The following is a 69862-nucleotide window of genomic DNA, read 5'->3' on the forward strand; positions in this document are numbered from 1 at the left end:
CATTTCTCCACATATATACAACCCTTTTATCTGACCTCTCTCTTTCCCCTCCCCTCATCAACATCACTAACACCAACGAGGGTACTAACACCAACCAACACGTCATCCATATATACAACTTTTCCTACCTCTCCTTTCCCTCCTACAATATAGCCTACTACTAAAACTATACCAAACACTTAAATCGAAACAAGGGAAATGTACGTAGGAAATTAAAGAGCGTACCACTCACCCCTACCCCCTACCCCTTAAACCCCTCTCCCTGCTGCCGCTCCCCCCTCATCTCACTCCGGCCTTCTCCTTCCCCCTCCTTCCCCCTGTTGCTGCGTACCCCCCCCCCCTCACCCCTTCCCCACCTCCCCATACTGATGATAGTTCTGCCGACGAAGCGAAGTAGGGGATAGGATTGGAGGAGGAAGATGTTGCCATATCACTATTCCTTTCTGGGTGAGGCAAATGGTGCGAAATGAGGAGTGGACGGGATGAAGGCAAAGTAATAGGATGAATGAGGAGGAAGAGGAGGAGGAGGAGGAGGAGGAGGTCGTAGTAGTATGAAAGGAAAGATGAATAGAGAATAGGAAGGAGAATGAGGAACGAGTGGAGAGGAAGAGGAGGAACCGGCAAAACTATACGGGAAGGAAGGAGGCAATAATCAAGGGCGGATCCAGCCTTGAGTTTTGGGGGGGGCCAACTGTTCATCGACGACGGACTGTACACATGGAATTAAGTCACATCGGATTGCATTGTGCTTTTCAGGGGCATAACTCAAGAATTAGATCCAGAATATGGTCTTTATTAAGCATATATTAATATATAAGGCCATTGAATTGGATTTTGTTTTATGTAGTAGAGCGATGCAGTATCGACTATCGAGTTCTACATGATATGTATATGATTGAGGGAGGCTGACAGTATCTGTAACGAATTTCTTTGGGGGGGGCCAAAACATACTCTCAGAGCGTTTGGGGGGGCCATGGCCCCGTGGCCCCCCCCCCTGGATCCGCCTATGGCAATAATAATGATGATATGGAAAGAGTAAGAGGAGAAAGGTTGATAGAGAAGAGGGAATGTGAGGAGGAGGAGGCAGGAGGGGAGGGAGGGGCGAGGAGGGAAGTGAAGGGAAGGGATGAGGGAGAGGCAAGGAGGGACTCGCGGGTAGTCATCTCACAAGGCTTATCACGAACACTCACTACTCGCTACCAAACACGAGATCCCCGACTCTAACACTTCCCCTCACACCTCCAGTAGCTCACCGTGATCTTGGGGCGCCCTGGGTGACGCTGACCGGCGGCGATATGACGTAACACAAGCCAAAGGAAACAATTAGCATGCAAGTCTCTGAAGCCCCGCGGTGGTGTGACGCCGGCCCCGGGAGCTAATGGCCTCGACCAATCACGGTGTACCTTACTATTAGCCAATTAGGATGCGGCTCATGTCCCCCGGCCAGCCAATCAGGGGCGAGAGATTTGCCAGCAGCCTCAGAGCACCGATCCGCTCGGAGATAAACTGAAGCGCTTGTGGTATTAGCTCGATTTAGCAACAAACAACACATGTAAGGGTTAAAATATGGATACTAATGAAGATAGTGAGATATTCTACTAGTTACTGTTATAATCAAGTCTGTACGCTTGATAATAATGGAATAACATGTTAACTAGACTTAGCTTCACTGGATTCGGTACCTTGACGATCTATTAAAAAAGTTTGTAAATTCGTAGTTTGAGAAAGTAGAGAATAAACAAGTATAAAAACCGTATTAATAAGAAAGGAATAACAAGTCGTGATAAAAAGTTATAACCAGACACTTAAAGTTTAAAGTGATAGGCGTAAAAATAACCAAAATAAATAAGAAAAACAGGCTACTTGACATCTCTCCGTGTGTGTGTGAGTGTGTGTGGGTGTGTGGGTGTGTGAGAGTGGGTGTGCATGATGACGTAGTTGGTATACATATCAAACAATCAACTCAACCTCATGCCGGGGTAGAATATTAAAGCCTTGTCACATCGTAGCCTTCGCAGCATATATATATAACGTTGAAAGCGGGAAGAGTTGGAACAGATCAGGATAACTCTACCCGAGGCCTTGGAAGTATTAAAGGCCATGACATCGTGTTCACAATATATATACGTGTAGCTTTGAGAAGTGAGAATGAAGGAGAGGTGATGGTGGAGATGAAGATGGGCACTGATGTTAGTGGTGATGGCGATGTTAATGATCGATGTCAGTGGTGATGGTGATGGTGGTGGTGGTGAGGATGAGTGATAGTGAAAAAAGGAGAAGAGATCGAGTGTGTAGTGATGGTGTTGGTGGTGATGGTGAAGATTATGGTGATGGTGGTGATAGATAGTGACAGTGATAATGATGGTGGTGGTGGTGGTGGTGGTAGTGATAGTGAGGTTTCTGATAGCGTAAGGTGAAGATGTGATAGTGAATGTAAGCAAGCAGAATAGGTTTAATAATAATAGTGAGTGATGATGATAGTGAAAATGTAAGGTGATGGTGACTGATAGTGAATGTCAGCAATAAAAAGCAGGTCAATGACACACACATAATCATGACTGTACAGTTTATGGTAATACTGCAATGGACAAAAAAGTAACGTTTGGTATATTATTATTTTTTGTTTCTCAGCGGAGGTATGACGGAGGACAGCAGCGGCAGCATAATAATAAACGGTATCAGTGAGGTGTGGAAAAAGATAATAAACAAACGGCTTATTGAAATCTTTGAACTGGGAAATTATTACACTCGAGAAGCTAAAAAAAAGACATGAATAGATTAAAAAGAAGGGAAGGAAATTATACAAGGTAGTTTTTCTTCCATAACAAACAGCTTCTTTTAAAACATGTGAACTGGGAAATTATTACACTCGAGAAGCTAAAAAAAAGACATGAATAGATTAAAAAGAAGGGAAGGAAATTATACAAGGTAGTTTTTCTTCCATAACAAACAGCTTCTTTTAAAACATGTGAACTGGGAAATGATTACACTCGAGAAGCTCAAAAAAAGACATGAATAGATTAAAAAGAAAGGAAGGAAATTATACAAGGCAGTTTTTCTTCCATAACAAACAGCTTCTTTTAAAACATGTGAACTGGGAAATTATTACATTCGAGAAGCTCAAAAATAAACATGAACAGATTAAAAAGAAAGGAAGGAAATTATAGTATGGAGCTTTTCTTTTCCATAACAAACCGCTTTTTTTTAAAAGGCGTCAGTGAGGTGTGGAAAAAGAAAATAACGAACAACTTCTTTTAAACATCTGAACTGGAAAATTATTAAACCCGAGAAGCTAAAAAACATGAATAGATTAAAAAGAGAAGGAAAATAAAGTAGGTAGCTTTTTTCCATAACAGCTTCTTTTAAAATGTGAACTGGGAAATTATTTAACTCGACAAGCTGTAAAAATATGAATAAATAAAAAAGTACCGAAGGAAATTATAGTGGGTAGCTTTTCTTCCATAACATACAGCTTCTTTAAAATATGTGAACCGGGAAATTATTTAAACCCGACAAGGCGAAATAATATGAAATAAAAATACATAAGGAGGGACATCATAGTAACTCCGAGCGCACATTTGTCTCGAAAAATGAAACTTGAGGTAAGAAGCAAAAAGGCACGAAAAAAAATAAGTGGAAAAAGAAAATAATAACAAATGGCTTCTTTTAATGTTTGGACTGGGAAATTATTAAACTGGACACGCTGAAAAGTAAGAAAAAAAAAAAAATACAAGACATAAGGAAGGACATTATTATAGGACAGTAATTCCGGGTGCAAGTTTGTGTCAAAAAATGAAATTGAGGTACGAAGAGAAAAAAAGGAAGTACAAAATTGAGATAACATAAATAAACATAAGGAAGGAAATTATCATAGTACTAATTCTGAAGTGCATGTTTGTTTGTACCAAAAAATAAAACTTGAGGTAAGAAGTGGAACGAAATAAAGGTACATACAAAAACAAGATGAATAAAAATAATTGAAACGTCTTACATGTTTGAGATGAAAAAATTAAACGAATGGAAACGAGAGAGTGAAACAAACGCCTCGATGAAACATTTCAAAGCGACGAACTGAACTAACGTTTTTTTTTTTGTGAACTTTGCGAATATAAAAAAGATGAATAAATAAATAAAAATATAACAATGATAATAAAAGTAAACTGATCTACAGCCTAATCAGCTAAATGCCTCTATATGACTAACAAGATGCAATAATAATAATAATAATCAAAATAATAATAATAATAATAATAATAATAATAATAATAATAATAATAATAATAATCAATGACGTCTGAGTATTAATAGAAATGAAAACACAAAGAAATAAAGAAAAAAAAAACTAACTACATATATACTACATGGCTCTTCATCTCTCTTTCTTTTTCTCTCTACCTAAGTGCTTTTCCTAAATTGAAAGAAATACTAGAAAACAAACTGAAGTAGAAAAATGTGAAAAAAACTAAGAACTATGACCCTCCAGGCAGGCGTTCGGATGACACACAAGCACGCACACACACACACACACACACACACACTCAGCCATCTCCGAACGTATGCGAAAAAGAAAAAAAAGATTATCAGAACTTAAAAATAGCGGCCAACTAGCTAAAACGACTTAACACATAATAACCACTAAATAGCTGGAAAGAAAACAATGATAACACGCAGTAAATTACCGTTAAAAAAAAGACTAATGGAAAATACTAACAAAACAATAATAGAAAAAACAGATCACTGAGGATGACTATGAAAGCTGGGAGGCAATGTAGAAGGCTGTATTAACAATCGACTATGGTACGGTATGGAAGTGAACCTTTCTTCGTACGATATATAAGTAAGTCCCCGTGAAATATGTAGGTAGCAGTGTTTTCCTTTTTATCATTATTGTTTGTCTGTCATTATCATTTACACCAATTCAGAAGTGTACTGAAAATTATGTAACTGTATTGTGTTCATTTAGTTTCTGTATGCATTTTGGTTTCTCTTTTTTTTTCCATCAACGGCAAAATTTAGTAACACTTCTTGTTTAGGTTCTGTGTATATGCATTTTAATTTCTCGTTTTTTTTCCATCATCAAGAAAATTCAATAAAATTCTTTTTTTTTTTAGGTTCTGTATGTCTGTTGATTTTCCTTGTTTTCCATCATCGGCAAAGTAGTATGAATCATTTACAAACTACTTCTTTTCCTTCCTTTTTTTACTTAATAGAACAACAAACAACTTCCCTAACACAAGAGCAACAACAACCAATGATTCTCTCAACAAACTCTGAATGAATGAATGGATGCCACACGAAGATACAAACAAAAAACACCAAAAATAAAACGTTCTTGAAATAGTATCTTACGAAGCGAAATTGAACTGCTACCGAGGAGGGGGGAAGAAAAAACAGAAACATATACATAATCATACTACATACATATTACTTATACTCCACAAGGGAACGTGATGTGTGTGTGTAGTATCGTCCCCGTGCAGAAAACGATAATAGAGTCTATATATATATAATGTACCTAATATACGTCTTCCCTTCCTCTCTTCGTCCTTCCTGACCCTGTATAGCTAACTGTGTAACGCTACTTATGCTTACAAAGGGAGGATGATAATGGCAGAGTTAGTTCTTTAGATAGTATTACAAGACATTTCGCTGCCCAAGAACACATATTTGACAAGGCTTTCGTAGGAGTTGTGGGCATTTCCAGGAGTAGCTTTATGACCCTGGTGGTAGTTTGACCCTTCCTCTGTACCGTGAACCTGAAGAAACACTCATTAGAACCCGACTGTCCTCCTCTTTGGCCTTCAGAAATAGATGATGTGAGAAGCGAAAGTGACTTATAATACCAATCTTTGTATCACTTATGTTTGTAATGGTTTTCTTCGTCTCCTTCACTCTTTTATTCTTCCCCTCCCTTTCCCTCTATCCCTTCCTTTCTATTCTTATATATACTTGGCAATCATTCCTTTTTTCACAATTGCTATTCTTCTTTCATTATATTCAATTTCTGTTCTGTTATGTTCAATGTTTTCTTTCTTTCACTGAACTTTATAATGTCTTTTTGTTAATCATTTTTTTATATTTCTCACCTTTTTTCCCCTTTATCTCTTTCCTTCTCTTTCTTTCACTCTTACTAAGCAATATTTCTCTTTTTCACACTTGTTATTTTTTCCTGTTTTTCTTATTCTGTTGTATTCCCTGTTTCCTTTTTATCTCTTTTCTTTCTCTTTCTTCCACTCACGTTCTGAAATCCTCTGATAAACTAACTCCCTCACAACACACACACCATCAACTTGCATTCAACCAAATCTTTCAATCATTTTTTTATCTATATTTTGTTTGTTTTCTCTTTTCCTATCTCTCATCTCTCTCTTTCACTCCCTCCATCCCCCTTTATCCAGCGCTATACCTAATCTACTCTAAAAGCACTTCTGTTTTTCCTCCACTCAGTTTTCCATGTGTTGCCGTATCACATTTCTCTTCACCTGACACTCCCTTCAACACTAATTAACTGGCTGATAGTTTTTCATTCGGCTTCCATTCATGTCATCACACTTTCCATATTACGTCCTTCCCCTCACCCTCGTCACTACAGTCTCGTTTTTTTTCATATTTTACTTTTTCGTTCTGCGTTTCCATGAATATTGTGTTGTTTCAAAGGGTATTCTTGTATTACACACTTTGTATGTACAAGGGAACTCTAACATTACAGCTGGTGCCTCTGTTTACTCTGTTTATATATATGGTAATCGTTTTGATGCCTCTTGTTTCCGTTTATAGGCATTCTTTTCATTTGTGTTTGTAAGAGGTAATGATAGAGTATATACAGTCACTCTGCTGCCATAGTCCTTCCCTTACATTCACTAAAACACTCTCTTCATCAAACAGAAAGCACTCCTGTCTTCCGTTCCCTTCAATAGCTTCTAACACTCTTTTGACATCAGCGTATACTTGACAAATCCAACACACACACACTCCGTCATAACTCACATAATTGCACTTTGCTTTCCCTTCCCTTCTCAGCACCTTTTCTCCTTTCCTTCCTTCAATCTGCCGTACGTAAACGAAGAAACTGAGAGATTTCCCACAAACCAGGTACAACAAATCAGGCCGGCCCGTCTTCAAAGCAATAATAGTACTACACTGACTGGGCTGCGCCGTAAACTATTTGATAAGAGTAATAATGCCTCGTCAATGGTCATTTTCCATGAATTTGACTACGGAAAATATCGTCGACAAAACAAAAAATTCAGCCTCATTTATCAAGCAAAGGAGGAGGATGAGTCACCTTTCGCAACTACGGCACATGATAAAAATACCTCGACATTTATTTTCCTCCACGCAAATTCTAGGTTACCGTCAAAGAAGTCCACCAAAATAAGCATGATTTGGCCCCGTCCTTGAAGCGAGGGACGGGCCATGTTTATAACTATACATATATAAGGGTACGAAATGCCTCACCAATTATTCTCTTCTTTAGCTCGGAATTCATCAACTAACACTAAAAGAACATCGACAAAAACAAACAAGAGGTACAGAAAGGAGTCAGCCACATATCCTTTAGTAAGCTAGCAAGGGACTGGTGGACTATGCTTGAACCTAATAATAATAATAATAATAATTGTAATAGTATTAATAGTAACGACTTGACTAATATTTCCTTTGCTTCTTCAACACGAAATTTAACTTATATAGCAAACGATCAACAGAAACAAGTAGCTACGAGTCTGCCACATCTTTTAATTATGCGAGGAAATAGTCACACTTTACGGACCTTCAACAGATTAAGGAAAAATAATATATATATATCCTATCTTTCCGGAGACTCATCTATAGTACATACATACATTTCACCTCCGGCAGTGCATCGTTCCAATACTCACGGACACACTGACTTAATAATCTCCATATGAAGGTGAAGTGTGAATATGAATGTATATCTTAGTTGTATGTTATATCTTAGTTCACTACATGATGTATTAATACCTCAACTTACACTGTATACTTATAGATTCATATGGTACTTATCTCCCTCCCCTTATACTTATCTATTTCAACTTGTACATGAATGGGGATATCACGGCATGTCCACCAGTCTGTACGCACTGTTCCAATTAGTACTCGTGTTGGGAGAGAATGCTAACTTTGGTAAACCGAGTCGAGGAATAGAAGTGAATTATTGGTAAGCTTTTTTTTTTCTTCATCTTTTTCTCATGTATTAGTTTTGCCTACCCAGTGTTGGCCCTACCCTTTGCTCAAGTCTTCACCAGCCTCTATCTAGGCCCAGTGATTCTCTATGTCATCACACCCTCATCCAATGTTTTCTTTAGTTTAGTTTGGCTTCAAACTTTATATCTCAGCTCAATTTTCCTTCAAATAAAATCTGATTGATCTATATTTTAACTTCAATCATTATACATCTTTAACTTCAATCATTATACATCTTGCCTCAATTTTTCATATCTTAATCGAAGTCCGAGACCCATAGAAACAAATGCTAATAAATTCTTTCTCTTCTTTTCGTTTGATGTCCTTATTTTCCCTTATGCTCATCAATCAACAGAGTATACGTATATATTTTAAAATCAATTCTTACATCTCAGCTCAATCCTCCACAGTACTATCATCTCCGTCATGAGTACCAACCGAAACAGTGCACATAGACCAGCAAACATCCCTCATCATAGTGAATGCAAGGTGAACTATATAAAAAGATGCATACAAGTTGTGTGGGACAGAGGACTGAGCTCTGTCGGTGAAGCATTCTCTTTACATGTATACAAAGGCAAATAATGGAACTGTGAGGAAAGGGTGAAGGAGGGGAAGGGGAGGTTACTCTTGAAAGATGAACATGGGGACTTGAGACTGAAGGGCACGGCAACATCCTCGTATCCCATGTACCTTTAGCATCCTGAAGGGAGTGCAAAGAGAGAAGAAACAGATGATATACAGTAAATGAATCCATGTTAAACTAGAATGGGGTGGAAGGGAGGTTACTCTTGAAAGATGAACATGAGGGCTTATGAGACAGAAGGGCACACAGCAGCCTCCAGTCCCTATGCATCTTAAGCATCCTGAGGGGAGTGCAAAAAGAGGAAACAGACAATATACAGAAAAAATGAATACATATAAAACTAGAATGGAGTGCAAGGTTACTCTTGAAAGATGAACAGGGGAGCTTACGAGACTGAAGGACACAGCAGTAGCCTCAAACACCCATGTATCTTTAGTATTCTGAGGGGAGTGCAAAGAGAGGAAACATGATATACAGAAATACTGAATACATGAAACTAGAATGGGGTGGAAGGGAGGTTACTCTTGAAAAATGAACAGGGGAGCTTACGAGACTGAAGGACACAGCAGTACCCTCAAACACCCATGTATCTTTAGCATCCAGAAGGGAGTGCAAAGAGAGGAAATGGATGATATACAGAAAAAATGAATATGAAAAAGTAGAATGGGGTGGAAGGGAGGTTATCTTGAAAAATGAACAGGGGAGCTTACGAGTCTGAAGGACACAGCAGTACCCTCAAACACCCATGTATCTTCAGTATCCAGAAGGGAGTGCAAAGACAGGAAACAGATGATATACAGAAAAATGAAGAATCTATGTAAAACTAGAATGTCTACTACTTTTTTTTTTTTTTGTATTTTTCCTTCTGGCCATCTGGTAATAACGTTAAGTATTACCTGGTATGTCAAGTTTGTTTTTTACGTCATTTATTTCCTTATTTTTAACTTCATTTACATTTTTCATCACTCGTCGGAATTTCTCCACTCTTACTTTCCTTTCTGGATATTAGTTTTATCTACATGTCCCTTTTTTTCCTATCATTCATTTCCTTATTTTCTATTTCAAGTTTTCCCTTTTTTGCTATCATTCGCTTCTTTACATTTCTCGTATAATTAATCACTCATCCATATTTGTTCGCTCTCCGCTAACATTCCGTATCCAAACTCACTGGCCTGTCTTTCACCTTTCACCTTTCCATTTTAAGTTCATACCCAATTTCTCCCACTGTTAGTTTCACCATTTAATACACACCATCTACAACTCATCATTCATTTGTATGTGTTAGTTTAGTCCGCTCTTCCATCTACCATTCCGAATTAGAAACTACATTGGTCTGTTTTCACCCATCTTCTTAAACTATCCCACTTTTCCCTATCATTAGTTTTCTTACTCTACATATCATTTACAGTTTATCACTCATCGGTAAATATCTATCGAGTCTTCCATGACGTTCCTGATTAGATTTCACTGCTTCCTCGTTCTATTCCTTGTGCCATGAGGGTGTTATGATCAGTGTTTCCGCCACCAGTGAGTGAGTGCAAATACTAAGTGTCTCAGGCAAGGGATAATGTGGCAATGTGTTACTTCTAAGCCTGTGTCGCACTTTATGTATGTGTATGTATGTTGCACTCCGCCAGCCTTGTATTGTGTCCCGCTCTTGTGTTTCTGTTGCACTGGATCTGAGCAGCACACCGTTGGCGGCTCTGTCTGTCTGTCTGTCTGTTTGTACCGCACTCTTTCTTCTGCTGCCTCAAGGAACGAGTGTGTTTGTTGACGTGGCAGAAACAAACACACTCGATTTGGTCATTCTCAATTATATACCTTGGAACACACACTCGCTTGCTTTCTTTCCCGACCAGCCTTTCGTGCGTGTGTGTGCGTGTGTGTGTGTGTGTGTGTGTGTGTGTGTGCACAGACCACTACTAACAAGACCTGCCACCCTATAGGTAGATTCGGTAACTTAGGGCAGTGGCGGCCGAGGGAGGTCACACATGGCGGCTTGAGTGGCGGTGACAATGAAGACGGCAGTGTTATAAATCCATATCATCAGAGTCGGGGAAATCCGGCAGATCCTCGGGGAGTGGCGGCTGTGGTGGCAGCTGGGCGGGGGCGGCGGCTGGGGCGGCTGCGGCGGCTCGCTGTGGCTCAACGGCGTTCAGATCCATAAGAGCCGTGTTGTTGTTCTCCTCAAGCCACATGAAGTTAGGCGCGTTACCATTGTTGTTATTGAACTCCATCCGCTCGGAGAAATCATCATCCGCCATTGGGTCTGGGAGCGGACTGGCGGGGCGGCGGAGGGGCAGCGGAAGGAAGCCACTGCCCCGGGACCCTGAGGAGGTGGATGGCAGGGAGAGGAGGTCCAGGCCAAGCTCTGCGGATGGTGCGGCGAAGTTCCCGGAGACACCACCAGAACCCCCACTACCAACAGCCCCGAGAGACAGGTTAGGGTCATTTGACGGGCTGGGGAAGCCTTGTGGGGACGTGACACAGCCGCCTCCGCCACCACCACCAGCACGAGCAGCAGCGGCGGCCACAGCTTCGTTCAGGGCGGTGGATATGGAGGGCGAAACGATGCTTGAGTTCCGCCCGATAAAGGAGTCGCTCGCTGGTGGAGGTGAGGTGATGGAGATGCCGGAGTCGGGGGATGAGGACGAGGAGGAGGTGGTGCTGGAGACGACGTTAGAGGAGACGGTGGAGGTGGTGGCGGAGGAGATGGAGGTGGTGGCGGTGGTGGTGGTGCTCTGGGATGCCTTGATCTGGTTGTCGATGCTCGGAGGGATGACAGTGCGCAGGATGTTGGTGGGAGGCTGCCACAGGACAACCTCCATGCTGGGCTGGGTCCTGTAAGGGTTGGGGAAGACCTAGAGACACAACAGCTATAAAAGGAGTAAATTCAACCCTTGATTTAATGGACTAAAGGGGGAATCAACTACTCTGTTCCTGAAAAATAATAGAGGAAAATAATTAGCTGGGTTTCTTTATTGCTTTGTTTACATTTTTTATCACTCGTCGGTATTCCTCCACTCTTTTTTTTCCATTTCAGGCCATTAGTTTTATCTACATGTCCCTTTTTTGCTATCATTCATTTCTTTCCATTTCAAGTATAATTAATCACTCATCCATGGGTCCTGTGAGTGGCATGGAAAAGTTAGAGACACATGGGTAAGTTGTACACTCGACCCTCGATTCAACAGATCAAATGGCAAATCAACTAGTCCTTTGCTGGAAAATAATAGAAAATAATAGGTAATACATTAAGATAGTTGTCGGTACCCATTGTTGGTTAGGTAAGGTTAGGTAATGGTGTCTTAGGGTAAGGTTGGTTAGGTTAGGTTAGGTAAGGTAAGGGTATCTTATGGTAACGTTGGTCAGGTAAGGTTAAGTATGGGTATCTTATGGTAAGGTTGGTTAGGTTAGGTTATGTAAGGGTAACTTATGGTAAGGTTGGTTAGGTAAGGTAAGGGTATCTTATGGTAAGGTTGGTTAGGTTAGGTAAGGGTATCTTATAGTATGGTTGGTTAGGTAAGGTTAAGTTAGGTAAGGGTATCTTATGGTAAGGTTGGTTAGGTTAGGTAAGGGTATCTTATGGTAAGGTTGGTTAGGTTAGGTAAGGGTATCTTATAGTATGGTTGGTTAGGTAAGGTTAAGTTAGGTAAGGGTATCTTATGGTCTTAGCTCATGGTTGGCCATGTTTGTAAATTAAGTAAAATCAGGGTCAAGTCTATTTGTACTCCAGTGACCAACTCAATGAGTCTCAAAAAACAAAGGAACATTGAAAAAAAAGCTCTAAAAACTAAAAACAACTTTGGCATGGAAATCATCATAAGCCGAGAACAGTTAACCAAAAGACAAAGAGGAAAAAAGGAAAAAGTGGAAGGAAAGAAAGGAAAGAAAACAGAGAAAGAAAAAAGAAAAGGAAAGGAAGACAGAAAGAAAGGAGAGGAAGAAAGGGAAGAAAGGAGAGGAAGAAAGGGAAGAAAGGAGAGGAAGAAAGGGAAGAAAGGAGAGGAAGAAAGGGAAGAAAGGAGAGGAAGAAAGGATAGAGAAAGAAAGAAACGTGGTTAACCTTGTCCCACCAATTACTCAGAGAAAAGGAAAACAAACAAATTCAAACAAATCTAAAAAGAAGAAATAACGCTAAGCAGACAAGAGAAGGCATTGACTGAAACTAATAAACAAAAAACATCATATAAACATACACAAATTAGCCTTAAAACAACCACCTGAACACACACACACATACACACACAGATATATATACATGTATACAGTAATCCCCCCTCCATTGCGGGGGTTACGTTCCAGACCCACTCACGATAAGTGAAAATCCGCAAAAAATAAACACTCTATTTAAATACACCCTAGGCATGTTTTTATAACTTTTATGGTACTTTTAAAAGCATTTTAAGGTCTTTAAAAACACTTTTAACCCTTTCAATGCTAAATACTCGCAGCGAGGACTAGCGTAAGTTGCTGGTGGTGCTCGCTGCGAGCGCCAGTCACACTCAAATTTCCCGCGTATGAGTGTTCCAACGCTATTTCTCACCCCACAGCATTGCCAATTCAGTGGGTTTTCCACTAAATTTGGTGGAAAATCGTATCAGCCTAGCGTGGAAAAGCGCGGAAAATCTATGGACGAGTAACTGGTGGATGTACGTCTTCACAGGCAACACCCCCTGAACGTGCCTGTACGTTCGCATGAGAGGCTTACATAACTGAATCTTATAGATCTTGGCCTCCTCTTTCCAACGGTGTTTTTGTTTTTAGCTGTGATGAATAGTTTTTGAGATACAGCGGTTAAAAGAGACCCACCTCCCCCCGCTGGGCTGCCCGAGTGCGCCTGGGGGGATAGTCCCACTGTGAGCGATTAGCAATGAAAGGGTTAAAACAATAGACACATTTAAACACCCTGATATTCTTCTCATCCTTCTTGATGTAGCGAACCGTTGACTCATTCATACCGTAATGGCGGGCTACGGCAGCGTAACTCTGTCCTTCCTTTATCATATCGAGAAGTTACACCTTCTCCTGAATCGTCAGGAACTTCCTCTTCTTCTTTGGCTCACCAGAAGCCTTAGATGATGGGCGTTTGGGTGGCATTCTTGTTATGAGTGACACCATAAACTGTAGGGAGACACGCGGAACTGAGACATAACAAGACGAACAGCTTCTCTCCCTGTGAGATGCGAAGCAGCGAGATGCTTCTAGAACACAACAGCCAATCAGCAGCCAAGAAAACAATACCGACGCTCTGATTGGCTGAATCGGTACGTACGGCCATTCTATCGTGACACGTGAGATTTAAACTCATAAACAATGCTGTGGAATGCCGCGAAATGGCGAAAATATACGCGATATCAAAATTAATAGGCCTTGCAGAAAAAAACGCGAAATACCGGGACCACGAAGAATGAACCGCGATATCACGGGAGTTTACTGTATACGTAAATAAGCACTAAATTAATCAATGACCCCGAACCAAACCAATAAAACTCCACCAATCACCCGCCAGCCACTCACAGCTTCTTCAGGATGGACTCAGGCAGCTTGGACTCTCCTGGCACTATCCGCTTCACCTCATCGGCGATAACCAGGCGCGGCGCTCCCTGCAGGTCCGAGGCAGAGCCGATGATGGGTGAGATCCAGTGACATCGCCCCTTCACCCCGAGACCTTCATCCTCGTCTATGTCACCTGCTCCGCCCCTGCTCCACCTGTCCTCCAGCCACAGTTACACCCCTTCCGCCTTAGCTGTGGATGGTGAGGAGAGGTTAGGTTAGTTAGTCCTGGTTGTCCTCATCCAGATACTTGTCACCCAAATCATACACTCCTGTTGCCTCTGTGGTCCCATTCTCAGGTTAGGTAAGAAGCAGAATCTTGGAAAAAAAGGATAAGGTAGGTGAAGGAGCAAGAAAACAGATATAGCACCATAAATACAGGTAAAATAAGGAGCATATGCTTTAAGCTGCTAAACTCTGTAACATTGGCTCTTGATCTTGTGGTGAGTGAGAACCCATTAACCCGACACAGGGCCAGTGCAACATCCAGGTTACCAGTTTACTTTCCCCAGGTTTCCTCAGGTACCCATTTTTCAACCATACCAAAAGAATTAACAAATGGATGGTCTGCACACTGACTACCTGAGCCAGGATTCAAACCCAGGCTCACAGATTTACAGTTTGGGACAATAACCACGGCACGATGGAGATGTATTAAAATAATCAATAAAGTGAAAAATCAGAGAAAACATGTTCAATCCACATTCTACACCAGATGTTCTCAAACTGGATGCCGCAGAACCCTGGGGTGCCGTGGACAGTGCCTAGGGGTGCCACAAGATCATCATGAATTTTGAATCATTTTTTTTTTTTTCTTCTTTTTATGTTAGTCTGCATATGTAACTCGTAAGTTAATCTAATTCGACTGATGAGTTCTGTTTGGGCATGTACTGTACCGTATGTTAATTTTGGTTTGAGTATGGATAACAATTTTAATTCATTAATCAAAGTAATTCAAACAGGTACAATTGTGTATAAGAAGTTAATTCATGTGAGGGGGGGGGGGGAAGGGGTGCCACAAAAGGGTTTATATAAGTTCAGGGCGCCATCACTGAAAAAAGATTGAGAACCTCTGCTCTACATAAACCTCTGCTCTACATACAACCCACACTCCACCTGAGCCCCCTACTCACCCTCACCTTGCCCTTCCCGAGGCGGTGGTTGCAGTAGCGGTCTGATAGGTGGAGGGAGTTGAGGTGGGCCATCATCCTCTCCTCACTGATGTGCTGCTTGGCCACCTGCTTGCTGTGGGGCGGAGGAACGGCATTAGACAGGGACCTTGGTGTGTGGTTCTCTGTTATCACTAATGTCACTCTATTATCCATCTCTCTCTAAATCAGTGTTTCTTAAAGTGTGGTCCGCGGACCCCCAGGGGTCCGTGGAATGTTCCAAGGGGTCCGCAGGATAATTTTTAATATCGATTTCAGTCAAATTTTCGGCCAAAACGTCATAAATTCCTATTTTTGTAGCACCAAATGTTGTGGAAATTATGTTAAGCAAAATATAAACATTTATTTTGAAGATAAGCCAGTAATAAATAATTCAGTTGTAATTTCAGTATATTATGACCTGCAAACACTTTCAAACTCAAGAGGAAAATTATAATAATAAAGGGTCCGCTACATGAGTAATTTTAATAAAAGGGGTCCGCTGCACAAAAAAGTTTAAGAAACACTGGCTCTAAATAGATCTTTTTTTCTCACTTACATTTCCTCCGGTTCCTCCTCTGGCTTGCGTTTGAACACATAAGGGACTCCATTGAGACTCCCGGCCATTCTGCCAAGAGGGAGAAAATAAATATGAGTTCCCATTACTTAGTGCATGTTCTTACGTCCTTCATTTATGTAAAAGAACTGAGGAAAATAAAATAAAAGATCAGACTTAAAAGAAAACAGAGCAACATATTAAAATACAGACAAAAGATAAAATGCCATTCCATAATTATGCTAAAAATAGAAAAAGAAATAGGATAGCAATAAGTAAACAAAATATATTAACAACACTACCTCAACAAACACAAAAATAAGAAAACATGCCCATAAGAATGCAACACAAACCTCAAAGCAACACAAAACAAACACAACATAAAATTGATACCATAAAAAAAAAATCTGCAAACAAAACATATCAAAAAGAAATCAAAACAAAAACTCGACTCACCTAAAATTGAAGCCCATGGGAGCGCGGGAGTTAAAATACGTCACGTTCGGCATCTGCGGAATACCCAGTGTTGAGGCGATGGTGTTGGGGCAGACCACGGGGGGCGGGGTGGGCATGGGGGGCGTCGTGAACCCCCCGATACCCCACATGGTCGCTATGCTGGGGTGGGAGACGGCAGGGGGGGAGGACAGGCCTGGGGTGCTCTGGAAACTTAGATACGGGGTGGCCTCGGGGGGTGACGGGACTGGTGGGGGTACTGGGGGAAGGCTGGAGTCTGTTTGGGTGGGTGTGGGGGTGGTCGGGGTGTGGGTGGGGGGTAGTCCTGCGCCCCCTAACCCTACGCCGCCCATGGCTCGTACCTCGGGGAAGTTCATGGCAATGGTGCGTCTGTTCGGGGAAATAAGAGGAAAGCGAGTGATTCAGTTTTGTCCGTCTTTGATTTACTATGAGAAAGCAAGGAATGGAAGGGAGAGGAAGGAAAGGAAAGGAAGGGAAGGGAAAGGAAAGAAAGAAGAAAAAGGAACAATGAAAGATAAGAAGAATGGATGAAAAGAAGGAAGAAGGGAAAGAAAGGAAAGGAAGAAGGGAAGGAAGAGAAAGGAATGAGAGAAAGAAAGGAAGAAAAGAAGCAAGGATAAAGGGAAAGGAAAGAAAGAAAAGAAAGGAAGGAAAGAATGAAAGGAAAGAAAGGGAAGAGAAAAAAAAGTATATGGTTAACCTAGCTCCACCAAGTAAAGGAAACTACCACCACAAAATAAGTAACCTAATGCAACAAAACAGTTGAAGTAACCTAAACCAACCACACAACTAAAGTAACCTAACCTAACCAAACACCTAAAGTAACCTAATCCACCCAAACAACCAAAGAAATGGTGGTTATTACTGTTTGGTGACAAATGTGGCAAGTGTTCCAACTACAAACCGGACCTGACCTAACCTGCCTCAGACCTAACGTGACCTGACCTCTCATGTACCTCCCCCCCAAAAAAATAATAAATAAATAAAGAGAAGAAACAAAACAAAAACAAAAAAAAAGTTGACCTAACCTGACCTCTTATGTGCGGAAAAACGAAAATGAAAAAGAAAACAAAAAAGCCTGTTTATAATATTATGAAGGAATGAAGATGCTGGTTAACTCTTGCATGCTAAAAAGGTCAAGAAGATAACCCAACCGAATAGCTAAAGTAACCTAACCCAACCAAACAGCTGTAGAAATGGTTGTTATTACTGTGTGGTGACGGATATTGCAAATGTTTCAACTACAATATTATTAAAGAGTGAAGATGCTGGTTGACTCTTGCATAATAAACAGGTGAAGAAGCTAACCCAACCAAACAGCTGTAGAAATGGTGTTATTACTGTTTGGTGGCAAAGATCATGACTGCTCTGGTTACAATATTAGTGGAAAGCATTGGTGTTGGTACGTGTATATATAGAGAGAGATTTGTGTGGCATTGACCTTCTCTGCCTGTTTACCGTGTTCTGACCTGACTTATCCTGATCTCTATTTCTTGACCTGACCTGACCAGCTTTCTCCCTTGATTTCTATTTATACCAGTACTCTTTTTCTTTCTCTCTTTTTCTACCACTAAATTCTAACTGACCTGCATGTTTTTTACCTTGATTTTTCTCTTCATATTCAGTCTATTGATATTATTACCTTTCTTTAATGTTTTTTCTACCTTTTCTACTTCTGAACTCTGACTAACTTGAATGTTTTTGTGGCTAATTTTTCTGACTTGACCTTCATTCTCATTCTTTCTGTTCATCTCTCTATTCCTCATCTTCATTTCATTTGTCTTCTCATTCAGCTTTCCTTCCTCCTTTTCCGTTTCTGAATTCTGGTTTTTATGTATATTTCTGCCTCACTCAACATATCCTAACCTAACTTTCCTCTATTCCTTCCTATCTATTCAGTCTTTAACACGGTAGCTGTGACGGGCCAAATTTGTGGCTTTACCATGTACCAGCAACGGGCCAAATTTCTGCCATGATATAAACCCCCCAAAATAGATGATGCATAAACTGATCACAAATGCATTGATATATATTATGAAATGGTTTGCATGAGTGATGATTTTTTCTCACTTTTCTCGCTTAGAGGGACCTTTAAGAAACAAGATCCCCTACAGCTACTGGGTTAATTCAGCTCCCCATTCACCTCATCTATATTTTAACTCATTCTTTCCTTCTTCTAAAGTTGTGAATCCTGATTAACCTGCATATTTTTGGCCTGACCTAACTTTCCTTTACATCACATTCTCTATTCATATCATTCTTTCTATTCACCTCATTTACCTTTTAACTCATTCTTTCCTTCTTCTAAAGTTCTGAATGCTAATTAATTTGCATATTTTTGCCCTGATCGGACTTTCCTTTACATCACATTCACTATTCATATCATTCTTTCTATTCAGTCTTTAATTCAGCTCTCCATTCACCTCATCTACCTTGTAACTCATCCTTTCTCTCTTCTCTAGTTCTGAATCCTGGTTAACCTGCATATTTTTGCCCTGACCTAACTTTCCTTTTCACCACATTCTCCTTCCTCCATTTCCTTGAGTTATCAGACCTATTTATATCCCTTCTTTACCTCATTTCTTGTGTCCACCAGTTTTATCTCCTCTGTCTTTGTTATCTTTATTGATCTGGCCCTTTTTATCTCTCTTTATCATGGCCTGAACCTTATTTTTCTACCTGTCTCCTATTGTTTGCTTGTTGATTTGAGTCCATTCTTCTCTCCACCCTCGACCCTCTTTCACATCTTCTCTCACTTCCTCCTCTTCTCTACTTCTTCCTCCTCCCTCCTTCACATCTTTCAGCTCCTCCACATCTCCTCCTTCACCTTTTCTTTCCCTCCTCTCACATCTCTCAGCTCATCTCCTCCACATCTTCACCTCCTCTCATCTCCTCCACATCCCTGTCACCTCCTCCTCCTAATCCCTTCATCTCCTCCTTTCCTCTAAATCCCCATCACTTCCACATCTCCTTCTATTCCACCTCTTCCCTCGATCCTCTCCCTCCTGTCAGCTCCTCAACATCCCTTCACCTCCTCATCCACCTCTTCTCTCCCTCCTCTCAGATCCTCCTTAACTCCCTCCTCCTCCGCCACATCTTCTCTCCCTCCTCCATCACCTCTCTCTCCTCCTCCACCTCCCCCCTCCTCCACATCCCTTCATCTCCTCCACATCCCCGTCACCTCCTCCTCCAATCCTCCACATCCCTTCACCTCCTCCTCCTCCACCTCCCAGCTCCTCCACATCCCGTCATCTCCTCCACATCCCCGTCACCTCCAATCCTCCACATCCCCTCACCTCCTCCTCCACCTCCTCCCTCCCTCCTCTCACCTCTCTCAGCTCCTCCTTTCCTCCACTACGCCGGCGGGGGGGCTGCCGTCATGGGTCTGGCCGTCAGGGAGGGCTGGCACACTATCCTCAGCCCCCAAAACGCTATTATAAAGACTTCTTCCACTCTGTTTACCCTCTTCTTCTTCCTCCTCTTCCTCTTCTTCTTCTTCCCAAACATGATCGGCTGCTACAGGTACGAGACGCGTGAGGATCGGGATGCGCACCGCTACAACAAACGGCCTTATTTCAGTGTTATAGGCGTTATTTAACAAGGAATCAAAGTCATTTCAGTGGTCTTTTATAGTTCTGTGTAGATATTGGTCACTTAAGGCATCAATCCGCCTCTCTAAGTCCCAATTTAGTGTCCATGCATGTCCCACAGCCACAGAGTATGCGTATCGCTAACACACACGTCCTTATTTCAGTGTTATTGGGGCTCTTAAATGAGGAATCAAAGTAATTTTGGCGATTTCCCATAATTCTGCGTGGATATGTATTACTAAAGGCATCAGTCCGTCTCTCCAAGTCCCTATTTAAAAATGCCCATGTCTCACAGCAGAGGGGGTCAGTCGGGTTATAATGAGTGATTCTTTAGGTTCAAGGTACAGAAGAAGGGTCAAAACTACCATCAGGGTCATAAAACTACTCCTGGAAATGCCCCAAATTCCTACGAAAGCCTTGTCAGATATGTGAACTTGGGCGACGAAGTGTTTAAAAAGAGGGTCCCATGTCTCGCGGCCACAGAGTAAGACAGGGAGCACAAGGGACTCACATATAGCCGGATCTTTGTCCCTCTACACAAGTATCGACAACGCCCAAAATGAAACTAAAAGCGATGAGAGGAGTGAAAGAGGGCGAGGGAATTGCAGTGAAGGAAAAAGCAGGAAAAAGATCAAGAAAGGTTTGTGTCGCCCGTATAACCCTATAGCTACTCCCTCAGCCCCATTAGCCCTACTCAATCTAAGGGGCGTAGACAGACGTCCCCAGGGCCTCACCTCACCGGGGCATCACGCATCATTAGCTTATCATGATCTTCCTTTCCCTAGCGACAAGGAGACTGGCTCATGGTGGTGGCTGCCCTACACACATACACACACACACACATAGGAGGCAGGAGTGTACATTGTGTCGGATGAACTCTCCTTGATACCTTCTGTATATATATTGTGTCTTATCTTTAATTAGTTGTTTACACCTGACGTGCTACTACTACTACTACTACTACTACTACTACTACCATCTTTATCAATGTTATTAATTGTGACTCTTATCTCTGCTTTTGTTTCGTTGTTGTTGTTATTGCATCATACACGTGCTCCCTCTCCTCCGTCTCTCTCTCTCTCTCTCTCTCTCTCTCTCTCTCTCTCTCTCTCTCTCTCTCTCTCTCTCTCTCTCTCTCTCTCTCTCTCTCTCAGCAATACATACCAATGGCGGTAACTATTTTGCAATCACCAACACCAACTTCTTCATTAATAACCAAACCGGCCCTCCTCTTCCTCCCTTTTTAAAATTCTAACCTTCTCTCCCTGATGCATTATGGACGGACTATATAGAGAGGTGACACATACAAACACCAAACACCACTAGGGGCTCCTGAGTGAATAAAACGAGATATATAGATGTTGACAACGCACTTTATTTCAACCTCGAGTTCAGTATGGGAAGAATAAACGCCCATTGACAACTTATGATAGTGTGTTTTGTATATATTTTTTTCCGACAGATTTCAGCTCTTCCTACCACAGGCTCAAGGGTTTAATGCGACGAAGATGATGCTCCCAACATTGCTTACTTACTTAACATGGCTTTCATAGCGTATCCAACACTAACAAGCAAACCGAGGTCTGTCTATATATCAAGCAATCGGAACCTTTTTAGCAATACACACATAACACCAGTAACATAATTCTGTGGTAACAATAAACACAAAACCAAACAGACACATCAAATGACCCGGGAAATATATTAGAAGACATCAGGGACATTTTCCTTTTTTTTTTTTTTTTACCTATTTTGAACATATTTGGAACTTGTTTTATACTTTTCTTCAAACATATCTGGGACTTTTTTTTGCACCTTTTTGAACATATCAGGGACGTACTTTTTTTCCCTTTTTTTCAAACATATCAGGGAGTTTTTTCTTTTTTTACCTTCTTATAAATATATAAGGGACGTATTTTTTTCCTTTTCTTCAAACATATCAGGGACTTTTTTTGTACCTTTTTGAATATATAAGGGACGGTTTTTCTTTCCTTTTCTCCATACATATCAGGGACTTTTTCTTTCCTTTTCTCCAAACATAGCAAGGACTTTTTTGTACCTTTTTTAACATATCAGAGACGTATATACCTTTTTTTCCTTTTCTCCAAACATATCAGAGACTTTTTTTCCAACGTCCACGAGGAAGAGAGAAAGGGAGGTGCTGCGAGACAAACACACACACAGGAACGTGATATGGGAAGGACAGGCGCCTCTTATCTTCCGTAATCTGAAATACGAACAGAAAAAAAAATAGGGAAGTGAGGATCCTAAGAGACAAGATTTTTTTTTTTTTTTTTTTTTTTTTTAAATAAAAGGACACGACTGAAAGGCAACAAAAAGAGTGCAAAAAAAAAGCCTGCTACTCGCCGCTCCCATGATAGATAACAGTAAAGAGTAGCCACAAGGGAGGATACGCAATTAAGCGAGCAAGTATCAAATGTGATTATACTGAAGGAAAAGACAGAAAAGCAGATAAGGGGAGAAAAAAGCAATGAAAATAAATAAAAAATATATATCATAACAAGCAGGACAAAATATATGATAAAATGAGTTACGAGAGAGAGAGAGAGAGAGAGAGAGAGAGAGAGAGAGAGAAAGGAAGAAGTTAAGAAATAAAGAACGATAGAAAGAAAGAGAGAAAGAACGATAGAAAGAGGGAAAGAAAGACAGACAAAGAGGGAGACAAAGAAACAAAGAAAGAACGAAAGAAAGAAAACATAAAAACGAGAGAGAGAGAGAGAGAGAGAGAGAGAGAGAGAGAGAGAGAGAGAGAGCAGTCGTCCCTATAGCTACTTACCTCCCCCGAAAGGTCCAAAAAAGTGGTCGTCGTCGCTGTCTTACCGCCGCTATCATTTTCTCCCAAAGAAGAAACCGTGGTCGTGGGGAAAACCTTGTCCACCGAATCCACCAAAGCCGTTAAAGAGGCCAAAACCACCGTTATGCCCACCAAAACCGCCAAAGCCACCATGTTCGTGACTACCAAAACCACCAAAGCCACCTTGTTCGTGACTACCAAAACCACCAAAGCCACCATGTTCGCCACTGTGTCCACCAAAACCTCCGAAGCCCCCGTGTTCATGGCTGCCACCGCCGAAGCCCCCGTGTCCTCCAAAGCCCCCGTGTTCATGGCTGCCACCGCCGAAGCCCCCGTGTCCTCCAAAGCCCCCGTGTTCATGGCTGCCACTGCCGAAGCCCCCGTGTCCACCGAACCCGCCAAAGCCTGTGGGAAGGAAGGAATAATGGTGAGCATGAGAGCAATGGCGGAGGGAAAGAAGAGGAAAATGGAGGAAGAAGAGGAGAGGGAGAAAGATAGATAGATAATTAGATATAGATGCATACAGAAAGTCGCCAATACTTGTGGGAATGAAGGAATAAAGGTAAGAATGAGAGAAAAGGGAATAATGGTGAATGAGAGAGGGAGGAAGGAAAGGGAAATGGAGAGAGAGCGAGAGCGAGAGAGAGATAGAGAGAGCGAGAGAGAGAGAGATGTGGGGGAAAAATAAATGAATATGGAGGAGAGAAGAGATAGATAGACAGATAAAAAAGGTAGAGATAAAGAGAAAGGCTATAAATACCTCTCTCTCTCTCTCTCTCTCTCTCTCTCTCTCTCTCTCTCTCTGTATGGCAGCGTGAATACAAAACACAAACACACCCACACCCACACACACACACACACACACACACACACACACACACACACATACTCACGCACCTTGAGGTCTTCCGCTGACGAAGGACATCAGCAAAGCGGCCGAAGTGAGGACCAGCAACGACTTCTGCAGGAGAGAAAGAACATTACCAGAGAGAGAGAGAGAGAGAGAGAGAGAGAGAGAGAGGTAGGGGGTATATCTCATAAGGATGCTAAAGAGACATGCCTGGGCGCCTTAACACACGCACACATGACTGTCCTGCATCATAAGACCCCACATACCCACTGGCTAAGACACACGTGAGTGAAAGGGAGAATGACAACTAGATAGATAGATAGACAAATACACAGAAGGACAGATAGATGAACAATGAGATACATAGAGATTGATACATATGTAGATAGGAAGAGATAGATAGATAGATAGATAGGCAAATAAGTAAGTGTAAAATTGGTAGATATAAATAGATAGACAGATAGATGGATAGGTAGGTAGGAAGGTAGATACAGATAGATAAATAAATATATATAAAGATAGATAAATACATATATTGTTATAGATATATAGATACAGATAGGTAGATATATAGATAGAGAGAGAGAGAGAGAGAGAGAGAGAGAGAAACACAGCTTCCTATATATGTACAGTCAACCAGTCACATCTTAGTATATGGAAACACAAAACATACCACACAAACCTATCCCAAAACAAACCCTTAAAAAACACCCAAAAACCAAAACTAGAACTCTCCTTTAAAACCAACACCACCAAACTACCTAACCACTTAAAGACACACACACAAAAAAAACACTATATAATAATTACCATGATGTCAGGTGTGGCTGAGGAACCGTAGATGAGAACGAGAACGAGGAGGAGGAGGAGGAGGAGGCGTCGCAGCACGTACTCTGTCACCTCCAAAAATAAACAACTGAGAAAAATGGAGAGGAACCCGTTTATATACTCCCATCATCGTCATCATCAGCTGAGGCGGTGGTGGTGGTGGTCGTGGTGGTGGCGTTGACAGGTAGCCGTGTTGCAGAATCACCAATTATCACCTGCATTCACAGCGTTTGGAGTGACGCAAGATACGATCAGGAAGTGGAAGTAGGAGGAAGAGGAAGAGGAGGAGGAGGAGGAGGAGGAGGACGAGGAGGAATACAGATAATTTGGATATTTCCTTATCCCTTCGCTTCTTGTTTTGTTTTGTTTTTTAGTTTGACGCAAGAGACGATAAGGAGGAAGAAGAGGAAGAGGAAGAGGAAGAGGAGAAGGAGGAGGAATACTGATAAAGTGGGTGTTTCCTCTCGACTTCGTTTATTGTGTCTCTTTTTTTTCTGGTTCACGCAAGATACGACGAGGAAGAGGAAGAAGAGGAGGAAGAGGAGGAGGAAGAGGAGGAAGAGGAGGAGGAGAAGGAAGAGGAATATTGATACAATGGGTATTTCCTTTCTACTTCGTTTATTGTGTCTCTTTTTTTTTTTTTTAGTTCACGCAAGATACGACGAGGAAGAGGAAGAAGAGGAGGAGGAAGAGGAGGAAGAGGAGGAGGAGAAGGAAGAGGAATATTGATACAGTGGGTATTTCCTTTCGACCTCGTTTATTGTGTCTCTTTTTTTTCTGGTTCACGCAAGATACGACGAGGAAGAGGAAGAAGAGGAAGAAGAGGAGGAGGAAGAGGAGGAAGAGGAGAAGGAGCAGGAAGAGGAATACTGATGATGTGGGTATTTCCTTTTGCCTTCGTTCCTCGATTGTCTTTTGTTTTTTTTAGTTCTCTCCATAACCCCAAAACTAACAATACCAACTAACTAACTAACAACGCTTGCTAACAGACAAAAGCATAATGGAACCAACATAAAGATCTCAATAATTCTCAAGTTTTCCCTACGTCTAAAAATCACCATAAAAAATAAACACGAAAAAAATAAATAGGCGCACCTAACATCACCATAGCCGATTCAGGATTCAGGACATTTCCTAAGTAAAAGAAGGTAATGTAATAATTGTATTTCGTAAAGAATCCTTATAACCAAAAACTAACTAAAATTACGGGTGTTCTTTTTTTTTTAACACAACATTGAATAAACAACAGAACAATAATATGAAAATACGTATAGCCACCGTTGCCAGATTGTCATACTCAGAGCATAGTATTTACCGGTTTCTGACGCCTAATGAGTCATCAGGATCTAACTCTTTTAACGATAATTATAAATGAGTTTCGTTATTGGAGCCCAGAATACAGTTTTGGGGCAGGAAGTCGGGAAATATAAGCAGCTGAGTACGACAATCTGGCAACTGTCTGTGGCCCGAGGCAGCAGCGCCCGTCATTTTGCGGGCATCAGATACCATAAATAGCATAGTTTTACTGCGCAAAGCAGGTGATGTTACTTATTGTGACTTCGTGAACTTTCATATTTATCTATTTGTGTATATTTCATGGTGCCAAAACTTAAATTACTAGTTTCATTTTTACTAGTGACACGAATTTGTGACTGTTTATCACAATAGAATTTCTCTCTAATAAGTGAATCAGACACCACAGAAATATTAACAGTGTATTTATGAATGCATACAAAGATAAGCACATCTTTGATTTAACTTTAGGATGTCTCGTGGATCACTAATAAATAAAAACAAAATATCCGGATAAGCTACTCTTTGGCAGATTTACCTTCAATGGCCCCCAAAATACAGTCCCTCCGCCAAGTTTGTACCCCACATTTGATGATGTTTGGTGCGCCTATTAGACCCACTTTAGTAATAACAATAATATCTTAAAAATCGATCAGCAGTGTGTTTGACTATATATTTATTTGCTTATTCATCTATTTATTTACTTATTTAAAGAAAGGAAGGTAAACTAAAGTAAAATCTAAAACTCACCATTCAAAATAATATCCAAGCGAACCTAAGTAACAATATCATCTCAAACGATTAAGAACGAGAGTAAGACTTCTTTTACTGACTTATTTTATTTTATTTATTTTAAGGAAGGTTAAGCTTTATATTTTCACCCACTCACTCACACACTCACAGTTCAGTCCGAGTTACGCTTTTCCTTCCCCCCCCCCCCCCCCACACACGCACTCATCCATTCACTCACCCACCCACTCACAGTTCAGACGGAGTTCGCATTTCATTTACACCCCCCGCCCCCCCCTCCACACACACACACACACACAACACACTCACAGTTCAGCCGGAGTTACGCTTTTCATTTCCACACACACACACACACACACTCATCCACTCACACACGTACTCACGCACTCACTCGCTCACCCATTCACAGTTCAGCCGAGGAAATTGAAGGCTAGGGGTTCAAGATAATAGGGAGGACGTCAGCGTTCCTGTTGTCGTTGCGCCGGTTTTCTCCGTCGCCGATGAAGCGGTTCACGTGCCCGCGGCCAAGGAGGGATCCACGGTGGCCACTTTCATCACGACCGTCGCCACCATATCCAACATTGCCATTTCCGAAGCCGCCATTTCCAAAGCCACCACCGCTAAAGCCACCTTGTCCGTTTCCGCCGCCAAAGCCACCATGTCCGTTTCCGCCGCCAAAGCCGCCATGTCCGTGTCTGCCGCCAAAGCCAGTATGTCCGTGTCTGCCGCCAAAGCCAGTATGTCCGTGTCCGCGGCTATGTCCATGTCCACCGCCGTGTCCGCCATGTGCGCCATGTTTTCCATCTGCAAATAAAGTTGTGGAAGTCAATGGAAGATGCGAGAAAGAAAGAAAGAAAGAAAGAAAGGGGGAAAGAAAGGGGGAAAGAAAAGGAAGAAAGAAAGAAAGAAAGAAAGAAAAAGAAAGAAAGAAAGAAAGAAAGAAAGAAAGAAAGGGAGTAAGAAAGGGAGAGAGAAAAAAAAGAAAGTTGAGAATATACCATCGTCTTTCTTCCATACATGTAATAAACCAACTAACAAACTAACTAACTAACTCCATACATAACCAGCAGTGCAAGGAAATACCCCAATGACTCAGCAAGTGAATAAGCGGGTGAACAGAATGAATAACAACGCCTTCAGCCCAAGACAGGGGCATACCAATGACATAAAGCACAAAGGCGAGTGAGAGGCGGCAGAGATGCACGGACGGAGGACAACACAGAGTCATATTAAAAGGAAACTACTGCATACACACACGCGAGGAAAGACTCAAACAGTTAAACTTGCGTTCTCTAGAAAGGCGAAGGGTGCGTGGAGACATGATCGAGCTTTATAAATGGATGAAGGGCTTTAATAAGGTGAATAGTCATAAGGTTCTGTTGGTAAGAGAACCGGGTAGGACACGTAGTAATGGTTTAAACTGGATAAATTCAGATTCAACAGGCTGAGTAGTCATGTGGTGAGTGCCAATACAATTCTAACTTTCAAAAATAGATTAGATAAATTCATGGACAGCGATATTAGGTGGGGTTAGATTCACGGGAGCTTAGGATCAAAGGAGCTGCCTTGTACACGCCTACCGGCCTCTTGCAGACTCCTACGTTCTTATGTTCAAAGACTCACCCCCCTCCCATACACAGACACACCCATGCATACACGTACCAGCAAAGGCCATCAACAGGGTCATAGTGGCAGCCAGGACCAGGAGCGACTTCTGAAAGGAAACAGAAAGAGCGGATTAGAGATTCATAGACAGACAAACATACAAACAGACAGACAGATAGATAGATTGCTACAGAAAGAGTAAATCCCGAAGAGTGAATGAAAAGAGGTAACCAAACTATTACATACTAAATAAATAAAACAAGCAAAAATATCCTTTCAGCAAACTATATACTATTTGTTTAGTCTATTTTTTATCTATTTATTTATTTATTTAATTTTGCGTTCGGCCTGTAGCACCAGTGAGCTATGTTGATGGGGCGCAGCTCGTTCGTGGCCCAGGCAAGTGTTTACAGAGGCGCCATCTGGTTTGGCTCCTGCTGCCCCTCGGAACTCATCTTTGCTCCACTGTTGAGAGTTTCTCTAGAGTCCGGGTTGAGAGGTGGTCTGCAGGAAAGCATGTGGGTAGTTTTAAGCCACTTGGCGATGGCTGAAAATTGTCATCTTGTAGCGGCGGGGGGGACTTGAACCCGCGTCCTCCGTGACACCGCCCCGGCATTCTGACCACTCAGCCACCGCCTCCGCCTTTAAGGTTCCTCCTTTACTGTAAAAACAACAACAACAACAACAATAACAACAAAGCCACAAACTGAATACACTTACCATCTTCTTCAAGGAAGCGACGGAGGAGAAATAGGAGGCGAGGAAAGAGGAGGCACACGCGGGCGGAGCAGCTACTCAGTTCTGTGGTCCTTCTCCACCCAAGGCTAGAGGTGGTATATTGCGCATGACCGGTCTCCACCTCTGGCTTCATATATCCCCCCCCCCCCCCCCCTGCAACGGAACGCATAATAAAACAACATGACATCATAATAATCAAAAGTAAGGATGTCCCAATCTGTTAGTTACTACATGACGACGGCGTAGCAATCATAACCTGCCCTATCATTTCTATGCTGCACCTAGATATGGCTCACAAGTACCTACTTATACTAATATAATTAAGGCCTTACGTTAAAAGCCAATGTGAGAACGCGCAGCTACAGGTATAAGTTGAATAAATTTAGGTTCAGAGAGGAAAATAGAGAAGAAATGGATGCGTGGACAAACCGAGAAGGCAAGCTGAGTCATATACCACGGCAGCCACTTTAAATAAGATTCGCTTGCTTCACTAACTGGCTGGGGCCGTCTATCTAACAGGCCCCTCAAGAGAGCCTTCTGACGCTATAGGCAACACGTAAAAAAATAAAGAAAGAAAGAAAGAAAAAAAAAACATAACTGAAGATTTTAAATGGAGGATATATTTCTTTTATAGATGGGAGGGGAATTTGGCGAACAACCCATCTTCAAAAGCTGCCAAGTGTAGGCCGTTTGTCTAGCAATATACGTTTTTTTTTTCTTAAGTCAGACTGTATTTCGTATCTTGTCCCGTTTTCTTCTGTTTGTGCTACACTTCGTTTTCTTTCAGGTGTAACTGCTCCATTTTTATCAATATTTTCATTTTCTTTATTTTTTTCATCTTTATCTATTATCTTGGTGCGATATTTAGTTTTTTTTCAGTCAAACTGCATTTTGTAATTTTAATTCCGTTTTCTTCTATTTGTTCAGCACTTATTTCATTTTCTTTAAGGTGTAGCAGTTTCTTTTTTTCCCAATATTTCCGTTTTCTTTATTTTTTTCTACGTTATGTATTAGTCATTATTGTTTAGAGCACAAATTAAACGTGAAGGTATTTCTTTACTTCAACAGTCCAACATTTCTTTATATAAGGACTTCGATTCACTTCTTTCGTTTATTACGTTATTGTTAAGTAGACGTCATACACTCCATCTTATCTTAAAAGGAATACAGTAAACAACCAAATGCTTCCAGTCTCACTTTTATTCGTAGTGCGTGGACATACATTTAACTAATCTTACTCCAATTCACTTCTTTTTGTGGGAATCTTTTATATCATGGCAAGAGAAATTTATATAAAAGAACATAAATATTTAAATGAAAAATACTTAAAATGAAAAAAAAAAAGATAAAGAGTAACTGGCGATTAACCCTTCTTAGTTATTCTGGCGGAGGAGGAGGAGGAGGAGCAGAGGTGGAGCTGAATACATAAGAACATAAGAACGTAGGAGTCTGCAAGAGGCCGGTAGGCCTGTACAAGGCAGCTCCTTTAAACCTAAGCTCCCGTGTATCTAACCCCACCTAATATTGTTGTCCATGAATTTATCTAATCTATTTTTGAATGTGACAATTGTATTGGCACTCACCACATGACTGCTAAGCCTATTCCACTCATTCACCACCCTGTTAGTAAACCAATTTTTGCCTATGTCCCTATTGAATCTGAATTTATCCAATTTAAACCCATTACTTCGTGTCCTACCCGGTTCTTTTACCAACAAATCCTTATGAATATCCCCCTTATTAAAGCCCTTCATCCATTTATAAACCTCAATCATGTCTCCATGCACCCTTCACCTTTCTAGAGAATGCAAGTTTAACTGTTTGAGTCTTTCCTCGTATGGCAAGTTTCTCAACCCCTGAATCATCTTAGTCATCTTCCTCTGCACCGATTCTAACATTTTGATATCCATTCTATAGTAAGGTGACCAGAACTGAACCGCAAAGTCAAGATGAGGTCTAACTAATGCTAAATGAAATAATAGAAACATAATAAAAACATAGAAGGAGGATAAGGCATAGAAATACGAAGATGGATGGATCACCCACTCACCCACTCACAATTCAAACGGAGTTACGCTTTTCACTTCCACACACACACACGCACTCATCCACTCACACACATACTCACTCACTCACTCACTCACCCATTCATAGTTCAGCCGAGAAAATTGAAGCCTGGGGGACCATGGAGTGTATTGAGAAGCTGTCGGCGCTCTTCCTCACTGTCGGGGCGCCGGTTTTGTGTTTAGCCCAAGAAGCGGTTCACGTACCCGCGGCCAAAGGGGAATCCACCGCGGCCACTACGCGCAAGACCGCCGCCGTCATATCTGAAGCCATTATATCCAAGGCCAATACCGCCAAAGCTACTATGTCCGCGTCCGCCGCCAAAGCCAACATGTCCGTGTCCGTGTCCGCCGCCAAAGCCACCAAGTCCGCCCCCATGTCCACCGTGCCCGCCCCCATGTCCACCGTGCCCGCCGCCGTGTCCGCCGCCATGTCCGCCGCCATGTCCATCTGCAAATCAAGTTGTGGCAGTCAATGGAAGATGCGAGAAATAAATAAATAAATGAATAAATAAATAAATAAAGAAAGAAAGAAAGAGAGAAGGAAAAGAAAGATAAAGAAAGAAAAGAAAGAAAGAAAACGAGTGAGGAAGGGAGAAAGTTAAAACGCAGAAAGAAAGAAAAAGAAGAAAGTAAGAAAAGAAAGTTGAGAATATACTATCGTCTTTCTTCCATACATGTAACAAACCAACTAACAAACCAACTAACAAACTAACTAACTAACTCCATACATAACCAGCAGTGCAAGGAAATACCCCAATGACTCAGCAAGTGAATAAGCGGGTGAACAGAATGAATAACAACGCCTTCAGCCCAAGACAGGGGCATAGCAATGACTTAAAGCACAAAGGTGAGTGAGAGGCGGCAGAGATGCACGGACGGAGGACAACACAGAGCCATATTGAAAGGAAACTATTGCATACACACACGCGAGGAAAGACTCAAACAATTAAACTTGCGCTCTCTAGAAAGGCGAAGGGTGCGTGGAGACATGATCGAGCTTTATAAATGGATGAAGGGCTTTAATAAGGGGGATATTCATAAGGTTCTGTTGGTAAGAGAACCGGGTAGGACACGTAGTAATGGTTTAAACTGGATAAATTCAGATTCAACAGGCTGAGCAGTCATGTGGTGAGTGCCAATACAATTCTAACTTTCAAAAATAGATTAGATAAATTCATGGATAGCGATATTAGGTGGGGTTAGATTCACGGGAGCTTAGGATCAAAGGAGCTGCCTTGTACACACCTACCGGCCTCTTGCAGACTCCTACGTTCTTATGTTCTTATGTTCAAAGACTCACCCCCCTCCCATACACAGACACACCCATGCATACACGTACCAACAAAGGCCATCAACAGAGTCACAGTGACAGCCAGGACCAGGAGCGACTTCTGAAAGGAAACAGAAAGAGCGGATTAGAGATTCACAGACAGACAGACAGACATACAAACAGACAGACAGATAGATAGATTGATACAGATAGAGTAAATCACGAAAACAGTGAATGAAAAGAGGTAACCTAATTATTAAATACTAAATCAACAAAACAGGCAAAAATATCCTTTCAGCAAACTATATACTATTTGTTTAGTGTATTTTTGTTTATCTATCTATTTATTTATTTAATTTTGCGTTCGGCCTGTAGCACCAGTGAGCTATGTTGATGGGGCGCTGCTCGTTCGTGGCCCAGGCAAGTGTTTACAGAGGCGCCATCTTGTTTGGCTCCTGCTGCCCCTCGGAACTCATCTTTGCTCCACTGTTCAGAGTTACTCTAGAGTCTGCAGTAAAGCATGTGGGTAGTTTTAAGCCACTCGGTGATGGCCGAAAATTGTCATCTTGTAGTGGCAGTCGGGACTTGAACCCACGTCCTCCATGACACCGCGCCGGCATTCTGAAATTCAGCCACCACCTCTGCCTTTAAGGTTCCACCTTTACTGTAAAAACAACAACAACAACAACAACAACAAAGCCACAAACTGAATACACTTACCATCTTTTCAAGGAAGCGACGGAGGAGAAATAGGAGGTTAAGAAAGAGGAGCCACACACACGGGAGAAGTAGCGACTCAGTTCTGTGATCCTTCTCCACCCAAGGCTAGAGGTGGAATATTGCGCATGACCGGTCTCCACCTCTGACTTCATATATCACCCCCTGCAACGGAACGCAAAACAACACACCATGACATCACAATAATCAAAAGTAAGGAAGTCCCTGTTAGTTAATGGTGACGACGGCGTAGCAACCATAACCTGCCCTATCATTTCTATGCTGCACCTAGATATGCCTCACAAGTACCTACTTATACTAATATAATTAGGGCCTTACGTTAAAAGCCAATGTGAGAACGCGCAGCTATAGGTATAAGTTGGATAAATTTAGGTTCAGAGAGGAAAATAGAGAAGAAATGGATGCGTGGACAAACCGAGAGGCAACCTGAAAGTCATATACCACGGCAGCCACTTTAAATAAGATTCGCTTGTTTCACTAACTGGCTGGAGCCGTCTATCTAACAGGCCCCTCAAGAGAGCCTTCTGACGCTATAGACAACACGTAAAAAAACAAATAATAATAATAATATTAATAATAAATAAAAAATAAATAAAAAAAAAAACATAATTGAAGACTTTAAATGGAGGATATTTTTTTATTTTTTTTTTTTATAGATGGGAGGGGAATTTGGCGAACAACCCATCTTCAGAAGCTGCCAAGTGGAGGCCGTTTGTCTAGCAATATACAGTATTTTTTTTTTCTTAAGTCAGACTGTATTTTGTATTTAGTTCCGTTTTCTTCAGTTTGTTCTTCAGTTTGTTTTCTTTCAGGTGTAACTGCTCCATTTACACCAATATTTTCATTTTCTTTATTTTTTTTTTCTTTATTTATTATCTTTGTGCGATATTTAGTTTTTTTCAGTCAAACTGCATTTTGTACTTATAGTCCCGTTTTCTTCTAATTGTTCAGCACTTTTTTCGTTTTCTTTAAGGTGTAGCTGTTTATTTTTTACCAATGTTTCCGTTTTCTTTATTTTTCTGCGTTTTGTATTAGTCATTATTGTTTAGAGCACAAATTAAACGTGAAGGTATTTCTTTGCTTCAACAGTCCAACATTTCTTTATATAAGGACTTCGATTCACTTCTTTCATTCATTACGTTATTGTTAAGTAGACATAATACACTCTATCTCATCTTAAAAGGAATACAGTAACCAAACAACTGCTTCCAATCTCACTTTTATTCGTAGTGCGTGGAAGTACAATTAACTAATTTTACTCCAATTCATTTCTTTTTATCTGAACCTTTTATGTCATGGCAAGAGAAAAAGATATAAAAGGACAAATATTTAAATGAAAAATACTTAAAAAAAAAGATAAATAGTAACTGGCGATTCATCCTTCTGAGTTATTCTGGAAAAGGAGGAGGAGGAGGAGGAGGAGGAGGAGGAGCAGAGGTGGAGCTGAATACATAGAAGGAAGATGAAGCATAGAAATACGAAGATGGATAGATCACTCACTCACTCACTTCTCCACTCACAGTTCAAACGGAGTTACGCTTTCCACTTCCACACACACACACACGCACTCATCCACTCACACACATACTCACTCACTCACTCACTCACCCATTCATAGTTCAGCCGAGGAAATTGAAGACTGGGGGACCATGGAGTGTATAGAAAAGCCGTCGGCGCTTCTCACTGTCGGGGCGCCGGTTTTGTGGGTAGCCCGAGAATCGGTTCACGTGCCCGCCGCGAAAGGGGGATCCACCGCGGCCACTGTGCGCAAGACCGCCGCCGCCATATCCCAAACCGCCATGTCCGAAGCCGCTATGTCCAAAGCCACCACCGCCAAAGCCAACATGTCCGTGTCCGCCGCTAAAGCCACCGTGTCCGTGTCCGCCGCCAAAGCCAACGTGTCCGTGTCCGCCGCCAAAGCCAACATGCCCGTGTCCGCCGCCAAAGCCACCATGTCCGTGTCCGCCGCTAGAGCCACCATGTCCGTGTCCGCCGCCAGAGCCACCGTGTCCGTGTCCGCCGCCAGAGCCACCATGTCCGTGTCCACCGCCAGAGCCACCGTGTCCGTGTCCGCCGCCAGAGCCACCATGTCCGTGTCCGCCGCCAGAGCCACCATGTCCGCCCCCGTGTCCGCCATGTCCGCCATGTCCGCCGCCGTGTCCGCCATGTCCGCCGCCGTGTCCGCCATGTCCGCCGCCGTGTCCGCCCCCGTGTCCGCCGCCGTGTCCATGTCTTCCATCTGCAAATGAAGTTGTGGCAATCAATGGAAGATGCGAGAAATAAACAAATAAAGAAAGAAAGAAAGAGAAAGAAAAGAAAGAAAGAAAGAAAGAAAAAAAGAGAAAGAAAGAAAGGAAGGGAGTAAGGAAGGGAGAAAGAAAAAACGCAGAAAGAAAGAGAAAGAAGAAAGTAAAAAAAGAAAGTTGAGGATATACCTTCGTTTTTCTTCCACCTATGAACTCGACACAATCTTCCAAACACCTATCCCCTATTCTTCGACAACACTCAGCTGTCACTGTCTTCAACACTAAACATCCTCGGTCTATCCTTAACTCAAAATCTCAACTGGAAACTTCATATCTCCTCTCTCGCTAAATCAGCTTCCTCGAGGTTGGGCGTTCTGTATCGTCTCCGCCAGTTCTTCTCCCCCGCGCAGTTGCTATCCATATACAGGGGCCTTGTCCGCCCTCGTATAAAGTATGCATCTCACGTGTGGGGAGGCTCCACTCACACAGCTCTTCTGGACAGAGTGGAGTCTAAGGTTCTTCGTCTCATCAGCTCTCCTCCTCCTACTGATAGTCTTCTACCTCTTAAGTTCCACCGCGATGTTGCCTCTCTTTCTATCTTCTATCGATTTTTCCACGCTGACTGCTCTTCTGAACTTGCTAACTGCATGCCTCCCCCCCTTCCGCGGCCCCGCTGCACACGACTTTCTACTCATGCTCATCCCTATACTGTCCAAACCCCTTATGCAAGAGTCAACCAGCATCTTCACTCTTTCATCCCTCACGCTGGTAAACTCTAGAACAATCTTCCTTCATCTGTATTTCCTCCTGATTACGACTTGAACTCTTTCAAAAGGAGGGTATCAGGACATCTCTCCTCCCGAAATTGACCTTTCTTTCGGCCACCTCTTTTGATTCTTTTTTGGGAGCAGCGAGTAGCGGGCTTTTTTTATTATTGTTTTTGTTTGTGCCCTTGAGCTGTCTCCTTTGTTGTAAAAAAAAAAAAAAAATACATGTAACAAACCAACTAACTAACTCCATACATAACCAGCAGTGCAAGGAAATACCCCAATGACTCAACAAGTGAAAAAGCGGGTGAACAGAATGAATAACAACGCCTTCATTACAGCCCCAGAGAGATGTAGCCACCGTTAAAAGACCAAGGGGCGAAGAGGCATACCAATGACATAAAGCACTTATGTGAGTGAGAGGCGGCAGAGATGCACGGACGGAGGACATCACAGAGCCATACTAAAAGGAAACTACTGCATACACACACGCGAGGAAAGACTCAAACAGTTAAACTTGCTTTCTCTAGAAAGGCGAAGGGTGCGTGGAGACATGATCGAGCTTTATAAATGGATGAAGGGCTTTAATAAGGGGGATATTCATAAGGTTCTGTTGGTAAGAGAACCCGTAGTAATGGGTTTAAACTGGATAAATTCAGATTCAACATGGACATAGGCAAAAATTGGTTTAATAACAGAGTGGTAGATGAGTGGAACAGGCTGAGCAGTCATGTGGTGAGTGCCAATACAACTGTCACATTAAAAAATTGATTAGATACATTCATGGACAGCGTTATTAGGTGGGGTTAGATTCACGGGAGCTTAGGATCAAAGGAGTTGCCTTGTACACGCCTACCGGCCTCTTGCAGACTCCTACGTTCTTATGTTCAAAGACTCACCCCCCTCCCATACACAGACACACCCATGCATACACGTACCAGCAAAGGCCATCAACAGGGTCATAGTGGCAGCCAGGACCAGGAGCGACTTCTGAAAGGAAACAGAGAGAGCGGATTAGAGATTCATAGACAGACAAACAGACAGATAGATAGATTGATACAGATAGAGTAAATCCCGAAAACAGTGAATGAATTATTATTAAATTAATAATTATTAAATACTAAATAAATAAAACAAGCAAAAATATCCTTTAAGCAAATTATATACTATTTGTTTAGTCTATTTTTTATCTATCTATTTATTTATTTATTTTTGCGTTCGGCCTGTAGCACCAGTGAGCTATGTTGATGGGGCGCAGCTCGTTCGTGGCCCGGCAAGTGTTTACAGAGGCGCCATCTTGTTTGGCTCCTGCTGCCCCTCGGAACTCATCCTTGCTCCACTGTTGAGAGTTTCTCTAATGTCCGGGTTGAGAGGTGGTCTGCAGGAAAGCATGTGGGTAGTTTTAAACCACTCGGCGATGGCTGAAAATTGTCATCTTGTACGGCGCGCGGGATTTGCGGCCGTAGTATTAATCTCCCTCATTCCCGTTCCCATCCCATCCCTTTCCCTTGGCTGTGACCCGCAGTTTTAAGCGTCCCGGGGGGTTGGGGTTGATTAACACTACCTGGAGAGAGAGCGGATGGGGTCGAAAAAGTGTTGACTCCGCGGGGTGCGAGGCAGGACATCTTAAGGTTCCCCTTCGTATATTTCATGAATAAATAGTGTTCTATTTGTTATTATAGAAGAAAATATATTGAAAAGTATCAGAATATTTCAATGACTGATAATGTATCGCAAACTTTGCTGAAGTTAATATATTTCTTTTAGTTTGTAAAGACTCTTGTGTTTCCATTTGATTGTAAACATACAGTTATTCCTGACGATTCCTTTATAATTGCCCCAAAAATGGCAAAAGACGGCAGATAGATGACTAAATATGGCATTATTATAGTAATACTTAACGTATACCATAAAAAAGGGCATTTCCTGGTGACCACCTTGATTTAAGACAAAAATGCCACCAATGACACGACCTGGCAACCCCTATGTGGCTGCCCCATGGCTGACCAGGTGTATGTCACCAGTCATGGATACCAACCTGTCTCATAAATTAACTTACCCGCGTTATCTGTTATTTACATGTAGATCAACAACGCTATTGTTTTGTTTTATAATATATAATGTATATGAATACAATGGTGTGTGAAAAATGCATTATTTATCTCGTTTTCTGTAATTATTGGTTTGAAAGTGCTGCCAACATTATTATGACCTGCGGGCTGGTCTTGTCTGGCCCGCCGGGGACAGGGAGGGGATGGGGCGGTTTACACATACCCCAGACCCGCGTATGGGGATGGGGACGGAAAGGGAATGGGGAAGATTAATACTACGGCCGTTGAACCCCCGTCCTCCATGACACCGCGCCGGCATTCTGACCACTCAGCCACCGCCTCCGCCTTTAAGGTTCCTCCTTTACTGTAAAAACAACAACAACAACAAAGCCACAAACTGAATACACTCACCATCTTTTCAAGGAAGCGACGGAGGAGAAAGAGGAGGCGAGGAAAGAGGAGCCACACGCGGGCGGAGCAGACACTCAGTTCTGTGGTCCTTCTCCACCCAAGGCTAGAGGTGGAATGTTGCCATGACCGGTCTCCACCTCTGGCTTTATATATCCCCCCCCCCCCTGCAACGGAACGCAAAACAACGCTCCATGACATCATAACAATTAACAAGTGGGGATGTCCCTGTTAGATAATGGTGACGACGGAATAGTAACCATAACCTGCCCTATCGAATCTATGCTGCACCTAAATATGTCTCACAATTACTTATACTAATGTAATCGAGGCCTTACGTTAAAAGCCAATGTAAGAACATGTGCCTACAGGTAAAAGTTGGATAAATTTAGGTTCAGAAAGGAAACAGGCAAGAAATGGATGTGTGAAGAAACCGAGAAGGCAAGCATTTGGTCATAATGTATCACGGCAGCCTACTGACACTATAGGCAACACTAAAAAAAAAACATAATTGAAGACTTTAAATGAAGGATAGATGTTTCTTTTTATGGATGGAAGGGGAATTAGGTGAGCAACCAATCTTCAGGAGCTGCCAAGTGTAGGCCGTTTGTCTGGCAATATACAGTATTTTTTTATTAAGTCAGACTGTATTTTGTTTTTAGTCCCGTTTTCTGTTTTTCTGCAGTTCGTTTTCTTTCAGGCGTAACTGCTCCATTTATACCAATATTTTCATTTTCTTTATTTTTTATCTTTATTTATTATTTTTGTGCGATATTTAGTTTTTTTCAGTCAAACTGCATTATGTACTTATAGTCCCGTTTTCTTCTATTTGTTCAGCACTTATTTCGTTTTCTTTAAGGTGTAACTGTTTCTTTTTTACCAATATTTCAGTTTTCTTTATTTTTTTCTGCGTTATTTATTAGTCATTATTGTTTAGAGCACAAATTAAACGTGAAGGTATTTCTTTACTTCAACAGTCCAACATTTCTTTATCTAAGGACTTCGATTCACTTCTTTCATTTATTACGTTATTGTTAAGTAGACATAATACACTCTCTCTCATCTTAAAAGGAATACATTAACCAACCAACTGCTTCCAATCTCACTTTTATTCGTAGTGCGTGGACATACATTTGTATAGAGAAGCTGTCGGCGCTCCTCCTCACTGTCGGGGCGCCGGTTTTGTGTTTAGCGGAAGAAGAGGTTCACGTGCCCGCGGCCAAAGGGTGATCCACCGCGGCCAATATGCCCAAGACCGCCGCCGCCATATCCCAAACCGCCATATCTGAAGCCACTATATCCAAGGCCTTCACCGCCAAAGCTACTATGTCCGAGTCCGCCGCCAAACCCATGTCCGTGTCCGTATCCGCCACCATGTCCGCCCCCACGTCCACCGCGTCCGCCACGTCCGCCGCCGTGTCCGCCGCCATGTCCGCCGCCACGTCCATCTGCAAATCAAGTTGTGGCAATCAATGGGAGATGCGATAAGTAAATAAAAAATAAATAAATAAAGAAATAAAGAAAGAAAGAAAGAAGGAAAAGAAAGAAAGATAAAGAAAGAAAGAAAGAAAGAGAGAGAAAGAAAGAAAGAAAGGGAGTAAGGAAGAGAGAAAGAAAAAAAAAGAAAAAAGAAAGAAAAAAAAAGAAAGTAAGAAAAGAAAGTTGAGAATATACCATCGTCATTCTTCCATACATGTAACAAACCAACTAACTAACTAACAGCGCTATTAGGTGGGGTTAGATACACGGGAGCTACACGGGAGCTTAGGTTCAGAGGAGCTGCCTCGTACAGGCCTACCGGCCTCTTGCAGACTCCTACGTTCTTATGTTCTTATGTTCAAAGACTCACCCCCCTCCCACACACAGACACATACATGCATACACGTACCAACAAAGGCTATCAACAGGGTGATGGTGGCAGCCAGGACCAGGAGCGACTTCTGAAGGAAACAGAAAGAGCGGATTAGAGATTGATAGACAGACAGAAAGATAGATTGATACAGATAGAGTAAATCACGAAAACAGTGAATGAAAAGAGGTAGCCTAATTATTATATACTAAATAAACAAAACAAGCAAAAATATCCTTTAAGGAAATATACACTATTTGTTTACTCTATTTTTTTATCTGTCTATTTATTTATTTAATTTTGCGTTCGGCCTGTAGCACCAGTGAGCTATGTTGATGGGGCGCAGCTCGTTCGTGGCCCAGGCAAGTGTTTACAGAGGCGCCATCTGGTTTGGCTCATGCAGCCTCCCGGAACTCATCTTTGCTCCACTGTTGAGAGTTTCTCTAGAGTCCGGGTTGAGAGGTGGTCTGCAGGAAAGCATGTGGGTAGTTTTAAGCCACTTGGCGATGGCTGAAAATTGTCATCTTGTAGTGGCGGGCGGGCACCGCGCCTACATTCTGACCACTCAGCCACCGCCTCCGCCTTTAAGGTTACTCTTGTACTGTAAAAACAACAACACCAAAGGTACAAACTGGATACACTTACCATATTTTCAAGGAAGCAACGGAGGAGAAAAAGGATGCGGAGAAGGTGAGGAAAGAGGATGGTGGGATCAGTCAGCAAATTATATGGCCCTTCTCCACCTAAGGCTAGAGGTGGAATGTTGCCATGACTCACCACCTCTGGCTTTATATACCCCCCCCCCCCTTCTGCAACGAAATGCAAAAAACACACCATTGCATCATAACAATTAACGAGTGAGGCTGTCCCTGTTAGCTAATGGTGACGACGGTGTAGCAACCACATCTTGCCCTATCGTATATATGCTGCACCTAAATAAGCCTCACAAGTACTTATACTAATGTAATTGAGGCCTTGCGTTAAAGCTACAGGTATAAGTTGGATAATTTTAGGTTCAGAAAGGAGAATAGGGAAGAAATGGATGCGTGAAGAAACCGAGAAGGCAAGCATTTGGTCATAATGTATCACGGCAGCCACTTAAAATAAAATTCGCCTGCTTCACTAACTGGCTGGGGCCGTCTGTCTACCAGGCCCCTCAAGAGAGCCTACTGTCACTATATAACACGTAAAAAATACAAAAAAACATACTTGAAGCCTCTACATAGAGGATAGCTGTTTTTTTTATTTTTTTATGGAAGGGAGGGGAATTTGGTGATCGACCCATTTTCAGGAGCTGCCAAGTGTAGGCCGTTTGTCTGGCAATATAGTTTTTTTTTCTTAAGTCAGACTGTATTTTGTACTTAGTCCCGTTTTCTTCTGTTTGTGCTGTACTTCGTTTTCTTTCAGGTGTAACTGCTCCATTTATACCAATATTTTAATTTTCTGTATTTTGTAACTTTATTTATTATCTTTTGCAATTTTTTTTTAAGTTAAACTGCATTTTGTACTTTTAGTCCCGTTTTCTTCTATTTGTTCAGCACTTATTTCGTTTTCTTTAAGGTGTAGCTATTTATTTATTACCAATATTTCCGTTTTCTTTATTTATTCTTAGTTATTTATTAGTCATTGGTTAGAGCACAAATTAAACGAAGGTATTTTTACTTCAACAGTCCAACATTTCTTTATATAAGGACTTCGATTCACTTCTTTCATTTATTACTTTATTGTTAAGTAGATGTAATACTCGCTATCTCATTTTAACAGGAATACATTAACCCACCAACTGCTCAGAGGCAGGCCAGGCCTCGTCGACAGACCGACTCGGTCGGCTAGATTTCGATCGCCGATAGAGTAGGTCTGTCGGCATCTTGCTACGGGCCGCCAATCGGCTTAGCCCGTGCTCCCCCGCGCAGGGAGGGATCATTTTTGCACTCCTAACAGGCCGTCTGGGACACGGGCCTGTTTCCCTAGTGATACTAGGGATAAAAAATAAAAAATAAAAACTGCTTTCAATCTCACTTTATTCGTAGTGCGTGGACGTACATTTAACTAATCTTACTCCAATTCATTTCTTTTTATCTGAATCTTTTATGTCATGGCAAGATAAAAAAAAATATATAAAAGAACATAAATATTTAAATGAAAAATACTTAAAAAAAAAAAAAAAGATAGAGTAACTTGCGATAAACCCTTTTTAGTTATTCTGGATGAGGAGGAAGAGGAGGAGGAGCTGAGGTGGAGCTGAATACATAGAACATAAGAACGTAGGAGTCTGCAAGAGGCCGGTAGGCGTGTACAAGGCAGCTCCTTTGAACCTAAGCTCTCGTGTATCTAACCCCACCTAATATCGCTGTCCATGAATTTATCTAATCAATTTTTTAATGTGACAATTGTATTGGCACTCACCACATGACTGCTTGCCTATTCCACTCATCCACCACCTGTTAGTAAAACCAATTTTGCTATGTCCCTGTTGAATCTGAATTTATCCAGTTTAAACACATTACTTGGTGTCCTACCCGGTTTTCTTACCAACAAAACCTTATGAATATCCCCCTTATTAAAGTCCTTCATCCATTTATAAACCTCAATCATGTCTCCACGCACCCATCGCCTTTCTAGAGAATGCAAGTTTAACTGTTTGAGTCTTTCCTCGTATGGCAAGTTTCTCAACCCTGAATCATCTTAGTCATCCTCCTCTGCACCGATTCTAACATTTTGATATCCATTCTATAGTAAGGTGACCAGAACTGAACCGCAAAGTCAAGATGAGGTCTAACTAATGCTAAATGAAATAATAGAAACATAATAAAAACATAGAAGGAGAATACATAGAAATGAAGATGGATGGCTCACTCCTCACTTCTCCACTCACAGTTCAAACGGAGTTACGCTTTTTCACTTCCACACACACACACACGCACTCATCCACTCACACACATACTCACTCACTCACTCACCACCCATTCATAGTTCAGCCGAGGAAATTGAAGACTGGGGACCATGGAGTGTATAGAGAAGTTGTCAGTGCTCCTCCTCACTGTCGGGGCGCCGGTTTTGTGTGTAGTCAAAGAAGCGGTTCACGTGCCCGCGGCCAAAGCGGGATCCACCGCGCCCACTATGCGCAAGACCGCCGCCGCCATATCCCAAACCGCCATGTCTGAAGCCGCTATGTCCAAAGCCACCACCGCCAGCCACCATGTCCGGTCCGCCGAAAAGCCAACATGCCCAGTGTCCGTGGCCAAAGCCACCATGTCCGTGTCCGCCGCCAAAGCCACCATGTCCGTGTCCGCCGCCAAAGCCACCTGCCACCATGTCCGCCGCCGAGCCACCATGTCCGTGTCCGCCGCCAGAGCCACCATGTCCGTGTCCGCCGCCAGAGCCACCATGTCCACTTACGTGTCCGCCGCCAGAGCATGTCCGCCGCCCGTGTCCGCCATGTCCGCCGCCGTGTCCGCGCCATATGTCATGTCCGCCGCCGTGTCCGCCATGTCCGCCGCCGTGTCCGCTATGCCGTGTCGCCATGTCCGCCATAAATGTCCACGCCCCGTGTCCACCGCCGTGTCCATGTCTTCCATCTGCAAATAAAGTTGTGGCAATCAATGAAGATGCGAGAAATAAATAAATAAAGAAAGAAAGAAAGAGAAAAGAGAGAAAGAAAGAAAGAAAAAAAGAAAGAAAAAGAAAGAAAGGAAGGGAGTAAGGAAGGGAGAAAGAAAAAACGCAAAAAGAAAGAAAAAAAGAAAGTAAGAAAAGAAGGTTGAGAATATACCATCGTCTTTCTTCCATACATGTAACAACTAACTAACTAATGCAGGATGGCGCCACTATAAACACTGCCTGAGCCAAGAACGGCTGGGCCAACCATCAACCACTGGGAAGAAGCCTTGGGCCGACCATCAGGCCCCACCGAAGGAGCCTACTGGGGCAATAGGCCGCGACGTAAAAAAGAAAAGAAAACTAACTCATACATAACCAGCAGTGCAAGGAAATACTAATGAATCAGCAAGTGAATAAGCGGGTGAACAGAATGAATAACAACGCCTTCATTACAGCCCAAGAGATGTAACCACCGATAAGGTTCCAAGGGACGAAGAAGCATACCAATGACATAAAGCACAAAGGCGAGTGAGAGGCGGCAGAGATGCAATGGACGGAGGACAACACAGAGCCATACTAAAAAGGAAACTACTGCATACACACGCGAGGAAAGACTCAAATAGTTGCGTTCTCTAGAAAGGCGAAGGGTGCGTGGAGGCATGATCGAGCTTTATAAATGGATGAAGGGCTTTAATAAGGGGATAGTCATAAGGTTCTGTTGGTAAGAGAACCGGTAGGACACGTAGTAATGGTTTAAACTGGATAAATTCAGATTCAACAGGCTGAGCAGTCATGGTGAGTGCAATACAATTCTTTCGAAAATAGATTAGATAAATTCATGGACTACGATATCAGGTGGGGTTAAATTCACGGGAGCTTAGGTTCAGAGGAGCTGCCTCGTACAGGCTTACCGGCCTTTTGCAGACTCCTATGTTCTTATGTGTTCTTATGTTCAAAGACTCACCCCCCTCCCACACACAGACACATACATGCATACACGTACCAACAAAGGCTATCAACAGGGTGATGGTGGCAGCCAGGACCAGGAGCGACTTCTGAAGGAAACAGAAAGAGCGGATTAGAGATTGATAGACAGACAGAAACAAACAGATAGATTGATACAGATAGAGTAAATCACGAAAACAGTGAATGAAAAGAGGTAGCCTAATTATTATATACTAAATAAACAAAACAAGCAAAAATATCCTTTAAGGAAATATACACTATTTGTTTACTCTATTTTTTTATCTGTCTATTTATTTATTTAATTTTGCGTTCGGCCTGTAGCACCAGTGAGCTATGTTGATGGGGCGCAGCTCGTTCGTGGCCCAGGCAAGTGTTTACAGAGGCGCCATCTGGTTTGGCTCATGCAGCCTCCCGGAACTCATCTTTGCTCCACTGTTGAGAGTTTCTCTAGAGTCCGGGTTGAGAGGTGGTCTGCAGGAAAGCATGTGGGTAGTTTTAAGCCACTTGGCGATGGCTGACAATTGTCATCTTGTAGTGGCGGGCGGGCACCGCCGCCATTCTGACCACTCAGCCACCGCCTCCGCCTTTAAGGTTACTCTTGTACTTTAAAAACAACAACACCAAAGGTACAAACTGGATACACTTACCATATTTTCAAGGAAGCAACGGAGGAGAAAAAGGATGCTGAGGAAAGAGGATGGTGGGATCAGTCAGCAAATTATATGGCCCTTCTCCACCTAAGGCTAGAGGTGGAATGTTGCCATGACTCACCACCTCTGGCTTTATATACCCCCCCCCCCCTTCTGCAACGAAATGCAAAAAACACACCATTGCATCATAACAATTAACGAGTGAGGCTGTCCCTGTTAGCTAATGGTGACGACGGTGTAGCAACCACATCTTGCCCTATCGTATATATGCTGCACCTAAATAAGCCTCACAAGTACTTATACTAATGTAATTGAGGCCTTGCGTTAAAGCTACAGGTATAAGTTGGATAATTTTAGGTTCAGAAAGGAGAATAGGGAAGAAATGGATGCGTGAAGAAACCGAGAAGGCAAGCATTTGGTCATAATGTATCACGGCAGCCACTTAAAATAAAATTCGCCTGCTTCACTAACTGGCTGGGGCCGTCTGTCTACCAGGCCCCTCAAGAGAGCCTACTGACACTATAGGCAACACGTAAAAAAATAAAAAAAAACATAATTGAAGACTTTAAATAGAGGATAGATGTTTTTTTTATTTTTTTATGGAAGGGAGGGGAATTTGGTGATCGACCCATTTTCAGGAGCTGCCAAGTGTAGGCCGTTTGTCTGGCAATATAGTTTTTTTTTCTTAAGTCAGACTGTATTTTGTACTTAGTCCCGTTTTCTTCTGTTTGTGCTGTACTTCGTTTTCTTTCAGGTGTAACTGCTCCATTTATACCAATATTTTAATTTTCTGTATTTTGTAACTTTATTTATTATCTTTTGCAATTTTTTTTTAAGTTAAACTGCATTTTGTACTTTTAGTCCCGTTTTCTTCTATTTGTTCAGCACTTATTTCGTTTTCTTTAAGGTGTAGCTATTTATTTATTACCAATATTTCCGTTTTCTTTATTTTTTCTGCGTTATTTATTAGTCATTGTTTAGAGCACAAATTAAACGAAGGTATTTTTTTACTTCAACAGTCCAACATTTCTTTATATAAGGACTTCGATTCACTTCTTTCATTTATTACTTTATTGTTAAGTAGATGTAATACACTCTATCTCATTTTAAAAGGAATACATTAACCAACCAACTGCTCAGAGGCAGGCCAGTCCTCGTCGACAGACCGACTCGGTCGGCTAGATTTCGATCGCCGATAGAGTAGGTCTGTCGGCATCTGCTACGGGCCGCCAATCAAAGCTTAACCCGTGCTCCCCCTGCTGAGGAGGATCATTTTGCACTCCTAACAGGCCGTCTAAGGACACGGGCCCGTTTCCCCTAGTGATACTAGGGGATAAAAAAAATAAAAAAATAAAAAACTGCTTTCAATCTCACTTTTATTCGTAGTGCGTGGACGTACATTTAACTAATCTTACTCCAATTCATTTCTTTTTATCTGAATCTTTTATGTCATGGCAAGATAAAAAAAATATATAAAAGAACATAAATATTTAAATGAAAAATACTTAAAAAAAAAAAAAGATAGAGTAACTGGCGATTAACCCTTTTTAGTTATTCTGGAGGAGGAGGAGGAAGAGGAGGAGGAGCTGAGGTGGAGCTGAATACATAAGAACATAAGAACGTAGGAGTCTGCAAGAGGCCGGTAGGCGTGTACAAGGCAGCTCCTTTGAACCTAAGCTCTCGTGTATCTAACCCCACCTAATATCGCTGTCCATGAATTTATCTAATCATTTTTTTAATGTGACAATTGTATTGGCACTCACCACATGACTGCTAAGCCTATTCCACTCATCCACCACCCTGTTAGTAAACCAATTTTTGCCATGTCCCTGTTGAATCTGAATTTATCCAGTTTAAACCCATTACTTGGTGTCCTACCCGGTTTTCTTACCAACAAAACCTTATGAATATCCCCCTTATTAAAGTCCTTCATCCATTTATAAACCTCAATCATGTCTCCACGCACCCATCGCCTTTCTAGAGAATGCAAGTTTAACTGTTTGAGTCTTTCCTCGTATGGCAAGTTTCTCAACCCCTGAATCATCTTAGTCATCCTCCTCTGCACCGATTCTAACATTTTGATATCCATTCTATAGTAAGGTGACCAGAACTGAACCGCAAAGTCAAGATGAGGTCTAACTAATGCTAAATGAAATAATAGAAACATAATAAAAACATAGAAGGAGAATAAGGCATAGAAATACGAAGATGGATGGCTCACTCACTCACTTCTCCACTCACAGTTCAAACGGAGTTACGCTTTTCACTTCCACACACACACACGCACTCATCCACTCACACACATACTCACTCACTCACTCACTCACCCATTCATAGTTCAGCCGAGGAAATTGAAGACTGGGGGACCATGGAGTGTATAGAGAAGTTGTCAGTGCTCCTCCTCACTGTCGGGGCGCCGGTTTTGTGTGTAGTCAAAGAAGCGGTTCACGTGCCCGCGGCCAAAGCGGGATCCACCGCGCCCACTATGCGCAAGACCGCCGCCGCCATATCCCAAACCGCCATGTCTGAAGCCGCTATGTCCAAAGCCACCACCGCCAAAGCCACCATGTCCGGGTCCGCCGAAAAAGCCAACATGCCCGTGTCCGTGTCCGCCGCCAAAGCCACCATGTCCGTGTCCGCCGCCAAAGCCACCATGTCCATGTCCGCCGCCAGAGCCACCATGTCCGTGTCCGCCGCCAGAGCCACCATGTCCGTGTCCGCCGCCAGAGCCACCATGTCCGTGTCCGCCGCCAGAGCCACCATGTCCGCCCCCGTGTCCGCCATGTCCGCCGCCGTGACCGCCATGTCCGCCGCCGTGTCCGCCATGTCCGCCGCCGTGTCCGCCATGTCCGCCGCCGTGTCCGCCATGTCCGCCGCCGTGTCCGCCATGTCCGCCGCCGTGTCCGCCCCCGTGTCCACCGCCGTGTCCATGTCTTCCATCTGCAAATAAAGTTGTGGCAATCAATGGAAGATGCGAGAAATAAATAAATAAAGAAAGAAAGAAAGAGAAAGAAAAGAAAGAAAGAAAGAAAGAAAAAAAGAAAGAAAAAGAAAGAAAGGAAGGGAGTAAGGAAGGGAGAAAGAAAAAACGCAAAAAGAAAGAAAAAAAGAAAGTAAGAAAAGAAGGTTGAGAATATACCATCGTCTTTCTTCCATACATGTAACAACTAACTAACTAATGCAGGATGGCGCCACTATAAACACTCGCCTGAGCCAGAACGGGCTGGGCCAACCATCAAGCCCCACCGGGAAGAAGCCTTGGGCCGACCATCAGGCCCCACCGGGAAGAAGCCTACTGGGGCAATAGGCCGCGACGTAAAAAAAGAAAAGAAAAACTAACTCCATACATAACCAGCAGTGCAAGGAAATACCCCAATGAATCAGCAAGTGAATAAGCGGGTGAACAGAATGAATAACAACGCCTTCATTACAGCCCAAGAGATATGTAACCACCGATAAGGTTCCAAGGGACGAAGAGGCATACCAATGACATAAAGCACAAAGGCGAGTGAGAGGCGGCAGAGATGCACGGACGGAGGACAACACAGAGCCATACTAAAAGGAAACTACTGCATACACACACGCGAGGAAAGACTCAAATAGTTGCGTTCTCTAGAAAGGCGAAGGGTGCGTGGAGGCATGATCGAGCTTTATAAATGGATGAAGGGCTTTAATAAGGGGGATAGTCATAAGGTTCTGTTGGTAAGAGAACCGGGTAGGACACGTAGTAATGGTTTAAACTGGATAAATTCAGATTCAACAGGCTGAGCAGTCATGTGGTGAGTGCCAATACAATTCTAACTTTCAGAAATAGATTAGATAAATTCATGGACAGCGATATTAGGTGGGGTTAGATTCACGGGAGCTTAGGATCAAAGGAGCTGCCTTGAACAGGCCTACCGGCCTCTTGCAGACTCCTACGTTCTTATGTTATGTTCAAAGACTCACCCCCCTCCCATACACAGACACACCCATGCATACACGTACCAACAAAGGCCATCAACAGGGTCATAGTGGCAGCCAGGACCAGGAGCGACTTCTGAAAGGAAACGGAGAGAGCGGATTAGAGATTCATAGACAGACAGACATACAAACAGACAGACAGATAGATAGATTGATACAGACAGAGTAAATCACGAAAACAGTGAATGAAAAGAGGTAACCTAATTATTAAATACTAAATAAACAAAACAAGCAAAAATATCCTTTAGGCAAACTATATACTATTTGTTTAGTCTATTTTTTATCTATTTATTTATTTATTTAATTTTGCGTTCGGCCTGTAGCACCAGTAAGCTATGTTGATGGGGCGCAGCTCGTTCGTGGCCCAGGCAAGTGTTTACAGAGGCGCCATCTGGTTTGGCTCCTGCTGTCCCTCGGAACTCATCTTTGCTCCACTGTTGAGAGTTTCTCTAGAGTCCGGGTTGAGAGGTGGTCTGCAGGAAAGCATGTGGGTAGTTTTAAGCTACTCGGTGATGGCCGAAAATTGTCATCTTGTAGCGGCGGGTGGGACTTGAACCCGCGTCCTCCATGACACCGCGCCGGCATTCTGACCACTCAGTCACCGCCTCCGCCTTTAAAGTTCCTCCTATACTGTAAAAACAACAACAACAACAACAAAGCCACAAACTGAATACACTCACCATCTTTTCAAGGAAGCGAGGGAGGAGAAAGAGGAGGCGAGGAAAGAGGAGCCACACGCGGGCGGAGCAGACACTCAGTTCTGTGGTCCTTCTCCACCCAAGGCTAGAGGTGGAATGTTGCCATGACCGGTCTCCACCTCTGGCTTTATATATCCCCCCCCCCCCTGCAACGGAACACAAAACAACACTCCATGACATCATAACAATTAACAATTGGGGATGTCCCTGTTAGATAATGGTGACGACGGAATAGTAACCATAACCTGTCCTATCGAATCTATGCTGCACCTAAATATGTCTCACAATTACTTATACTAATGTAATTGAGGCCTTACGTTAAAAGCCAATGTAAGAACATGTAACTACAGGTACAAGTTGGATAAATTTAGGTTCAGAAAGGAAACAGGCAAGAAATGGATGTGTGAAGAAACCGAGAAGGCAAGCATTTGGTCATAATGTATCACGGCAGCCACTTAAAATAAAATTCGCCTGCTTCACTAACTGGCTGGGGCCGTCTGTCTACTAGGCCCCTCAAGAGAGCCTACTGACGATATAGGCAACATTAAAAAAAAGAAAAAAAAATAATTGAAGACTTAAATGAAGGATAGATGTTTCTTTTTTTATGGATGGCAAGGGAATTAGGTGAGCAACCAATCTTCAGGAGTTGCCAAGTGTAGGCCGTTTGCCTGGCAATATACAGTTTTTTTTCTTAAGTCAGAATGTATTTTGTATTTAGTTCCGTTTTCTTCTGTTTGTTCTGCAGTTCGTTTTCTTTCAGGTGTAACTGCTCCATTTATACCAATATTTTAAATTTCTTTATTTTCTAATTTTATAAATTTTATTATCTTTGTGCAAATTTTTTTTTTTTAAGTTAAACTGCATTTTGTACTTATAGTCCCGTTTTCCTCTATTTGTTCAGCACTTATTTCGTTTTCTTTAAGGTGTAGCTGTTTATTTTTTTACCAATATTTCTGTTTTCTTTATTTTTTCTGCGTTATTTATTAGTCATTATTGTTTAGAGCACAAATTAAACATGAAGGTATTTCTTTACTTCAACAGTCCAACATTTCTTTATATAAGGACTTCGATTCACTTCTTTCGTTTATTACGTTATTGTTAAGGAGACGTCATTTACGTTATTGTTAAGGAGACGTCATACACTCCATCTTATCTTAAAAGGAATACATTAACCAACCAAATGCTTCCAATCTCACTTTTATTCGTAGTGCGTGGACATACATCTAACTAATCTTACTCCAATTCACTTCTTTTTGTCTGAATCTTTTATGTCATGGCAAGAGAAGAAGATATAAAAGAACATAAATATTTAAATGAAAAATACTTGAAATGAAAATAAAAAAAAAAGATAAAGAGTAAGTGGCGATTAACCCTTCTTAGTTATTCTGGCGGAGGAGGAGGAGGAAGAAGAGGAGGAGGAGCAAAGGTGGAGCAGAATACATAAGAACATAAGAACGTAGGAGTCTGCAAGAGGCCGGTAGGCGTGTACAAAACAGCTCCTTTGAACCTAAGCTCCCGTGTATCTAACCCCACCTAATATTGCTGTCCATGAATTTATCTAATCTATTTTTGAATGTGACAATTGTATTGGCACTCACCACATGACTGCTAAGCCTATTCCACTCATCCACCACCCTGTTGGTAAACCAATTTTTGCCTATGTCCCTATTGAATCTGAATTTATCCAATTTAAACCCATTACTTCATGTCCAACCCGGTTCTCTTACCAACAAAACCTTATGAATATCCCCCTTATTAAAGCCCTTCATCCATTTATAAACCTCGATCATGTCTCCACGCACCCTTCGCCTTTCTAGAGAATGCAAGTTTAACTGTTTGAGTCTTTCCTCGTATGGCAAGTTTCTCAACCCCTGAATCATCTTAGTCATCCTCCTCTGCACCGATTTTAACATTTTGATATCCATTCTTTAGTAAGGTGACCAGAACTGACCCGCAAAGTCAAGATGAGGTCTAACTAATGCTAAATGAAATAACAGAAACATAATAAAAACATAGAAGGAGGATAAGGCATAGAAATACGAAGATGGATGGCTCACTCACTCACTCACTCACCCATTCATAGTTCAGCCGAGGAAATTGAAGCCTGGGGGACCACGGAGTGTATTGAGAAGCTGTCGGCGCTCCTCCTCACTGTCGGGGCGCCGGTTTTGTGTGTAGCCCGAGAAGCGGTTCACGTGCCCGTGGCCAAAGAGGGATCCACCGCGGCCATTATGCGCAAGACCGCCGCCGCCATGTCCAAGGCCACCACCGCCAAAGCTACTATGTCCGTGTCCGCCGCCAAAGCCAAAATGTCCACCTCCGTGTCCGCCGCCAAAGCCACCATGTCCGCCCCCATGTCCACCGTGTCCGCCGCCATGTCCGCCGCCGTGTCCGCCGCCAAAGCCAAAATGTCCACCTCCGTGTCCGCCGCCAAAGCCACCATGTCCGCCCCCATGTCCACCGTGTCCGCCGCCATGTCCGCCGCCGTGTCCGCCGCCATGTCCGCCGCCGTGTCCGCCGCCACTGTGTCCGCCATGTACATCTGCAAATCAAGTTGTGGCAATCAATGGAAGATGCGAGATATAAATAAATAAATAAAGAAAGAAAGAAAGAAAGAAAGAAAGAAAGGAAAAGAAAAGAAAGAAAGATAAAGAAAGAAAGAAAGAGAAAGAAAGAAAAGAAGGGAGTACGGAAGGGAGAAAAAAAAGCAAAAAGAAAGAAGAAAGTAAGAAAAGAAAGTTGAGAATATACCATCGTCTTTTTTCCATACATGTAACAAACCAACTAACTAACTAACAGCGATATTAGGTGGGGTTAGATACACGGGAGCTACACGGGAGCTTAGGTTCAGAGGAGCTGCCTCGTACAGGCCTACCGGCCTCTTGCAGACTCTTATGTTCTTATGTTCTTAACTAACTCCATACATAAGCAGCAGTGCAAGGAAATACCCCAATGATTCAGCGAGTGAATAAGCGGGTGAACAGAATGAATAACAACACCTTCATTACAGCCCCAGAGAGATGTAACCACCGTTAAGATTCCAAGGGGCGAAGAGGTATACCAATGACATAAAGCACAAAGGTGAGTGAGAGGCGGCAGAGATGCACGGACGGAGGACAACACAGAGCCATATTAAAAGGAAACTACTGCATACACACACGCGATGAAAGACTCAAACAGTTAAACTTGCGTTCTCTAGAAAGGCGAAGGGTGCGTGGAGACATGATCGAGCTTTATAAATGGATGAAGGGCTTTAATAAGGGGGATAGTCATAAGGTTCTGTTGGTAAGAGAACCGGGTAGGACACGTAGTAATGGTTTAAACTGGATAAATTCAGATTCAACAAGGACATATAGGCAGAAAGTGGTTTACTAACATGGTGGTAGATGAGTGGAACAGGCTGAGCAGTCATGTGGTGAGTGCCAATACAATTCTAACTTTCAAAAATAGATTAGATAAATTCATGGACAGCGATATTAGGTGGGGTTAAATTCACGGGAGCTTAGGATCAAAGGAGCTGCCGAGTACACGCCTACCGGCCTCTTGCAGACTCCTACGTTCTTATGTTCTTATGTTCAAAGACTCACCCCCCTCCCATACACAGACACACCCATGCATACACGTACCAGCAAAGGCCATCAACAGGGTCATAGTGGCAGCCAGGACCAGGAGCGACTTCTGAAAGGAAACAGAAAGAGCGGATTAGAGATTCATAGATAGACAGACAGACAGACAGACAGACAGATAGATAGATTGATATAAATAGAGTAAATCACGAAAACAGTGAACGAAAAGAGGTAACCTAACTATTATATACTAAATAAACAAAACAAGCAAAAATATCCTTTAAGTAAACTATATACTATTTGTTTAGTCTATTTTTTATCTATTTATTTATTTATTTAATTTTGCGTTCGGCCTGTAGCACCAGTGAGCTATGTTGATGGGGCGCAGCTCGTTCGTGGCCCAGGCAAGTGTTTACAGAGGCGCCATCTGGTTTGGCTCCTGCTGCCCCCCAGAACTCACCTTTGCTCCACTGTTGAGAGTTTCTCTAGAGTCCGGGTTGAGAGGTGGTCTTTAGGACAGCATGTGGGTAGTTTTAAGCCACTCGGCGATGGCTGAAAATTGTCATCATGTAGCGGCGGGCGGGACTTGAACCCTCGTCCCCATGACACCATGCCTGCATTCTGACCACTCAGCCACCACCTCTGCCTTTAAGCTTCTTCCTCTACTGTAAAAACAACAACAATAAAGGCACAAACTGGATACACTTACCATATTTTCAAGGAAGCGACGGAGGAGAAAGAGGATGCGGAGAAGGTGAAGAAAGAGGAGGTACACACGCGGGAGCAGTCAGCAAGTTCTATGGTCCTTCTCCACCTAAGGCTAGAGGTGGAATGTTGCCATGACCCACCACCTCTGGCTTTATATATCTCCCTCCCCCCCCCCCTTCTGCAACGAAACGCAAAACAACACACGATTACATCATAATAATTAACAAGTGGGGATGGCCCTGTTAGCTAATGGTGACGACGGCGTAGAAACCATAACTTGCCCTATCGTATCTATGCTGCACCTAAATACGCCTCACAAGTACTTATACTAATGTAATTGAGGCCTTGCGTTAAAGCTACAGGTATAAGTTGGATAATTTTAGGTTCAGAAAGGAGAATATGGAAGAAATGGATGCGTGAAGAAACCGAGAAGGCAAGCATTTGGTAATGAAGGATAGATGTTTTTTATTTTTATGGAAAGGAGGTGAATTTGGCGAACAACCCATCTTCAGGAGCTGCCATGTGTAGGCCGTTTGTCTGGCCTCTTGTAGTCTCCTTATACCCTCGTGTGTCTGTGCAATATTTAGTTTTTTTTTTTAAGTCAAACTGTATTTTGTATTTACAGTCCCGTTTTCTTCTATTTGTTCAGCACTTATTCCGTTTTCTTTAAAGCGTAACTATTTCTTTTTCACTAATATTTCAGTTTTCTTTATTTTTTCTGCGTTATTTATTAGTCATTATTGTTTAGAGCATAAATTAAACGTGAAGGTATTTCTTTGCTTCAACAGTCCAACATTTCTTTATATAAGGATCGAGTTCAATTCACTTATTGCATTTATTCCATTATTCTTATGTAGACTAAGTACATTTTAATACATCTCAAAAGGAATTCATTAAACCAACCAACTGTTTCCAATCTCACTTTTATTCGTAGTGCGTGGACATACATTTAACTGATCTTACTCCAATTCTTTTTTTTGTCTGGATCTTTTATGTCATGGCAAGATAAAACAAATATAAAAGAACATAAATGTTTAAATGAAAAATACTTAAAAAGAACAAAAAAATAGTGACTGGGGATTAATCTTTCATAGTTATTCTGGAGGAGGAGAAGGAGGAGGAGGAGCAGAGGTGGAGCTGAATACATAGAAGGAAGATGAGGCATAGAAATACAAAGATGGATGCAGAGGCAATGTTAATTCCTCCTCCTCCTCTTCCTCTTCTTCTTTCTCTCTTCTTCTTTCTTCATCCTGGTGCGGGTTGCTTACTTGCCGTAGCCTGAAAGGGAGAAGAAAACGGGAATGTAGATAAAAATAAATAGTTCACCATAAAAAGTAAATATATGCAAGAAAAATGTCAGAAAAAAATATAAAGAAACAGTCCATCTTAAAAACTAAAAATAATGGAGAGAAATGGAAGATAATGGATATATAGATAAAAAAAAAGGGCTAGTTAGACCTTAAAGTGCAGTACGAATAGAAGAAAATGGGAATATGAATAAAAAGAAACATTTTACTTTACAAAAAACTAAATAAAGGGAGAATAAACAATAAATAAAAGAAAATGGAAATACAAATAAAAAAGAAACTACATCTTCTAATAACTAACTTAATAAATAAAAAAAATAGGCAAATATAATCACAAGAACGAGATAGAGAAAAAAAATAGAGAAAGAAATGCAAAGAAAATGACAAATATAATAACATGAACGAGAGAGAGAGAGAGAGAGAGAGAGAGAGAGAGAGAGAGAGAGAGAGAGAGAGAGAGAGAGAGAGAGAGAGAGAGAGAGACTAAAAACAATCACTAATCCAACTCACCTCCACCAAATCCACCACCAGAACCACCGCCATGTCCACCACCACCACCACCACCACCACCACCACCATGACCACCACCAATTCCACCACCGCTTCCACCTCCATTGTAGCCTCCGCTTCCACCACCACCATGACCACCACCAGAACCACCACTACCACCACCAATTCCACCACCGCTTCCACCACCACCATAACCACCACCAGAACCACCACCACCATGACCACCACCGCTTCCACCTCCGCCGCCGCTGTAGCCTCCATCTCCTCCACCGAAGCCTCCACCGCTTCCTCCAATCTGCCCTCCACCTATTCCTCCTCCACTGCCTCCTCCACTATAGCCTCCGTCTCCTCCACCAAAGCCTCCACCGCTGCCCCCAATCTGTCCGCCGCCATGTCCGCCCCCTCCGCCATGTCCGCCCCCTCCGCCATGTCCGCCCCCTCCGCCGTGTCCACCGCCGCCGCCGCCGCCGCTGCCACCACTATATCCACCTGTGAGGGAATCATCGTCATCATTATCATTATCGTCATCATTATCATCAATATCATCATTATTATCATTATTAGTGTTATCATTCCTAATTCATATTCGTTCTTAAAGGTTTTGTATGACCGACTGACTGGCTAAATGAATGAATGAATGAACGATTAATTGACTGACTGATTGACTGACTGACTGACTGAATGAATGAATGATTGAGTGATTGACTGACTGACTGACTGAATGAATGAATGATTGAGTGATTGACTGACTGAATGAATGAATGATTGACTGACTGACTGACTGAATGAATGAATGATTGAGTGATTGACTGACTGACTGAATGAATGAATGATTGACTGACTGACTGACTGAATGAATGAATGATTGAGTGATTGACTGACTGAATGAATGAATGAATGATTGACTGACTGACTGAATGAATGAATGATTGACTGTCTGAGTGACTGAATGAATGAATGATTGACTGACTGACTGACTGGCTGACTGACTGACTGAATGAATGAATGCCTTAACTGATTAACTGACTGACTGACTGACTGACAATGACTAACTGAATGACTACATGAGTGACTGACCGAGAACTTAACTGACTGACTAGCAAGCTAAATGAATGACTTACTGAATAACTAACTAGCTGACTGACTGTATGGCTTACTTTCTAACCCCCTGTTTAAGGCACCAACTGACTGACTGACTGACTGACTGACTGAGTGACACCTGAGTTAATTAGTGGCTCAGGTGACACAATCTAGTATGAGGTAAACCGTAGTAGGAAAAAATGCATATCACGAGACGGAGGTAGAGGGGGGAAGGGGGGAGGGGGAGAGGGGAGACTTTCGTAATGAGCAAGCAGATGTGACATGACTTCCAAACACACACACACACACACACACACACACACACACACACACACACACACACACACACACTCACTTCCAAGGCGACTCCCGTAGACGGAAGCCACCAGGAGGGCCGAGGTCAGGGCCAGGACCACGAGGGGCTTCTGTAGGGGGAGAAAACAAAAGTAAATTAGAGTGGAAAGAAAAGAGGACAGAGAGACAGACACAGACAGGAATACAAACACCAAGACAGGCAGACAAACAGACAGACAAAAAAAGTAAGAAAAAGATTTAAAAAAAAGAAAAAAAGTAAATTAGAGAGGAAAAAAAATAGACACAGACAGGAATACAGACACAAAGACAGACAGACAAGCAGACAGACAAAAAAAAAGGAAGAAAAAGATAAAAGAAAAAAAAGGAAATTAGAAAGGAAATAAGAGGACAGAGAGACAGACACAGACAGAAAGAGACAGACAAACAGAAAAAGACAGACAGAAACAGATAGGCACAAAGAAAGAGACGGATACATATAAATGAATATAGAAAACAGAACCTCAATGAAATTTTAATCCATGAACTATAGAGGAAGGAAATAGAAGGGAGAAAGAGAAGAAAGAGAAATAGAGAAAACAAATCAAGTTACTTATAAAAAAGGAAGAGATCTGATTAAGTTACCCTCATTCAGATCTTAACATAAAAGAAAATTACTAATGTGATTGAAGCTTCATAAAATAAGCCACAAAATATACAAGAGATAACCAAACATATTCAAAGTATACACAAAAAAATTCATAGTTACCATATTCCCAAGCTGACTATACGACCACGAGGAAGCAGAAGTAGATGTAGGAGGATGAGGAGGACGAAGAAGGCACTGAGGTTCTTATCCTTCCACGGCTGACGGTGGAATGATGCAGAAGCTTGGGGGACGCCGCCTTATATACCCGAGCTTCCTCCGGCACCATCATCGTCATCAGCAGCGATATGGGGTGCCGAAGGACGTGCCGTTAGGTCTTCTTGGGGGTTAATGGAGTTTGCTGAGGAGGAGGAGGAGGAGGAGGAGGAGGAGGAGGAGGAGGAGGAGGTGCAAGAATAAGAAAGTTGTAAAAAGAGAAAAGGAAGAAGAAAGTTGAAGAAGAGAATGTAATGCAAAGAAGAGAAACTGGAGGAAGAAGACAGCAGAAAAGAAATATAAGAGGAATGGATGGAGGAGGAGGAGGAGGAGGAGGAGGAGCAGAAGAAGAAAAACAAGAACAAGTATGACAAGGAGGAACTGGAGAAAAAAAAACGAACTTCGAGGAGGAGGATAAGAGAGAAGAAGAACGAGGAGGAGGAGGAGGAGGAGGAGGAGGAGGAGGAGGAGGAGCAGAATAAGAATAAGAAAAACAAGAAGGACGAGGAGGAGGAGGAAGAGAAGGAGGAGGAGGAGGAGGAGGAGGAGGAGGAGGTGATGCTGTTGAGGATAGGGAGAAGGAGGAGGAGGAGGCGGAGGTGTTGACATTGAGGGCGTGGTTGAGAACGGCAGAGACCCAACACTGGCGGAGGTTAAGAGCATGCACGAAGGCCACGCATGCCGAGAACTCGCTATGACAGACGACCAACAAGAGGAAGACGAGGAGGCTGGAGACGGGTGAACATGTGGTAGACGATTATAGTGGTACGTAACTCTGTCTCTTCTTAATGACGGCCATCCAGTGTGTCTCAATCTCTCTTGCGTTACGAGGAAAGCGACAAAATAACGAGGGCGAAGTGTAAAGACCAGTTTCTTAATTCCACGGCAAAAAATGCAGCCAAAATGAACCGGAAAAAGAGGAAAAGTTACAAACTCGAAGTCAGATTATATTGGAGGGACGTTTTGACCCTCCCATCTTGAAGGCGTTTAAGGCGCAGGACGAATGTAATTATTAAACATTATATTCCCTCTTTCCCTTTACAATAAGAAGGTAGGTAAAGGATGGAGGGTACGAGGATAGGGGGAAAAAGAGCAGGAAAATAATAGGGACAAGATTGGGATAGGGGAAGGGAGAGAAAAAGGTAGGAAGGAAGGAAGGAAGGGTGAGAAAATTAAAAGATTGTAGAAAGGGGAGTAAGGGAAGGGGGACCGACAAAAGGGGGAGGAAGGGAAAAAAAGAAAGGGAGCTAGAAAGAAAAGAGAGGAGGTAAAGAACAAAGAATGGGGGTTAAGGAAGAGGAGGAGGAAAGGAATGGAGAGAAGACTGGAATAAGAGAGAAAGAGGAGTAAGGGGAGGGGGAACGGAAGAAAAGAAAAGACCCATGCCCTGTTATGTTTCTCTCTCTCATGAGTTATTAAGAAAGAAGACGACGAAGATATTGACGGAAAACTAATCTTTAAATATTCAAACGACATAAACCATTTTCCCGTCACAGTACGGCTCATAAATTGTCTATATCTTTCTTAACTCACTGGAAGAAAAACAAGAAGACCAAACTGATACTGGAAGACCGATCATTATTCCAGTGACGCACATCTCCAGGGTCACAATTTCTTAACCCAATAGAAGGACATGGTGACGAAACTGATACTGCATGGACGATCACTGTTAAATATTACAATACCTTACTTTCCCCGGGCCACAGTTTTTCCTGGTAGTCTATATTCAAGGTTCTGGGCCGAGGCACGTGAGGTGGATTTTTATAATGATGATTTTGGATACTCATTCTTCCCCTCCACCCCCCAACCTCAATCCCTCCTGGAGACTCTTTTTTTCCCCTCCCTCTATGTACCTCCTTCTTTGTTCCCCTATCATCACTCTATCTCCCCTATCTTTGGCTTCTTCCCCTCCATTCTCCAACCTCAATCCCTCCTGGAGACTCTTTTTTTCCCCCTCCCTTTCCTTTCCCCTCCCTCTATGTACCTCCTTCTTTGTTCCCCTATCATCACTCTATCTCCCCTATCTTTGGCTTCTTCCCCTCCATTCTCCAACCTCAATCCCTCCTGGAGACTCCTTTTACCCCTCCCTTTTCCTCCTCTCCCTCCAACTACCTCCTTCCTTTTTCCCTTGCCATCCCTCCAGCTACCTTCCCCTTCATTTAGCTTCTTCCCCTCCATTTACCCCAATACTTGAAGTACCACTTTCTTCCCCTCCATTTCCCCAGCTATCCCCCTTCCTTTCCTCCTCCAATTCCTTCAGCTACCTCCCTCCCTTGACCTCATCCCTTCCATTTTCCCCGTCTCCTTCCCCCTACATTCACTCCATCCCTCCAATGACCACCCCCTTTCTTGGCTCTTTTTCCACACATCCCTTCCCTCAATCCCTCCAGTTACCTCCTTCCTTTGCTTCTTTCCCTCCATTCCACCATCCCTTCCTATTTCTTCTCTGTTACCCCCTTCTAATCCCTCCAGTTATGACCTCCTTCCTTTCTTCGCTTCATTTACAAATCTAATACATAATAAATACACCAAGCTAAGAATGCCTGACAGCCACAGTTACCCACACAAGGACATACAATAATATCAACACACCACCACGACCACCACCATCTTCACCACCACCACCACCATCTTCACCACCATCTTCACCACCACCATCATCATCACCATCGTTAACTAACCACTAAGACAAGGCTAAGGAAAGAATAGCAACTCACCACCACACCATCACCATCATCACCATCACCAACAATAATCACCCGTCAACCTTCCGTCCGTATTGCACTTAACTTCCTTTCTTCTTTCCTCATATAGCTTACAATTGCTCGGAGCGTCATTGTGGTTGGTGCTCTCAGCCGTTTCCGCCTCTCACAAAAGCTACACTATTTGCAGAGGGAGATAAATCACGCATATAGGAGTGTTCTTTCTTTTCCTCGTTCATGATAGCACAGAGGGTTCGACGCACTGCCACCAGGGTCATAAAACTACAATACAGAAGATTCGTCGAACTACCACCAGGCTCATAAAACTACAATACAGAAGCTTCGTCGAACTACCACCAGGGTCATAGGTCATCAAACTACTATACAGAAGCTTCGTCGAGCTACCACCAGGCTCATAAAACTACAATACAGAAGCTTCGTCGAACTACCACCAGGGTCATAGGTCATCAAACTACTATACAGAAGCTTCGTCGAACTACCATCAGCGTCATAGGTCATAAAACTACTATACAGAAGCTTCGTCGAACTACCACCAGGGTCATATAACTACCACAGAAGCTTCGTCGAATTACCACCAGGGTCATAAAACTACTTGCAGAAGCTTCGTCGAACTACCACCAGGCTCCTAAAACTACCACCAGGATCATAAAACTACCACCAGGCTTATAAAACTACCACCAGGCTCATAAAACTACCACCAGGCTCATAAAACTACCACCAGTCTCATAAAACTACCACCAGGCTCATAAAACTACCACCAGGCTCATAAAACTACCCACCAGGTTCATAAAACTACCCCCAGTGGACATCCTCATAACTCTACGAAAGCCTTGTCGAAATATGTGTGTGCCTGGGAGCCGATTTGTTTGTGTAATGAAAATATGGGTCAACACACGTCAGGAACCCAACACAATCTTTCTTTTCCTTATATCATCTGTTTTCGTTAAAGGAGCAACACATGGCAGACTTTTTCTTTCTTATTTTTTATTCTGGTTGCTCTTCCTTACAGTACACACAAATACACAAAATAAGGAGAAATAACATAATGGAGAAATAACACGCATAGCCGAAATAACACTTAACAAAAATAACATAGAGCAGATTTTATTTTCCTTTTCCTCTTCTTGATCTTTACTATATGCAAAAAAAAAATAATAAATGAAATGAAATAAAATAAAACAATAGATAACTAACAAAAGAAATAGACTGATGAATATTTATATGTATTAAGTCCAGCAACCTTCGCCACACACACACACACACACACACACACACACACACACACACACACACACACGGGCAAACAAATCTGACAAGTACTGATTAATTAAAAGTTTCCAGCCTCGCCGCCTCACCCTAAAGACCTTCCGCTTCGTTAAGTTTATTCTATTTCTCTTTATGTCTGTGTTTTTGTCTCTCTTTCTCTTTTCCTCTTCTTCTTCTGTCTGTCTCTCTTTCTCCCTTCTTCTTCTTTCTGTCTCTTTTTCCCTCTTTCTTTAACTCCCTTTCCTCTTGTTAAGTTTACCCGATTTCTCTTTATGTCTGTTTTCTTGTCTTTCTTTCTCTTCCTCTTCTTCTTTCTGTCTCTCTTTCCCTCTTTTCTTTCTTTCTTTCTGCCTCTTTTTCCCTCTTTCTTCTTGTTAAGTTTATTCGATATCTCTTTATGTCTGTTTTCTTTTTTTTCTTTTTTTCTTCCTCTTCTTCTTCCTGTCTCTCTTTCCCTCTTTTCTTTCCCTTTCCTTCCTCTCTATTCTCTCTTCCTTCCCCTCTTCCTCTATTCCCTTTCTCTCCCTCTCCTTCTCTCTCCCTATCCACATCTTCCTTCATCACCATCTCCCTTCTTCCTTTCTTTCCATCTCCTTCCTTACCTATCATATCCCTCCCTTCCTTCCTTCCCTCCTATCTCCCTTCTTCCTCTCTCTTCTTGCTTCCCCTCTCTCCCTCTCCCCTTTTATCATGCATCCCTCTCTTCCTCTTCTATCATCTCCCTTCCTCTCTCCCTCTTTTCCCTCTCCTTCACCTCCTATCCTCCCTTCTGTCATGTCTTCTCTCTCCTCTTTCACTCCTCTCTCCCCTCCTCCTTTCCTCTGCCTTTCATCTCCTCTGTTTTCCTTCTTCTTCTTCTTCTCGTTTCCACCTGTTATTCTCTTCTCCACTATCTCTTTCTCTCCCCTCCAGCCTCCCCTTCCTCCTCTTCCCTCCCTCCTTTCCCACAGCCTCCCCTTCCTTTCCCCTCCTTCCTACTCTTCCCTCTTCCCTCCTCTCCTCCCCTTCCCTCCCCTTCCTCCCCTTTGCTTGCTGACTCACCGGCAATGAGTTTCCTGAGTCAATATTGAATTGCCATGAACACCGGTAGCACTCTCTCTCTCTCTCTCTCTCTCTCTCTCTCTTCATTATTTTCACCTCTTTCCGCCTTTCCCTTCTCTATGAATTACTATATAACATTTCTATTTATTTATTAGTTAATCTATTTCTTCATATATATTTTAATTACTATATGACCCCTTCCCCACACCATCTTTCTCATTGACCTTTGACCTACCCCGGGAACAGGTAAAGGGGAGGGATTAAGGGAGGTAACTGAGGGAGGGAGGGAGAGAGGGAGAGGAGAAGTAAACAGGAGGGGAGTAAGCAATGAGGGAGGGAAGTAAACAGAAGGGGAGTAAGCAGTGAGGGAAGGAAGGAAGGGAGGGGAGAGACCGAGCAAGCAGACTAGGGCCGAGTACTGTTTGCCAAGGGAGGAAGTTCTTCGGAGGTTCTATTCCATGCAACACAAATATAAGAAAATTCCCTTGACCCTCCTCCTTCTTTCCCTTCCCCCCCCCCTCTCTTCCCCATCTTTTCTCCCCTCTCTCTCTCCACTTCTTCTCCCTTTCCTCTCCATTCCCTCAACATTTTTCTATTTCCCTCTCTCCCTCTCTCCCCCATTATCTATCTATCTATCTGTCTTTCTCTCTCTCTCTCTCTCTCTCTCTCTCTCTCTCTCTCTCTCTCTCTCTCTCTCTCTCTCTCTCTCTCTCTCTCCCAACTCTCTCTCTCTCTCTCTCTCTCTCTCCCTTGTCTCTCCCCTTCCTCTACCATTTCTTCCCTCTCCCCCTCTTCTCCCCTTCCTTCCTACGTCCAACACAGCATCCAGACACATTCCTTTTAGCTCCCCATCTTCCCTTCTCCCCAAAACAGAGCAAGCAAACCCCCATATCTCCTCTTCTTCTTCCTCCTCCTCCTCCTCCTCCTCCTCCTCCACCAGTACACAAATCACGAGTACTAAGAAGTGGAAGAAGTGGAGGAGGGAATACCCAGTGTGCCTCCTCCACTTCTCTCCACCTCCTCCTCCACCTCTTCTTCTCCTCCTTCTCCTCCTCCTCTCCTCCTATCCTTCCTGAATTCTAAGAGGCAATGATACTGACAATATTCTTTTCTCCTGCTCTTCCTCCTCCTCTTCCTCTTCCTCTCCTCCTCCTCCACCTCTTCCTCTTCCTCTCCCTCCTCCTCCTCTTGCTCTTGACCTTAGAAGACGACGTAAGTTCCAGGAATACAAGCAGAAGGAGGAAGAAAAGGAGGAGGAGAAGGAAGAGAAAGAGAAAGAGGAGGAGAAGGAAGGAGGAAGAGAAGGAGGAGGAGAAGGAAGGAGGAAGAGAAGGCAAACGGATAATTAATAAGCATAAATAGGTGTATGTATGTGTGTGTGTGTGTGTGTGTGTGTGTGTGTGTGTGTGTGTGTGTGTGTGTGTGTGTGTGTGTGTGTGTGTGTGACCTTCCCTTGCCCCTTAAATAAATACACAAATAATTACAGAAGCACAATAGACAGATAAAGATAGATAGATAGATAGATAGATTTTTCCCATTTTATTCTTCTTTCGTGCATTTATAATCTTGTTTAATCGAAGAAAATAATATTAAAAGCTTTACCTGCAGTTTCTATATACATCTATTCTTTATTTTCTTCTTCTTCTTCCTCTTCTTCTTCTTCTTACTCTCCTTTTACACACTTTCAAATCGTCGTCGTGGTCTCGTAAGGCGCCGCGGTTGTATTTCTTTTTATATTTGCTTCCTCTCCTTCTTTCTCTTCCCTTCGTTTATTCCTCACTTTCTTCTTCTCCCTTCTCTCCATTCTTCCCTCGTTCTTTATTCAGCGTGAGTCAATCTTTGTTTTCCTTGGTCTCCTTCTCTCTCTCTCTCTCTCTCTCTCTCTCTCTCTCTCTCTCTCTCTCTCTCTCTCTCTCTCTCTCTCTCTCTCTCTCACACTAATTTAATTTCTTCTATAATTATTAAACTTTCCCTTCCTTTTCATATTCGTAAATTTTTCCCTATTTATAAAGTCCAATCTTTTGATGCCATACGAATGTCTTTTTAGCATAAACTATAAAATAATATCAACACACATAAGAGGTGACGATTTAGTTAGTTAATCAGTTATATATATAGACATCAAATAGTCGGATATGTTATCTGGTAGGGAATTAATATAGACTTGGTAATTGTGAGACTATAAGTAACTGTGACAGACGAGATAAATATTTAACTGAATAAGTATATAAAAAAATATATTAGTAAAACTGTAAAAATAATAAAATAACGGCGAATATTAGACTAGAGATATATTACACTGTACGAATATTGAAGTAATTTGTACAATAAGAGAGAGAGAGAGAGAGAGAGAGAGAGAGAGAGAGAGAGAGAGAGAGAGAGAGAGAGAGAGAGGAAGTCATTTTACTACGGCTACTTCTATCACTACTACTACTACTACTACTACTACTACTACTACTACTACTACTACTACTATTACTATTACTACTACTATTAACGTACACGGGATGAAAAGACGCTGAGTACGACTATCGATCTGGCACCACCGAGCTCCCTGAGGCACCGAGACCCAGACCAGGACCGAGACGCGGCCGTGACATCAAGATCAAGCGCCAGCTGACCCCAGAAGTCCGTCATGTTTTCCTTGTTTTCTGCGGATTTAAGGTGTGGCGGAGGACCAGGCGCGAGGACACGGTAAATATATGGATGGTGCAGGTGTGGAGGTGGGAGGGAAGGTGAATTAAGGCGTGGAAGAGGTAATAATGGCGGAAATAATATGACCTATGGAGTGGACATGGGTTCTCCCCTCCTCTCTTCCCTTCTCCCTTCTCTTCCTTTCCTTTTCTTCCCTTCCCTTTCCTTCCCTTCTCTTTCTTTTCCTTCCCGTCTATTCCCTTCCCTTTCTTTTCCTTCCCTTCTCTTCTCCCTCGCCTTCCCTTCCTTTCCCTTCCCTTTCCTTTTCCCTTCCCTTTCCTTTTCCCTTCCCTCCCTTCTCTTCCCTTCCTTTCCTTTCCTTTCCTTTCCTTTCTCTTCCCTTCTCCCTTCCCTTCTTTTCCCTTCCCTTTCCTTTTATTCTCTTCCCTTCCATTCTCTTCCTTTCCCTTTCCTTCCCTTCTCCTTTTCCCTTCCCTTCTCCTCGCTTCCCTTCCCTTCCCTTCTCTTCTCCCCTCTCCTCTCTTCCCTTTCCTTCCCTGCTCTTAAACCTGCCAAAAGTAGGGGAATGGGGAAGGAGGAGGAGAGAACAGAGAAGATCATAGAGTTTGAGGGACAGACAGAGGGGGAGGGGAATGAACGTCATAAAATACACTACTACTACTACTACCACCACCACTACTACTACTACTACTACTACTACTACTACTACTACTACTACTACTACTATTACTACCACTACTACTACTACTACTACTCTTCCAGGTCAGATGTTGATGGCAGCGGACAACACATGCATCATTTGCTTTGGATGAAGAACAAAAGCAAGCCGACATTCTGAGACACTTCCGGCTCCCACGAGGATGAAAAACTAAGAGGCTTGTATTCTTAACCCGTCCGCTTCGATTGGTGTGGATTTCGCCTTCACTGGTAGCCTGGTAACATATAGTCCCAGGTCTTTCTCTGCCTCTGTGGTGGATAGTGGAGTGTTTCCCATGTGGTATTGGTATGCTGGATATCCCCTCCCAAGGTGCAGGACTTTACATTTTTCCTCATTGAATTGTAGCAGCCACTTTTAGTTCCATTCCTGTAGCTTGGTGATGTCTTCTTGTAGGAAATCCGCAGTCAAGAGGTTAACATATTTGCCTTTTTCCTCCTCTTCCTCCTCCTCTTCTCCTCACTTCTTGCTCTCTATATCACTCTCTGAACCAAGCCAACTGTTTCTCATTTTCCTCTTTCTTATCTTCTTATTTTCATTTTTTTGTTCCTCGTTCTCTTTATCCTTCCCTCTTCAAACACATGATAGCCTGCAACTTATGGTATAAATCAACAAAGAATGACCTCACTTTGTCGTATGGAAAGTCTCATTAGTAAGGAAGCATATATGAATTTTCTGATTCAAGACCTGTAGTAACTGTTTGGGGTTTTGTTAGGTTAGGTTAGGTTAAGTTTAGGGTATCTTCAAACACATGATAGCCTGCAACTTATGGTATAAATCAACAAAGAATGACCTCACTTTGTTGTATAGAAAGTCTCATTAGTAAGGAAGCATATATGAATTTTCTGATTCAAGACCTGTAGTAACTGTTTGGGGTTTTGTTAGGTTTGGTCAGGTTTACCAGAGGGCGGCATAACCTTCAATAGGCGTCACTTAAACAATCCTGCCTGCGCCATCATGGGGCTAAGGGACATTCACTAACAGCCCCCTAAAACTGAAGTCTAAAGAGGCAACAATAACCTCAGCCTAAAAATTAAAAAAAAGGCATCGTTGTAAATTTTTCTCAATTCTCAAAGCTCCCGAAAACTCCCCAAATTCACATGGAAAATTTCCCATTTCAAAGTTCCTGGAAATTTCACAACCCTAGGTGCACTAGTAATATTATTATTATTTTTTATTGATGTTAGATATTATTATTATTATTGTTATTATTATTATTATTATTATTATTATTATTATTATTATTTACAGGCAGCATGGAAGACCCCAGGAAGAATCAGCTCCAGACAGTAATGGAAGAGGGAAGAGAAGAAGGAAGATAAGGAGGGAGAACTATCCAAGAAGAGTATATGTGGATTCGCACCCGAGATCCGTCCAACACCATGAGAGAAATTTGAGGTGCAGATGTGTATGTGTGTGTGTGTGTGGGGGGTGGGGGTGTAAGGGTGTGTGAGAGAAGAAATGAAGTGGAGGAGAATTAATGAGAGAGAATGAAGGAAGAAAAGGAAAAAGGAAGCAAAACAGAAAAAGAGGAAGGGAGGGAATGAAGAAATGCAGGAAGAGAAAAGGGAAGAAAGGAAGTGGAGAAGAAAATTGATGGAGAGAGAGATGGAGGGAGGAAGGGGGGGCAGGTGTGTGTGTGGGAGGTGGCAGATGTGTGTAAGGGGGGTGGCAGGTGTGTAATTCACCACAGCCTGATCATGAGTTGAACTCACTTTTGCCAGCAGGTACCCTCCTGACACGAGCAAGTGCATGCTCATTAGTGTCGATCTCTGGATACTGCCAGGACCTCACACACCACACACCCCATTCCCCTTGCTCAAGGGGGGACAGTAACCATTCCTAGTCAGTGGAAAGAATTCGGCCTGAGCGGGGCTCGAACCGCCGCCTGTTTAGCCGTGAAGCCTTGCAGCGTGGCGGTCTAGCCGATTGAGCTACCGGAGCGGTGTGTGTGTGTGTGTGTGTATTTATCTTATTGTTCAGAATAGGGTATGAGAATCAACCAATCTAAGACCAATTCTTTTGTGATAAATGAAGTTGTTCGTGATTCGGAGGTATTTGTGGTGAACTGGTTGGTGGTGGAGCCTGGCCAGATGTATGTGTGCCTCGGCCCACCGTTCACGAGCGGTGGTTCAGTCACTTCTGCCGTTGCAGCTCATGCAAACACCAAGATGTCCCTTGTGCTAAATTCTGTCTCTTTGCAAACATAAATAATGATGGTTTTTGTATGTAATGCTGTATAATTTTTCCACTAATTAGTTCCAACTCTGTAATAATTAATTGTCAGTTTATATCTCTAATATGTTCTATCAAATTCTGTGACATTTCTTAATTGTGGTTTTATCTTCCTTTTAATAAATTTTTCTGGGATTATAGGATTGTTTCTTTACTCTAATTGATTTTTTTATTTTTTTCCCTGTGTCATCCTTGCTTGAGAAAATAACAAATCCTTAATTATTTCAACCAATGCAATGATAAGATTTCATTTCTCTTTCCATTATTCTTGACGTTCAACTTCTGTGGCACTATATAATTCTTTATTGATTTCTCTATGCCATGTTTGTTTAAAGACAATAAATCCATAAATATTTCAGGCAAAACAATAATGAAGTGAAATTCACCTCTTTGTATACGAATACTAATAAACTCATCTCTTTTTTTATTTTTTATACGTAGCTTAACCCTTTGGCGGCAGCAGTGTTTGAAGAGTAGCTCCCCCAAAATGAATGGTCTATGTATAGTCACTGCCAGCCTTTGGACCATAACATGAATATAGTTACGCCGCATAAGAGATGTTTTAACTATCGTCTATATATAGATTCTACCACGATCTGGAAGTTTTGCTATATTTCTGCCATACAAAACTGATTGA

At 42.4% G+C, this 69862-nt stretch overlaps 5 protein-coding genes and 3 long non-coding RNA genes across 42 annotated transcripts in view; 2 read left to right on the forward strand and 6 right to left on the reverse strand.

Moving 5' to 3' along the window:
* Window positions 1-2551: 2551 nt before the first annotated feature.
* On the reverse strand, window positions 2552-7198 carry LOC127007917 (uncharacterized). Its single transcript, XR_007760692.1, has 2 exons — window positions 2967-7198; window positions 2552-2724 (listed from the first exon to the last, which is right to left on the reverse strand). It is a non-coding gene; the product is annotated as an uncharacterized LOC127007917 (long non-coding RNA).
* LOC127007916 (uncharacterized) lies at window positions 2659-3758 on the forward strand. Its single transcript, XR_007760691.1, has 2 exons — window positions 2659-2807; window positions 2929-3758. It is a non-coding gene; the product is annotated as an uncharacterized LOC127007916 (long non-coding RNA).
* A 26-nt stretch (window positions 7199-7224) lies between the features above and the next one.
* LOC127007990 (uncharacterized) lies at window positions 7225-20047 on the reverse strand. The gene is made up of 7 exons (XM_050879535.1): window positions 19855-20047; window positions 16508-16894; window positions 16055-16123; window positions 15481-15592; window positions 14484-14540; window positions 14312-14448; window positions 7225-11632 (listed from the first exon to the last, which is right to left on the reverse strand). The coding sequence occupies exons 2-7, from the start codon at window positions 16879-16881 to the stop codon at window positions 10822-10824; spliced, it is 1560 nt and encodes a 519-aa protein (XP_050735492.1). The 5' UTR covers window positions 16882-16894; window positions 19855-20047; the 3' UTR covers window positions 7225-10821.
* Window positions 20048-21470: 1423 nt separating this feature from the next.
* On the reverse strand, window positions 21471-24743 carry LOC127007918 (uncharacterized). The gene is made up of 4 exons (XM_050879403.1): window positions 24591-24743; window positions 23828-23891; window positions 22913-23335; window positions 21471-22342 (listed from the first exon to the last, which is right to left on the reverse strand). The coding sequence occupies exons 1-3, from the start codon at window positions 24591-24593 to the stop codon at window positions 22965-22967; spliced, it is 438 nt and encodes a 145-aa protein (XP_050735360.1). The 5' UTR covers window positions 24594-24743; the 3' UTR covers window positions 21471-22342; window positions 22913-22964.
* A 2249-nt stretch (window positions 24744-26992) lies between these two features.
* LOC127007919 (holotricin-3-like) lies at window positions 26993-54816 on the reverse strand. Of its 24 annotated transcripts, XM_050879406.1 has the most exons (7): window positions 54542-54669; window positions 54293-54384; window positions 53893-53944; window positions 52340-52808; window positions 38544-38707; window positions 28314-28365; window positions 26993-27455 (listed from the first exon to the last, which is right to left on the reverse strand). In XM_050879406.1, exons 4-7 carry the CDS (start codon window positions 52341-52343, stop codon window positions 27082-27084), a joined length of 594 nt encoding a protein of 197 aa, XP_050735363.1. In that variant the 5' UTR covers window positions 52344-52808; window positions 53893-53944; window positions 54293-54384; window positions 54542-54669; the 3' UTR covers window positions 26993-27081. The 24 variants fall into 24 exon arrangements, 16 of the variants coding, with proteins under 16 accessions (XP_050735363.1, XP_050735361.1, XP_050735362.1 ...); XM_050879404.1 differs by lacking the exon at window positions 54293-54384 and having other exon boundaries at window positions 54542-54697; XM_050879405.1 differs by lacking the exons at window positions 28314-28365; window positions 54293-54384 and adding an exon at window positions 37020-37071 and having other exon boundaries at window positions 54542-54697.
* Window positions 39632-48029, reverse strand: LOC127007923 (holotricin-3-like). Of its 5 annotated transcripts, none has more exons than XR_007760701.1 (3): window positions 47933-48029; window positions 40429-40480; window positions 39632-39988 (listed from the first exon to the last, which is right to left on the reverse strand). XR_007760701.1 is itself a non-coding variant. In XM_050879431.1 (3 exons), exons 1-3 carry the CDS (start codon window positions 41224-41226, stop codon window positions 39729-39731), a joined length of 504 nt encoding a protein of 167 aa, XP_050735388.1. In that variant the 5' UTR covers window positions 41227-41241; the 3' UTR covers window positions 39632-39728. The 5 variants fall into 5 exon arrangements, 2 of the variants coding, with proteins under 2 accessions (XP_050735388.1, XP_050735390.1); XR_007760703.1 differs by lacking the exon at window positions 40429-40480 and adding an exon at window positions 44993-45044; XR_007760702.1 differs by lacking the exon at window positions 47933-48029 and adding an exon at window positions 43353-43389.
* Window positions 54817-55447: 631 nt separating the features above from the next.
* LOC127007922 (acanthoscurrin-1-like) lies at window positions 55448-58656 on the reverse strand. Of its 8 annotated transcripts, XM_050879423.1 has the most exons (6): window positions 58498-58656; window positions 57793-57862; window positions 56780-56846; window positions 56496-56743; window positions 56358-56456; window positions 55448-55818 (listed from the first exon to the last, which is right to left on the reverse strand). In XM_050879423.1, the coding sequence occupies exons 1-6, from the start codon at window positions 58498-58500 to the stop codon at window positions 55805-55807; spliced, it is 501 nt and encodes a 166-aa protein (XP_050735380.1). In that variant the 5' UTR covers window positions 58501-58656; the 3' UTR covers window positions 55448-55804. The 8 variants fall into 8 exon arrangements, with proteins under 8 accessions (XP_050735380.1, XP_050735383.1, XP_050735382.1 ...); XM_050879426.1 differs by having other exon boundaries at window positions 56568-56846; XM_050879425.1 differs by having other exon boundaries at window positions 56553-56846.
* A 7544-nt stretch (window positions 58657-66200) lies between these two features.
* LOC127007924 (uncharacterized) overlaps window positions 66201-69862 on the forward strand; it is a 5588-nt gene continuing 1926 nt past the window's right edge. The window contains exons 1-3 of the long non-coding RNA XR_007760704.1: window positions 66201-66314; window positions 67038-67154; window positions 68246-68388. This is a non-coding gene — a long non-coding RNA (uncharacterized LOC127007924). The remainder of the gene's footprint in view (window positions 66315-67037; window positions 67155-68245; window positions 68389-69862) is intronic.

Source organism: Eriocheir sinensis, chromosome 36, assembly GCF_024679095.1.
Source record: "Eriocheir sinensis breed Jianghai 21 chromosome 36, ASM2467909v1, whole genome shotgun sequence".
Taxonomy (NCBI): Eukaryota; Metazoa; Arthropoda; class Malacostraca; order Decapoda; family Varunidae; genus Eriocheir; species Eriocheir sinensis.

Bases quoted from the DNA above. Each gene is read 5' to 3' on its own strand.
- LOC127007990 (XM_050879535.1), bottom strand. From the start codon at position 16,881: ATGAACTTCCCCGAGGTACGAGCCATGGGCGGCGTAGGGTTAGGGGGC. The intron at 15,593-16,054 runs GTAAGTGAGAAA...TCCGCCCCACAG, and splicing joins GAGGAGGAACCGGAGGAAAT to CAAGCAGGTGGCCAAGCAGC. The intron at 14,449-14,483 runs GTGACATAGACG...CTCGGGGTGAAG, and splicing joins GTGGAGCAGGGGCGGAGCAG to GGGCGATGTCACTGGATCTC.
- LOC127007918 (XM_050879403.1), bottom strand. The intron at 23,336-23,827 runs GTGCGTGAGTAT...TCCTTCCCACAG, and splicing joins CGTCAGCGGAAGACCTCAAG to GCTTTGGCGGGTTCGGTGGA.
- LOC127007923 (XM_050879431.1), bottom strand. From the start codon at position 41,226: ATGGTGTGTTTTTTGCATTTCGTTGCAGAAGGGGGGGGGGGGTATATA. The intron at 40,481-41,034 runs GTAAGTGTATCC...TGTTTCCTTCAG, and splicing joins GTTGCTTCCTTGAAAATATG to AAGTCGCTCCTGGTCCTGGC. The intron at 39,989-40,428 runs GTACGTGTATGC...CTTGATTTGCAG, and splicing joins CCTGTTGATAGCCTTTGTTG to ATGGACGTGGCGGCGGACAT.
- LOC127007919 (XM_050879404.1), bottom strand. The intron at 28,366-38,543 runs GTGAGTGTATTC...GTTTCCTTTCAG, and splicing joins GTCGCTTCCTTGAAAAGATG to AAGTCGCTCCTGGTCCTGGC. The intron at 27,456-28,313 runs GTACGTGTATGC...CTTTATTTGCAG, and splicing joins CCTGTTGATGGCCTTTGCTG to ATGGAAAACATGGCGCACAT.
- LOC127007922 (XM_050879422.1), bottom strand. The intron at 56,847-57,792 runs GTGAGTGTGTGT...ATTCCCTCACAG, and splicing joins CTACGGGAGTCGCCTTGGAA to GTGGATATAGTGGTGGCAGC. The intron at 56,457-56,495 runs GTGGTCATGGTG...GCTACAATGGAG, and splicing joins TGGTAGTGGTGGTTCTGGTG to GTGGAAGCGGTGGTGGAATT.